The sequence below is a fragment of the Amblyraja radiata genome, chromosome 5, assembly GCF_010909765.2.
Source record: "Amblyraja radiata isolate CabotCenter1 chromosome 5, sAmbRad1.1.pri, whole genome shotgun sequence".
In the NCBI taxonomy this organism is placed as follows: Eukaryota; Metazoa; Chordata; class Chondrichthyes; order Rajiformes; family Rajidae; genus Amblyraja; species Amblyraja radiata.
Genome location: NC_045960.1, coordinates 111138334 through 111210422, shown reverse-complemented (window position 1 = coordinate 111210422; position 72089 = coordinate 111138334). Strand labels below are relative to the sequence as shown.

General features: G+C 48.2%; 1 protein-coding gene across 1 annotated transcript; it reads left to right on the top strand.

Moving 5' to 3' along the window:
• Positions 1-43497: 43497 nt before the first annotated feature.
• On the top strand, positions 43498-70598 carry ddo (D-aspartate oxidase). Its single transcript, XM_033021985.1, has 5 exons — positions 43498-43673; positions 46918-47091; positions 51209-51317; positions 58231-58407; positions 69709-70598. The coding sequence occupies exons 2-5, from the start codon at positions 46920-46922 to the stop codon at positions 70283-70285; spliced, it is 1035 nt and encodes a 344-aa protein (XP_032877876.1). The 5' UTR covers positions 43498-43673; positions 46918-46919; the 3' UTR covers positions 70286-70598.
• The last annotated feature ends 1491 nt before the right edge of the window (positions 70599-72089 follow it).

The following is a 72089-nucleotide window of genomic DNA, read 5'->3' as shown; positions in this document are numbered from 1 at the left end:
GGACAGGGCTTTTATACAGATCTCATATCATTCCTTTACAATGGTCTAACAAGCACGAAACTCCCTCACTGGAGACCGGTTCAACAAAGACTCGCACTTGGTCTGGCAACGCCTGCTGGATGTCCCAGTTGGCAACCATTTTAACTCCCCTTCCCATTCCCACGCTGACCTTTCAACTCTGGGCCTCCTCCAGTGTCAGAGTGAGGCCTATATGAGAGGAAAAAAAATTCACACAGAGAGTGGTGAATCTCTGGAATTCTCTGCCACAGAAGGTAGTTGAGGCCTGTTCATTGGCTATATTTAAGAGGGAGTTAGATGTGGCCCTTGTGGCTAAAGGGATCAGGGGGTATGGAGAGAAGGCAGGTACAGGATACTGAGTTGGATGATCAGCCATGATCATATTGAATGGCGGTGCAGGCTCGAAGGGCCGAATGACCTACTCCTGCACCTATTTTCTATGTTTCTATTCTGCCACTCAACACATCATTATTCACTAGACAATTCTAACAAACTAAACCCTTTGGAGAACAAGGTGATGTTCTCTTTAAGAATGTAAATGTTATTTCGTTTTTCAGTTTGAAAATCTCGAGTTCTTATTCCAAGTGTTAATAATTGTCCATTATTGACAAAGGCCAATAGACTCCTAATCACAAGTATGCAGGTACTTTGGGAATAATCTTTACGGACTAGAATGATCATTGTGGATTCTGTGAAATTATTTTGCTTTTCCAAAACAAAATAAGCTAAGAATTTCTTCAATAAATCTTATTGAATCCAATTTTCTTTTCACGGTTCAGTGTTATTCGCTTGTTCTATTTCATCACGTGGCCGGCACGGTGGTGCAGCGGTAGAGTTGCTGCCTCACAGCGCCAGAGATCCAGGTTCAATCCTGACAACTGGTGCTGTCTGTAGGGAGTTTGTACCTTCTCCCCGTCACATGCGTGGGTTTTCTCCGGGTGCTCCAGGTTTCCTCCCACACTCCAAAGACGTACAGGTTTGTATGTTAAATGGTTTCTGTAAATTGTCCCTCGTTTGTGTGTGTGGGATGGTGCTGGTGTACAGGTGATCGCTGGTCGGTGCGGACTCTGGGCCGAAGGGCCTGTTTCCACGCTGTATCTATGAACTAAAAAAAAAGAAAACGGAATCATAGTGCAGGCAATACTCAGGATTCCAGAATGAGGGTGGCACGGTGGCGCAGCGGGTAGAGCTGCTGCCTCACAGCTCCAGAGACCTTGGTTCAATCCTGACCCCGGGTGCTGTCTCCACGGAGTTTGTATGTTCTCTGCAGTTGTACAGGGCCCTAGTGAGACCACACCTGGGGTATTGTGTGCAGTTTTAGTCCCCTAATTTGAGGAAGGACATTCTTGCTATTGAGGGAGTGCAGCGTAGGTTCACAAGGTTAATTCCTGGGATGGCGGGACTGTCATATACTGAGAGAATGGAGCGGCTGGGCTTGTACACTCTGGAGTTTAGAAGGATGAGAGGGTATCTCATTGAAACATATAAGATTGTTAAGGGCTTGGACACGCTAGAGGCAGGAACCATGTTCCCGATGTTGGGGGAGTCCAGAACCAGGGGCCACAGTTTAAGACTAAGGAGTAAGCCATTTAGAACGGAGACGAGGAAACACTTTTTCTCACAGAGTGTGGTGAGTCTGTGGAATTCTCTGCCTCAGAGGGCGGTGGAGGCAGGTTCTCTGGATGCTTTCAAGAGAGAGCTAGATAGGGCTCTTAAAAATAGCGGAGGCAGGGAATATGGGGAGAAGGCAGGAATGGGGTACTGATTGTGGATGATCAGCCATGATCACATTGAATGGCGGTGCTGACTGGAAGGGCCGAATGGCCTACTCCTGCACCTATTGTCTATTGTCTTCTCCCCTATGACCCGCGTGGGTTTCTTCCGGGTGTCCGGTTTCCTCCCACATCCCAAAGATGTGCAGGTTAATTGGCTTCTGTAAATTGCCCTTAGTGTTTAGTTTATTGTCACGTGTACCGAGGTTACAGTGAAAGCCTAAGGTAGACAAAATGCTGGAAGAAACTCAGCGGGTGAGGCAGCATCTATTATTAACCAACCTGATCTCCCGGTGGCTCAGCACTTCAACTCCCCCTCCCATTCCCAATCCGACCTTTCTGTCCTGGGCCTCCTCCATGGCCAGAGTGAGTCCCACCGTGAATTGGAGGAGCAGCACCTCATATTTCGCTTGGGCAGTTTGCACCCCAGCGGTATGAACATTGACTTCTCCAATTTCAGGTAGTCCTTGTTTCCCCCTCCTTCCCCTCCCCTTCCCAGCTCTCCCACAGCCCACTGCCTCTGCCTCTCCCTTTCTTCTTCCCGCCCCCCCCTCCCCCACCCCCACATCAGTCTGAAGAAGGGTCTCGACCAGAAACGACACCTATTTCCTTCGCTCCATAGATGCTGCCTCACCCGCTGAGTTTCTCCAGCAGTTTTGTCTACCTTCGATTTTTCCAGCATCTGCAGTTCCTTCTTGTACTAAAGGCTGGTGTGTGGGGAGCAGATGTGAAAGTGGGATAACACAGAACCAGTGTGAATGGGTGTTGGATGATCAGCACAGACTCGGTGGGCCGAAGGGCCTGTTTCCCTGCTGGATCAAGGGTCAAGAGCTTCAAATTCCTGGGCGTGCACATCTCTGAAGATCTTTCCTGGTCCGAGAACACTGTTGCAATTATTAAGAAAGCACATCAGCGCCTCTACTTCCTGAGAAGATTACGGAGAGTCGGTTTGTCAAGGAGGACTCTCTCTAACTTCTACAAATGCACAGCAGAGAGCATGCTGACCGGTTGCATCGTGGCTTGGTTCGGCAACTTGAGTGCCCTGGAGAGGAAAAGACTACAAAAAGTAATAAACACTGCCCAGTCCATCATCGGCTCTGACCTTCCTTCCATCGAGGGGATCTATCGCAGTCGCATCCTCAAAAAGGCTGGCAGTATCATCAAGGACCCACACCATCCTGGCCACACACTCATCTCCCCGCTACCATATAACCATATAACAATTACAGCACGGAAACAGGCCATCTCGGCCCTACAAGTCCGTGCCGAACAACTTTTTTCCCTTAGTCCCACCTGCCTGCACTCATACCATAACCATAACTTCAGATAGAAGGTACAGGAGCCTGAAGACTGCAACATCCAGGTTCTGGAATAGCTACTTCCCCACAGCCATCAGGCTATTAAACTCGGCTCGGACAAAACTCTGAACATTAATAGCCCATTATCTGTTATTTGCACTTTATCAGTTTGTTTATTTATTCATGTGTGTATATATTTATATAACGGTATATGGACACACTGATCTGTTCTGTAGTCAATGCCTACTATGTTCTGTTGTGCTGAAGCAAAGCAAGAATTTCATTGTCCTATCTGGGACACATGACAAACTCTCTTGAATCTTGACTTGACTTGGATCTCTAAACGAAAAATTGATGGTGGAAAATGCTGAGACATAGTCACAGGCGGCTGTGAAGACTGATACAGGGCAGCTCAGGGCTGGGTGCCATGACTAGGGGCAGCACCATATCAACAACAGCAGTGGTAGTGTGGGCTGGCTGGGTGACGGGCACAGCCAGGGAACAGGGAGACGTGGGGAAGGATGATCAGATGGCACGGCCACGGGAGGTCAACAGCTTCACGCCCACCGATGAACAAACCCATCATTCCTAGAAAAGTCCAGAACTGATGACTCCGGTTGGATGCACCACCTCTCCCGCCTTTGAGCAAGGTTAGGCTAAAGAGCCTCTTCCCACGCTCTGTGACCAACATGCCCCATCTACACCAGTCCCACCTGCCTGCCTGCGGCCCATATCCCTCTAACCTGTCCTATCCAGCCTATTAAACACTACAACCGCCATTAAACTCAGAACTACATAGACTATAATTGTTATTATTGCACTATCATGGTTTGTTTTTTTAAGTGTGCATATGTGTGCATTTATATATACATATATATATATACATACGTAAGGAAGAACTGCAGATGCTGATTTAAATCGAAGGTAGACACAAAATGCTGGAGTAACTCAGCGGGACAGGCAGCATCTCTGGAGAGAAGGAATGGGTGACTTATCGGGTCGAGACCCTTCTTATATATATGTGTGTGTGTGTGTGTGCGCGTATGCGTGTGGGCTTGTGTGCGTGCGTGTGTGTGTGTGTGTGTGGGCTTGTGTGCGTGCGTGCGTGTGTGTGTGAGTGTATGCATATAGAAATGCATATCGGGAACAATCTTCCTGCATCTAGCCTGTCCAACCCCTTACGAATTTTGTAAGTTTCTATAAGATCCCCCCTCAATCTTCTAAATTCTAGCGTGTACAAGCCGAGTCTATCCAGTCTTTCTTCATATGAGTCCTGACATCCCAGGAATCAGTCTGGTGAACCTTCTCTGCACTCCCTCTACGGCAATAATGTCCTTCCTCAGATATGTGTGTGTGCGTGTCCGCGTGCACGCGCGTGTGCATGAGTGTGTGCGCATTTGTGTGTGTGTGAATGTGTGCGTGTGTGCGCGCGCGTGTGTGTGCGTATGTGTGTATATGTGCGCGTGTGTGTGCCCGCGCGTGTGTGCGTATGTGCGTGCGTGCACCTGTGTGGTGTGTGTGTATGCGTGTGCGTGTGTGTGTGTGTGTACGCGCATGTGTGTGTGTGTGTGTGTGTGTACGCGCATGTGTGTGTGTGTGTGTGTGTGTGTACGCGCGCGTGTGTCACAGCCCCAGCCCGTGACCCAGCTCCCTTGGGGTTGGAGCATGTAACCTTCAAGAGGTCCGCCCTGTTTCAACGAATGCCATCAACCCGGCGTGCACAATCAAATAAGATCAAATAGAACAAGTTGTCCCACAACTTTAGGCTGTGCACGCCATACGCAAGAAGAAGAAGAATCTCAGCACCCTCACCCAAGCTCTGTCCGGCACCTTCCGCTGACTGGTCCCACTGTAACTGAGAAAGAAAATGGGGAGATACATGGGGAGATACATTGGGAAATACATGAAGAGATCAATGGGGAGATACATGGGGAGATACATGGACAGATACATGGGCAGATACATGGACAGATACATGGGGAGACTGAGATACATGGGGAGATACATGGGCAGATACATGGGGAGATACATGGGGAGACTGAGATACATGGGGAGACTGAGATACATGAGGAGATACATGGCGAGATACATGGGGAGACTGAGATACATGAGGAGATACATGGGGAGATACATGGAGAGATACATGGACAGATACATGGACAGATACATGGGGAGATACATGGGGAGACTGAGATACATGGGGAGATACATGGAGAGATACATGGACAGATACATGGACAGATACATGGGGAGATACATGGGCAGATACATGGTGAGATACATGGGGAGATACATGGACAGATACATGGACAGATACATGGGGAGATACATGGGGAGATACATGAACAGATACATGGGGAGATACATGGGCAGATACATGGGCAGATACATGGGGAGATACATGGGGAGATACATGGGCAGATACATGGACAGATACATAGGGAGATACATGGGCAGATACATGGACAGATACATGGGGAGACTGAGATACATGGGGAGATACATGGGCAGATACATGGGGAGATACATGGGGACACTGAGATACATGGGGAGACTGAGATACATGAGGAGATACATGGCGAGATACATGGGGAGACTGAGATACATGAGGAGATACATGGGGAGATACATGGAGAGATACATGGACAGATACATGGACAGATACATGGGGAGATACATGGAGATACATGGGGAGACTGAGATACATGGGGAGATACATGGAGAGATACATGGACAGATACATGGACAGATACATGGGGAGATACATGGGGAGATACATGGGGAGATACATGGACAGATACATGGACAGATACATGGGGAGATACATGGGCAGATACATGGTGAGATACATGGGGAGATACATGGACAGATACATGGACAGATACATGGACAGATACATGGGGAGATACATGTGGAGATACATGAACAGATACATGGGGAGATACATGGGCAGATACATGGGCAGATACATGGGGAGATACATGGGGAGATACATGGGCCGATACATGGACAGATACATAGGGAGATACATGGGCAGATACATGGACAGATACATGGGGAGACTGAGATACATGGGGAGATACATGGGCAGATACATGGGGAGATACATGGGGACACTGAGATACATGGGGAGACTGAGATACATGAGGAGATACATGGCGAGATACATGGGGAGACTGAGATACATGAGGAGATACATGGGGAGATACATGGAGAGATACATGGACAGATACATGGACAGATACATGGGGAGATACATGGAGATACATGGGGAGACTGAGATACATGGGGAGATACATGGAGAGATACATGGACAGATACATGGACAGATACATGGGGAGATACATGGGCAGATACATGGGCAGATACATGGGGAGATACATGGACAGATACATGGGGAGATACATGGGGAGATACATGGGCAGATACATGGGCAGATACATGGTGAGATACATGGACAGATACATGGGGAGATACATGAACAGATACATGGGGAGATACATGGGGAGATACATGGGCAGATACATGGGGAGATACATGGACAGATACATGGGGAGATACATGGGGAGATACATGGGCAGATACATGGGGAGATACATGGGGAGATACATGAACAGATACATGGGGAGATACATGGGGAGATACATGGACAGATACATGGGGAGATACATGGACAGATACATGGGGAGATACATGGGGAGATACATGGGGAGATACATGGGCAGATACATGGGGAGACTGAGAAAGATGGCGTCCCAGCCGGGTGACTCCATGTACTTGTCACAGAAGTGGATCTGCAAACGTTACAATCGCTCCACTTTTTTAATTTTTAATTTTTTAATAATTTTTTTTTTTTAATTAGAAGTAGTGTACATTACAGTGATATAAGCCGAAAATAACATAATACATTTCCTGTACCACTTCATATTTTAAACTTTAAAAAGTAGAAAAGTAAAGTTGGATAGGATAGTAAGTGCGTGAAAGAGTGATCAAGAAACGTAGAACTTAAAACTCGAAAAAGAGTTAAGAAGAAAGCCAAAGAAAAAGAAAGAGAGAAGATATAGAAAAAGTAAAAAAAGACACATTTTTAATTTAAACACAGTAATTGGCTGGATTGTAATCAGGTTTGGCTTTCCGCTGACTGGTTAGCACCCAACACAAGGCTCTCGCTGTTCCTCGGTACACGTGACAATAAACTGAACTAAACTAACTGTGAGAGGGCGTGCTGCTCAAGAACCGGGCCACGCCCGTGCCAGCTCCCCCACTGCCCGATCCCCCCTCTCTTAGTTTCCCTGTTGTCCTGCCACTGGACCTATTCCATCAATTCCCCTTTGCCACTTCCCTGCACTAAAAGGTCACAGAGTCACAGAGTGATACAACGCAGAAACAGGCCCTTCTGCCCCACTGGCAGCTTTGATCGATCCGAAACGTCACCCATTCCTTCTCTCCAGGGATTCTGCCTGTCCCGGCTGAGTTACACCAGCATTTGGTGTCTATTTCTTAGAACAGCCCTGCGACCTGGAACTTTGCTGCAGAATGTCTTTTAGGAAGAGTGAAGGCCTGAGAGGAGATTTGGTTCGAAATCATCGCGGGCAGAGGGATTACGGTGGGACGGGTTGCACCGGAGTTCGGGCTGTTTGATCTAATGTTTTGATTTCACTGCACAGTATTTTTCTTTCCACTGTCTTGTACAATTTATGTATCATTTATGTTTTCAATAGACAATAGGTGCAGGAGTAGGCCATTCGGCCCTTCGAGCCAGCACCGCCATTCAATGTGATCATGGCTGATCATCCCCAATCAGTACCCCGTTCCTGCCTTCTCCCCATATCCCCTGACTCCGCTATTTTTCGTGCGTTGTCTATGTGTGCCTGTGATGCTGCTGCACGCAGGTTTTTCATTGTTCCTGTACCTCAATGCACTTGCGCATCCGAAAATAAACTCGCATTCTTTGGCAATGAATTCCAAAGATTCACCACCCTCTGACTAAAGAAATTCCTCCTCATCTCCTGGCCCAGCGCTAGAGCTACTGCCCAACAATATCATCCCGACCTCTGGTGCTGTCTGTGCGGAGTTTGTACGTTCTCCCAGTGCCTTGCGTGGGTTTTTCCCCGGGAGCTCCGGATTCCTCCCGCACTCCAAAGACTCGCGGGTTTGTCGGTTAATTGGCTTCTGTAAATTGTCCACAATGTGTATGGTAGAGCTAGCATGAACGGGATGATGGGTGCATGTTCACTCGATGGGCTGAAGGGCCTGTTCTCGTGCTATATCTCTAAACTAAGCTAACAAAGGAGTTTAGAAGAATGAGGGGGGACATTGAAACATAGAGAATAGTGAAAGGCTTGGATAGAGTGGATGTGGAGAGAATGTTTCCACTACTGGGAGAGTCCAGGACTAGAGGTCATAGCCTCAAAATTAAAGGACATTCCTTTAGGAAGGAGATGAGGAGACATTTCTTTGGTCAGATGGTGGTGAATCTGTGGAATTCTTTGCCACAGACGGCTGTGGAGGCCAAGTCAGTGGATAATTTTGAGGCAGAGATTGATAGAGTCTTGATTAGTACGGGTGTTAGAGGTTATGGGGAGAAGGCAGGAGAATGGGATTAGGAGGGAGAGGTAGATCAGCCATGATTGAATGGTGGAGGAGACTTGATGGGCCAAATGGCCTAATTCTACTCCTATTCCTTATGACCTTATAAACAAAGCAGGTTTAAGGTGAGGGGGGGGGGGAAAGATTTCATAAGAACTTGAGGGTGGTGGGTGTATGGAACGAGCTGCCGGAGGAGATAGTTGAGGCAGGGACTATCCCAACGTTTAAGAATCATTCAGGACAGGTTTGGAGGGATACGGGCCAAACGCAGGCAGGTGGGACTAGTGTAGCTGGGACATGTTGGCCGGTGTGGGCAAGTTGGGCCGAAGGGCCTGTTTCCACACAGTATCACTCTATGACTAGTGTAGCTGGGACATGTTGGCCGGTGTGGGCAAGTTGGGCCGAAGGACCTGTTTCCACGCTGTATCACTCAATGACTAGTGTAGCTGGGACATGTTGGCCGGTGTGGGCAAGTTGGGCCGAAGGGCCTGTTTCCACGCTGTATCACTCAATGACTAGTGTAGCTGGGACATGTTGGCCGGTTTGGGCAAGTTGGGCCGAAGGGCCTGTTTCCACGCAGTATCACTCTATGACTAGTGTAGCTGGCACATGTTGGCCGGTGTGGGCAAGTTGGGCCGAAGGACCAGTTTCCACGCTGTAAAGGGCCTGTTGTCCCACTTGGATATTTTTCCAGCAACTGCCGGCATCATATCAGTGTCGCCAAAAGATTTTGAACATTTCAAAATCCAGCGGCGACAAAAAAAACGCGAGACCTGAAAAAACACCGCTCGCCAATACGTCATCACTCCGCAAATGTTTCGGTGACCTGATACGTCGGTCAATGATGCCGGCAGTCACCGAAAATAATCGGCCAAGTGGGACAGGCCCTTAAGACTCGAGGACTCTAAACATTGTCATCTGTCAGTTTTCCAACATTTAGTGTGAGCGTGGGATTTTGGTCTACCTTTTTATTTAAAACCATCTGCTTTGCTAGCCTTGGCACTAACCGTGTAGATTGCCAGTTTATCAAAACCGGCAGAGGGTTGGAATGGAAAATGTGCTTTGCCGTTCCTGTAAAGGCATTAAACTATTCAAACAAACAGCAGGGATATAATGTTGACAAAAATGCTGGAGAAACTCAGCGGGTGAGTCAGCATCTATGGAGCGAAGGAAATAGGCGACGTTTCGTCCCGAAACGTCACCTATTTCCTTCGCTCCATAGATGCTGCCTCACCCACTGAGTTTCTCCAGCATTTTTGTTGCCCTTTGATTTTCCAGCATCTGCAGTTTCCTTCTTATGCATGGATATAATGACCATCCCAGGCAGCTCGTTCCAGGCACCCACCACTCTGCACAGCGGGTAGAACCGCTGCCTCACAGCGCCAGAGACACTGGTTCGATCCTGACCTTGGGGACCGTCTGTAGGTGGAGTTTGCACCTTCTCCCTGTGACAGCGTGGGTTTTCTCCGGGTGCTCCATTTCCTCCCACTCTCACTTACAAGGTTAATTCCCGGGATGGCGGGACTGCCATATGCTGAGAGAATGAAGCAGCTGAGATGAAGGATGAGAGGACATCTCATTGAAACATATAAGATTGTTAAGGGCTTGGACACTCTAGAGGCAGGAAACATGTTCCCGATGTTGGGGGAGTCCAGAACAATGGTTTGGAAATCAATTGGAAATCAACTATCCTGCTCACAGTGGGTGCCCAATCAGGATTGTTGACATCATTCCATGCTGCAGGCTTGTCTGTTATTAGATGAAAAATAAATAAGTAGTTTGGGTGATTGTGCAGGCTTTAAACAAGAAACATTGAGAAATATATTCTGGCAAATAATAAAATCTCCTGATTTTGTTCAACTAACAGCTGAGAATTATCCCATTCCTTAGCTTGCATCTGAGTAAAATTGATTTCCAAACGCATTGAGAGTTTACGATTATTTAAATGGTAAATGGAGCTTCAGAAGCGTTTTTATTTTGCATGTTAAAACCCACCCGAGAACCATGGGCGATTTTGCAATTTTACTGACGGGTTTCTAACTTTTAATACTTTTCATCTAACAAATGAATAAAGATAACAAAGCCAATAATGCCACTTTTGATGAAATGCAGCGAGCAAACGCGATAATTCCCGATATTTTGGATCTTTAAATCTCCACGAAAAATGTCCGCAATCAACTTCCGCCGTTTTTACACCTTCAGCTCCCTCTTGTATTTACCTGAGTTTCTATCTTTTTTTGGGACTGTAAATTTAGGTAGCTGTTCCTCACGGTCACCCCGACTGGCTCACTTAATTGCAGTTCAAAAACTGGCCGTTTTCGATGTTTTTAGCGGGTGTGAAAGTGCGTATTTTCCCATTCACTAACATGTACCGGAAGTGACGCTTGTCCCCCAGTTTAAATTTTCGGTCACGTGAGTGGGGATTTACGCTCCAGTGACCTTTCGTGAAATCACCCTATACAATACATTACCTTTTATTTGTCATTTGAACCTCACACGAGGTTCAAACGAAATTTGGTTTCTGCCGCCATACAAGAAAATAACCAAGACACACACCAACACAATTCACATAAACACTCATCACAGTGAGTCTCCTCTTCACTGTGATAGAAGGCAAAGTCTTGTCTCTCCCCTGCTCTCCATTCCTCTCCCGAAGTCGAGGTCAAAGCCCCCGGCGGGCGCTAGCAAGTCCGCGGCCATTCAAAGCCACGCCGGGCGATGTAAGGCCCTGCCCCGGGTCATCCTCAACCCCGCCCCAGGTCATCCTCAACCCCGCCCCGGGTCACTCTCGGCCCCGCTCCAGGTCACTTTCAACCCCGTAATTCGGGCGGGAGAAGTCGCCGTTGTCGTTGCCCCGCAAAGCGGTCTCCCACCGGGGACCCGCGAGCTCCCGGTGTCACCACCCACCTGAGTCGGGTCGCAGCAGCTCGTCGCCGCCGCTCACCACGCACCGAAGCCGGCCAGCTCCACGGAAGTAGCTCCACGGCCCCACGGAGGTAGGTCCGCTGTTCCGCAGCTCCCCAGCTCCACAGGCTCCGTGACTTCAGCCCCCAGGCCGCTCCGGTTCGAGGCCGCTCCACGGCGCTAGGCCCCAACGGCAACGGAGACCCAAGTGGGAAGGGCCCTGCAAACTGCAGCAGACGCCCGTGATTGAGGTGAACAGATAACGTCTGAACCTCACAGCAACGTCGGCGGTTGAAAACATACTGACGGTGTGATAATATTCAAGGCAAAGCATTTCTCGGTAATCTTGACTATCACCACCTCCTGCCCCATATCAGTGAGCAAGTTCTGATGTAGGCACAGAGTGCTGGAGTAACTCAGCGGGACCATATAACAATATAACAATTACAGCACAGAAATTGGCCATCTCGACCCTTCTAGTCCGTGCCGAACACGTATTCTCCCCTAGTCCCATATACCTGCGCTCAGACCATAACCCTCCATTCCTTTCCCGTCCATATAACTATCCAATTTATTTTTAAATGATAAAAACGAACCTGCCTCCACCACCTTCACTGGAAGCTCATTCCACACAGCCACCACTCTCTGAGTAAAGAAGTTCCCCCTCATGTTACCCCTAAACTTCTGTCCCTTAATTCTCAAGTCATGTCCCCTTGTTTGAATCTTCCCTACTCTCAGTGGGAAAAGCTTATCCACGTCAACTCTGTCTATCCCACTCATCATTTTAAAGACCTCTATCAAGTCCCCCCTTAACCTTCTGCGCTCTAAAGAATAAAGCCCTAACTTGTTCAACCTTTTTCTGTAACTTAGTTGCTGAAACCCAGGCAACATTCTAGTAAATCTCCTCTGTACTCTCTCTACAGGCAGCATCTGTGGAGAACATGGATAGGTGATGTTTCACAGAATGCTGGAGTAACTCAGCCGGTCTGGCAGCATCTGTGGAGAACAAGTGGTCCTTGTTCATCAGCCAATGAAAGTAAGCATGCAGGTACAGCAGGCGGAAAATTGTGGCGCACCTGAATGCAGCGGCTTTGCTCTCCCCGGTGTGGATGTTGTTGTTTCGTCCGTCTGTCTGGGGACCTGTGACCGGACATACAAGCGGCAGGACCTTTTAAGGATTGGGGCGTTGTGTAGCGAACTAGAGTTCGTAAGAAGCTACCACAACGATTATATCCCGCCAGAAATCACCCGCCCAGCGGAGTCCGAGTGGATCACCTTACCGAAAGGACGGTGCGGGAGGCGGCGCAGACGGAGGCGGCAGAAGCGCGGTTGTCGAGCCGGCATTCACGCTAGGCTAAAGAAAGCTCCTTACAGACCAGCGCTACCCAGCATCTTTTTGACGAACGCCCAATCGCTCAGCAACAAGATGGACAAGCTGAAGCTGATCAATGAAAAAAATACAACTGTGCAAACCTGCTCGATTATGGTGATAACTGAGACCTGGTTTCACGCTAGGATCCCGGACGAGGCCATCAGTCTGGTAGGCCGCACAGCACACCGGGCCGACAGGAGCCCTGACTCCGGTAAGAGCAGAGGAGGGGGGTTATGTATTTACTCTTGTGACAAATGGTGTACAAATGTAAACGTTGTCGAGAGACATTGTTCACCAGACATGGAGTTTATTACATTGAAATGTCGACCCTTCTACCTGCCGCGGGAGTTCACAGTTGTCGTTATTCTGGCTGTTTATATTCCACCAGATGCTAAAGTCAAGCTAGCACTGAACACCCTGCTAGCATCAATCAACAAACTACAGATTGCGCACCCTAATGGGATTTTCATCGTGGCTGGAGATTTCAACCAGGCTAATCTAAAAACTGTCCTCCCTGAATTCCACCAGCATGTCACGTGTCCGACGAGAGGTCAAAATACACTGGATCACGTATACAGCAAGATTAGGGATGGATACAAAGCCTCCTCTCTCCCTCACCTCGGCCAGTCTGACCATCTATCAGTCTTTCTCACCCCGGCATACAGACCTCTCATTATGAGAACCAAGCCCAGTGTGAGAAACATAAAGACTTGGCCCGAGGGCGCTGCCGCCCAACTTCAGGACTGTTTTGAGCGCACCGAGTGGGACCTGTTTGCAAACCAGGACATACAAGAATACACATCCACAGTCATGTTCTATATACAGAACTGTATCAACAACGTCACTGTCGACAGGGAGGTCAGGTGCTATCCAAACAACAAACCATGGATGACCCGGGATGTCAGGAAACTGCTGAGGGAACGCAACTCAGCCTTTAGATCTGGCAATGATGAACTGTACAGCACTGCCAGATCTAAACTAAAGAGAGCCATTAAAGAGGCAAAGACAGCCTATGGAAGAAGGTTAGAGGGGTATTTTAACGAGAGGGACCCTCGGCGTGCCTGGCAGGTCATTCAGCAACTTACCAACTACAAGGGCAAGGGGGAGCCGATCATCTGCAGCAGTAACAACTCGCTAGCTGAGGAGCTCAACCATTTTTTCACCCGTTTTGAGCTGAATGAGGCGGAGCCTGCACCTGCAGCCGCACCCAGCACTGACGACCTGGCACTCACTGTGCCACTCACTGTGAGTACGGAGGACGTCAGAAGAACACTTCGCAGGGTCAACCCCAGGAAGGCTGCTGGCCCAGATGGCATCCCAGGGAGAGTATTGCGGGACTGTGCAGACCAGTTAGCGGAGGTTTTTAGCGACATCTTCAACCTCTCTCTGTCAACGTGCACTGTCCCTAAATGCTTTAAGACTGCTACCATCGTGCCTGTACCCAAAAACACATCCATTACCAGCTTGAATGACTATAGACCTGTTGCTCTCACTTCAACGGTGATGAAATGTTTTGAACGGCTGGTCCTGGCCCACATTAAGTCCTCACTCCCATCCACCCTGGATCAGCATCAGTTTGCATATACAGCTAATAGGTCAACGGAGGATGCCATCAACATGGCTCTACATTCTGCACTGACACATCTGGAGCGTCCTGGCTCATATGTTAGGATGTTATTTGTAAATTTTAGTTCTGCATTCAATTCCATCATCCCCAGCAGAGTGGTGGACAAACTGTCTGATCTGGGTGTTAATGCAAACACATGCAGATGGATTAAGGACTTTTTAACAGACCGCCCACAGACTGTCAGGATGGGGTCCAATTACTCCCCAGTCCTGACGCTCAGCACAGGAGTGCCACAAGGATGTGTGCTGAGTCCCATCTTGTATACAATATACACCCATGACTGCACACCAACACACAGTACAAACAGGATCATCAAGTTTGCGGACGACACAACTGTGGTGGGACTGATAAACAACGACGACGAGTCTGCCTACATAGATGAAGTCCAAAAACTGACTGTCTGGTGTACCAAAAACAACCTGGTACTCAACCCATCAAAGACAAAAGAACTGGTCGTTGACTTCAGGAGGAAGAGGAGCGAGGAACCTGCTCCCTTGTACATCAAAGGAGACATGGTGGAGAGAGTCACCGGCTTTAAGTTCCTGGGAATAAACATCTCCCAGGACCTCAAATGGCAAATGAACACCGACACTCTCGTGAAGAAGTCACATCAGCGGCTGTATTTCCTGAAGTCTCTGTGGAGAGCAAACGCCCCACAGCCGCTGCTGCTGTCCTTCTACCGATGCGCCGTGGAAAGTACCCTCTCCTATGGAATCCTGGTGTGGTTTACTAGCTGCACTGTGGCTGAGAGGAGGGCGCTGCAGGGAGTTATAGAAACTGCACAGAGCATTACAAATGCTCAACTGCCCTCCTTGGATAATATATACAGGGCCCGATGCTTGCGCCGGGCCACAAACATCAAGCAGGACACATCCCACCCTGCCAACCATCTTTTCACTCTGCTACCCTCTGGGAGGCGATTCAGGTCTCTGAAGGCTCGCACCGTTAGACTAAAAAATAGTTTCTACCCATGTGCCATAAAAGAGCTTAATTCCAACAGAGAACACTGGGGAAGCTAAATGTAATTCCAAGAAATGCAACATTCTTTTAAAATTCTTTTTAAATGCTTATTTATTATTTTACTAATAAGTGTACATATGTGTTAATGGTTGTCATGTTTGTATTTTTTAACCGGAGGAGATGTAATGGAATTTCGTTGCACTGTATTGTGCAATGACAGTAAACGTATTCATTCATTCATCATTCAGTAAAGAAAGCATGTTGGCCTTCATAACAAGAGTTGAGTATAGGAGCAAAGAGATCCTTCTGCAGTTGTACGGGGCCCTAGTGAGACCACACCTGGAGTATTGTGTGCAGTTTTGGTCCCCTAATTTGTGGAAGGACATTCTTGCTATTGAGGGAGTGCAGCGTAGGTTTACAAGGTTAATTCCCGGGATAGCGGGACTGTCAATGGAGCGGCTGGGCTTGTACACCCTGGAGTTTAGAAGGATGAGAGGGCATCTTATTGAAACATATAAGATTATTAAGGGTTTGGACACGTTTGAGGCAGGAAAGATGTTCCCAATGTTGGGGGAGTCCAGAACCAGGGGCCACAGTTTAAGAATAAGGGGTAAGCCATTTAGAATGGAGATGAGGAAACACTTTTTCACACAGAATTGTGAGTGTGGAATTCTCTGCTTCAGAGGGTGGTGGAGGCCGGTTCTCTGGATGCTTTCAAGAGAGAGCTAGATAGGGCTCTTAAAAATAGCGGAGTCAGGGGATATGGGGAGAAGGCAGGAACGGGATACTGATTGGGGATGATCAGCCATGATCATATTGAATGGCGGTGCTGGCTCGAAGGGCTGAATGGCCTCCTCCTGCACCTATTGTCTATTGGATAGGTGACGTTTCACAGAGTGCTGGAGTAACTCAGCGGGTCAGGCAGCATCTGTGGAGAACATGGATAGGTGACGTTTCACAGAGTGCTGGAGTAACTCAGTAGGTCAGGCAGCATCTGTGGAGAACATGGATAGGTGACGTTTCACAGAGTGCTGGAGTAACTCAGTGGGTCAGGCAGCATCTGTGGAGAACATGGATAGGTGACGTTTCACAGGGTGCTGGAGTAACTCAGCGGGTCAGGCAGCAACTCTGGAGAACATGGATAGGTGAACATGGACTCTCCTTGATCAGACTTTACTGGCTTTACCTAGCACTAAAAATTACTCCCTTATCATGTATCTGCGCACTGTGGACGGCTCAATTGTAATCATGTACAGTGTTTCCACTGACTGGTTAGCGCACAACAAAAGCTTTTCACTGTACCTCGGTACACGTGACTATAAACTGAACTGCACTGAAGGGGATGTTTTGGGTCGGAACTCTTCTTATTTTAGTTTATTGTCATGTGTACCAAGGTACAGTGAAAAGCTTTATGTTGTGTGCTATACATGCTATAAGTGTAAGTTATTGGGGCAAATCCTCCAAAATAATGGAAGAACTCGGATAAGGACATGGATATTTTAAAAAGACAGATTTGCTGGCTGCAACGGAAAAACCCCCCCCAATCCACAGAAAGAATCAGTTTCAAGTTTCAAACCCGTCTGGCCTGTGGACTTGGACATCACACAACGTTGTGAACAGGAAAGGCTGAGACGGAGATAACGAGATTCTCTTGGATACACAAAGGAAGGAACCAAGCCTCAGCAGACGGTGGTAAACAGGCCAGCAGAAGCACAATCATCATCGGGGATGATAACGATCAGGCTGAGGGATCATGACATCAGCAAACCCCTTATCATCGGAAACCTATTGTTCATGCCAGATCGAAACTGGGAAACATCAAAAGAACCCCTTCTATCCAGAGGACCACCTGGGGGTTTCAAAGGAAGCTCAGGTATAAAAGCCGAAGTCAAGCCAGAACACTTTCTCTCTTCCTGCTCTTCCTGCTCTGCTGGACAGCCCGTGAGCCTGCATCGACCTAAGCTGTGAGTATCCTGGTGACCTGGTGAACTTCCTGAAATAGGATAGGAGGTTGAGGGTAAATAAGGTAAAGGGGGAGTATGCTTGCAAGTAAAATTGTGTTCAAGTTAGTTTCACGACGTGCCCGATAGTTTTCCGTCCATAGTCTTAGTTTAAAGCATAAGTTCAGCCACGTATTGTGTAGTGTTGGTGAAATTCAATTTCTCATTGTTTAATAAAGCCTGTAAATTTTAGACTTGCTTTGAGTCCATCTTGGTTTCTGTTTTCTCTCATCGGCACACTCTGGTCAATTCAATCCTTTTTATCATATCCCACCATAATTCCGAGGTCTAGAACCTAGGGGAATCCCTTTTGTGGAGTAAAGGGAAACGCAAAACCGCTACAGAATGGCGACCATGGCAGGACCTCGGTGGTTTGGGATATGTGATTTGCCAGAGGGGGTGAGAGAACGTAGCAAGATGGAGGAGAGAACCTCCTCTTATCTATTTAAAAAGATCAATCTCACCAAACAATGGGTGATAGCATTGTTGACAGCACAGCAGCCTGCAGGAGCTGTGGCTCAATGAACGGAAAGCAAAGCGTATAATAAAGGGCAGGAAAAGGCAGTTTGGCTAGCGTGCCTATCACAGCAGGTAGCAAAAATGCAGAGACAGGTAGATAGACTGGAAGAGCAACTGAGAGAAGCTAGGGCCAGCGCTGAAGAAAGCGCTAGAGAAGGGGAAGGGCTATCTGAGGAATGCAGTAAAGCCAGGCAGTGTATCTTGCAGGCGAGGGAGTCCCACAGAAATGCCCAGGAATTCCTCCAATGCCAGGTGGTAGAGGCAAAGGAGAGGGAACGGAACGCCCAGGAACTCCTGGCTCAGAGTACACAGAAGTGCAGGGAGCTGGAGGGAAAGTTCCAGGATATACAAGCAGCATACAGGGTGGCCCGTAGCGAGCTAGGCGATAGTGATCACGGGCCTTGCCAGGCGACGATAGCGCAGCTGGAGGAGACTGTCCAAGACTAGGGGACGGGTTCACCTGGTAGGACCAGGGGGGTCCCCTGGGGGCAGAGGGCTTCCCTCAGCAGATGATTCCCCAGGGGCAAAGGGGAATAGACCGCCTCCTGAGGCGCCGGGGATAGTTCCGGGTCGGCAGGTGGGGTTCGGGTTGTCCGGGGAGGGACAGACCCAAGGAGGGGCGGGAGAGCACCCTCAGTTAGTGGCGTCCGCGCTATGTGTAGCACACCACGAGGTGGTGGGGTTACCGATCATAGTGGGAGAGCCGGGGGTAAATGGGCAACAGCCCCAAGTAGGGCAGATGTGCCCGGTACGGCAAAGGAAATATGGTCCCCCGGTAGGGCAGGCAGATAGGGGGCCCATAGAGAGTGATATCATCATTCCCCATGGGGCACATGTGCTGAGGGGGATGGTGGCTCAGGTTCCCAAGTTAACCAGGGCAGGAGACCCGTCATTGCATTTTATGGAGGTGCAGCAGGCAGCCGACATAAACGATTGCGATGAGGTAGAACGGGTAAAGCTGCTACTGATGACCCTAGATTCATACCTATGCAAGGCGGTGACCTCCAGGGAAGGGGGAAGACCTGAAACATGGGTAGCGGCACAGACAGCGGTTCTGGAGGCCATGGGGTTGAATCAGGGTAGTCCTTTCACCAGTGTGGGAGAGACGAAGCAGCAGGTAGCTGAGTCCCCGGACATGTTCGCAGACAGGCTATGGGCAGTGTATGAGGGAGCGTGTGGGATGCCTTTAGATAGGCAGAATTTAGATGAGAGAACAGCTCACTGGCTGAAGACTCTGGTGGCGAATTGCCTCCCGCGAGTTAGGGCAAAGGCCGAGCACTGGTTCGACCCAGCTGACCCAAACCTTAACGAGGCGGAGGTGATTAGGAAGCTCACCCTTGCATACCGCAATGGAGAGAGAAGTGAGGAGAAGCCCTTTAAGGGCAAGGTGCACGAAATAGTACGGCACCCCCCAAAAGGAGGCAGTGGAAACAGGAAGGCAGCCAGACCTCTTCCGAGATGAGGCCGGTGTGCTACGGGTGTGGGAAGCCCGGGCACTACAAGAGGGAGTGCAGAAACCTAAGTAGAGCAGTGGGGGATAGGACCTCGGTAACAATAGATATAAAAGATCTAATTACCTATTTGCAGTCAAAGGCGGGAGGGTCCGGACAGGTAGCCATGGCAACAGGCCAGGGCGCGCCCGTATCCGCACCCCCGGCACCTTTATGACTGCCAGCGAAACAGCCCACATTCCTATGCCCGTTAGAGTGTGGCCCATGTGGGAGACCCTGGGTCAAGATGGAGGTCCAGGATGTGGTCGGGAGTTACCTGCTGGACATTGGTGCATCCAGTAGCATTGTCCACACGGACAACCCCCGTACATCCCCTCTATCTAGTGGGGCGCCCTATAGTCCACGAGGCGAGGGAAATCAGAGGGCGGATTGCTTGGCCAGGGAAGGAGCCAGGAGTGGGAAAGCATGGGACCCCCATGAGGAAGGACAGGTAGCTGCAGCCAGGCAGCAGCCTCGGGAAAAGGAGAGTGCGGGAGTGGTTTTGGCCCCGGACCTGACCATGGTCCAGGCACAAGTCCCCATTTTAAAGGCTGCCTCAGCAGCCATTTGCAGGCAGGAGAAGATAGAGGGACCGTATGGGGGTAAAGATCAAGAACAGACCCGGGTTGATGTGGAAACCGTAGGGGAGCCAGGCGAGTCCCCAGGTAGTCAGCCTGAAGTAGCCGGCTGTGTTCCAGGGCGAGGACTGGAAGCAGCGGAGAAGGAGGCTGACTCCAGCCCTCCGCAGGCAGGTACCGTAGATTGCCTAAGAGAGGCAGAACTAGCAGAAGCAGAGGAGATGGAGGTATCACCTCTGGTGTGGGAACCCCCGGTCAGGCGTAGGAGTGACAGGGTCCCTAAACTCCCAGTAAGGTGGTCCCCATCCCTAATTAAACCTAGGGCTGGGGCCGGCCACAGGAGGGCCGGGAAGGAGAGTGGCCAAAACCGGGCACTACGGAGTGCGGCTGGAGGGAGCCCAGTCTCCACAGGGAATGTAGGGGTAACTCAAAACCTCGTAGTGCAAAGGGAGGTGAGGGGCAGTCAGGCCCCTCAACAGGAGGAGTTCTGGCCTGCACGGGTGGGCCCAACAGAGGGATGGCCCCAGCGTGACGGGGACCAGTTATGAGTTGGCCACCACGAGACTGGTGGCGTTGTATATAGCATTGGTTTGTGTGTAAGTAGATGTAGTTAGCGTAATTAGATATAGGGTTTTGTATAGCTACAGGGGAGTACAGGGACAGACAGTACGGGATCGAAGGGATGTGCTGTGGAAAAGTAGACCACAACAGACAAAACAAAACCCCAAATGCCATATTAGGCGGATAGCTCTGTGGAGGCAAGGAGGTGTTTTGCTTTGTTTTCCAGATAAGTAGCCCCGCCGTATGGATGATGGCAACGATGTGCCTCCGGATGTGCGTGGCGCGTCACGGGGACACGGAGGAGTCCGTCGGATTTGACTGAAGTGCGGTTACCCGCATGGTGCCCCCGCGAGTCGGAATTAAAAAGACATGTTCCAGAAATCCACAACCTGGATTTTGGGGACATAGACATAGAAGAGATGTACCGCGGGGGAGGGGATTTCACTTTGGGGTCTGGTAGGCAAAGACGAGGGGTGGTTAACGACGGGTTTACAGCATTTAACACGGGGACGTCTATTATTAATAGCATGGACAACGTAGAACTGGCCTTGCAGATCAATCAGTTGAAGGGCCAGTTAAGAAAGGTTCTGGGGGAGGAAAATGCGGTGGTAGGATCGGGACTACACGAAGAGGTGGCAATGACTCTACATCTAAAAGAAATCATAGCACAATTGGAGACACATGCAAAAACGATAAACGCTTTGATTAAAGAGGACCGGAATGCGTCCGATCAGGCTGCACAGAATGAGGTGTGTGGGCTGTATGGTGCGTGGTTGTTGGGGGAGGGGAGGAGCAACCTGGAAGACCTGAGGCAAGGTCGGGTCCCCTCCTGGATAAGCAACCAGCACCTAGCAGAGCTTCACCCTTATAACAGCACTTTGAGTCCTTGTCAGCTTCGTGTGGCCTCCGAGGCCTACCCGGTACCGGTGGATTGCGGAAAATCCAATCACACCATAATGGGAGTGGTCGTAAGAATCCCGGTGATGGGAACCTCGGCACGACCAGCTCCTCTGTACCGAGTGGAGAACGTGGGAGTTGTTCGTGGGGGGGTGCATATTCGCTACGGGAAGGTCCCGCCCTATGTCATAGTGAGGGAGCAAGCTGTGACAGGCATTGACCTTTTGGGTTGTCGGAGCCGGGGAGCACAGGTAATCCTGTGTCCCCAGCACATGGGCGCTGAGGCTAGGCCTCAGTGTGGGTTCAGGACTGTTGGGGCACAGCCTATAAACTGCACCATGGAGGCGATGGCGGCAGATCATGTCCCTCCACAGGTGGCGTATATAGGCAGTGGGACGTACTGTGTCACCACAAGTGCCCAGCGGTATCAGCACGGATCACAGCTGTGGTGCCCGATACCGCACAGCAGCTTCTGCTTTAAACCCAGGGCAGAAGTCCATGTGGCACAGCAGCGAATATTACCCATCCCGGAACCTTCTTCAGTTCACCTCTCGGTACGAGAAAATGTAACTGACTTATTTAACTATGTTGCCCATTTTGGGTATGATATTCCCCCAGTGAATGAAAAATTAAAAGAGTTGCTGGTGGCGGTCGAGTTGTCACACAAACACTTCTTCTCCCTGGAACAAAAGACTCTGGATATCACCAGGGAGATCGAAGGGATCCAGTCTCCAAGTTGGTGGGACCTGGAGTCCTGGATCATAGTTCCAGCATAGGTCCGCATCATGTCCCATGTTCTGATCATCTGCCAGATGATAATTGTGCTGTATTTGCTATGCATTAATTGCAAATTTAAAAGGCGGAGGAGGATGGCCAAATTACAACAGCTGGTAAATCGAGCCGCCCGACGTCACCGTAACGACACCCCATCACTGTAAAAATGTCTGTACTCTAGTGCAATAGTTTTTGTACATAAGTTGTAATCCCTGCATTTTCAGGGAATGGTCGTGAGGGTACTGTATGGTTTGTGGGATTGATGTAAAGTAAAAGGTGTATAGTGTAAGTTAATGTGCTTCGAGGGCCCAGTTTAGCGATTAAGGGGGCTTTCGGGGTACATAATTTCACCTTCTCACCAGGAGTGTTTACAGCTCTCGAGGCTGGAGGATTGCCCACTAACTTTGTCAATCGACACGGTCCGTGCAAGCTTGGACGTATCGTAGGGGCATGTAAGTTATTGGGGCAAATCCTCCAAAATTATGGAAGAACTCGGATAAGGACATGGATATTTTAAAAAGACAGATTTGCTGGCTGCAACGGAAACCCCCCCCAATCCACAGAAAGAATCAGTTTCAAGTTTCAAACCCGTCTGGCCTGTGGACTTGGACATCACACAACGGTGTGAACAGGAAAGGCTGAGACGGAGATAACGAGATTCTCTTGGATACACAAAGGAAGGAACCAAGCCTCAGCAGACGGTGGTAAACAGGCCAGCACAATCACCATCGGGGATTATAACGATCAGGCTGAGGGATCATGACATCAGCAAACCCCTTATCATCGGAAGCCTATTGTTCATGCCAGATCGAAACTGGGAAACATCAAAAGAACCCCTTCTATCCAGAGGGCCACCTGGGGGTTTCAAAGGAAGCTCAGGTATAAAAGCCGAAGTCAAGCCAGAACTCTTTCTCTCATCCTGCTCTTTCTGCTCTGCTGGACAGCCCGTGAGCCTGCATCGACCTAAGCTGTGAGTATCCTGGTGACCTGGTGAACTTCCTGAAATAGGATAGGAGGTTGAGGGTAAATAAGGTAAAGGGGGAGTATGCTTGCAAGTAAAATTGTGTTAAAGTAAGTTTCACGACGTGCCCGATAGTTTTCCGTCCATAGTCTTAGTTTAAAGCATAAGTTTAGCCACGTATTATGTAGTGTTGGTGAAATTCAATTTCTCATTGTTTAATAAAGCCTGTAAATTTTAGACTTGCTTTGAGTCCATCTTGGTTTCTGTTTTCTCTCATCGGCACACTCTGGTCAATTCAACCTTTTTATCATATCCCACCATAATTCCGAGGTCTAGAACCTAGGGGAATCCCTTTTGTGGAGTAAAGGGAAACGCAAAACCCCTACAAAGGCAATACATGATTATAATCGAGCCATTTACAGTGTATGGATACATGATAAGGGAATAATATTTAGTGCAAGATAAAGTCCAATTAATACGTGCGATACATTTATTGTTTGTAGGGAATAAAGTTTAGTGCAAGGTGAGGTGAGTAAAGTCCGATTAAATATAATCTGAGGATCCCCAATGAGGTATATAGTCAAGTCAAGTTTATTTGTCACATACACATACAAGATGTGAAATGAACGTGGCAATGCCTGCAGATTGTGCAAAGAACTACAGAACAGAACCAGTATTTATATATTAGAAAAAAAAACAGCACTTTTAAAAAAACCACAACACAACAGTAAATTAGTCCCTGGTGAGACAGTAGTTCAGGACCGCTCTCTGGTTGTGGTAGGATGATTCAGTTGCCTGATAACAGCTGGGAAGAAACTGTCCCTGAATCTGGAGGTGTGCCTTTTCACACTTCTGTGCCGTTTGCCCGATAGCGGTTCGACAATTGAAAGATTCTGAAGAAGGGTCTCGACCCAAAACGTCGCCTGTCCATTTGCTCCTCAGGTGCTGCCTGACCTGCTGAGTTCCTCCAGCGCGTTGTGTTTTAACCTTGTTTAATCTCTTTCCCCACGTTGCCTTTTGCCTGTCCATGCCCTCCTCCACCAGCTTTTGCTGAATCTTAAAACCTATAGTTCCAGTTCTGTCGCGTGATCGTAAGGGCACGCTTCTTAGTTTCATCCTAGATTGACTAGATGGGCTGAATTCCATTCCTCTCGGCTGGTTCTGGTAACAGACTCCCCAATCCCATTGTCCCCACCTTCCCCACAACTTGTTACTTCCCACATGCCCTTCACAAAAGGGCTATTTGCAGAAGTTTAGTATAGAGATACAGCGAGGAAACAGGCCCTTCGGCCCACCGAGTCCGCGCTGACCAGCGATTCCCACACACTAACACTATCCTTCAAACACCAGCGTGGAAACAGGCCCTTCGACCCGCCTAGTCCGCGCCGACCAGCGATCCCCGCACCCTAACACTATCCTACACACACCAGGGACAATTTACAATCTTTACCAAAGCCAATGAACCTATAAAGCTCCATCTTTGGAGCGTGGGAGGAAATTGGAGCACCCAGAGAAAAGCCACACGGTCACAGGGAGAAGGTACAAACTCCACCCGTAGACAATAGGTGCAGGAGGAGGCCATTCAAGCCAGCACCGCCATTCAATGTGATCATGGCTGATCATCCCCAATCAGTACCCCGTTTCTGCCTTCTCCCCATATCCCCTGACTCCGCTCTTTTTAAGAGCCCTATCTAGCTCTCTCTTGACAGCATCCAGAGAACCGGCCTCCACAGGTTCTCTGGAGGCAGAGAAATCCACAGACTCACCACTCTCTGTGAGAAAAAGTGTTTCCTCGTCTCCGTTCTAAATGGCTTACTCCTTATTCTTAAACTGTGTGGCCCCTGGTTCTGGACTCCCCCAACATCGGGAACATGTTTCCTGCCTCTAGCGTGTCCAAGCCCGTAACAATCTTATACGTTTCAATGAGATCACCTCTCATCCTTCATCCATCACACAAAACAGTTTTTCGTTGTGCGCCACCACGCATCAAAGTAATGAACCCGTCTCAGGATAATTTACCGAAGAACAGGATAAAGGTATGACTTTTGACAAATTGTACGCTTTCAGTATCGGGAAGGGTGCTATTTTAAGTACAGCAACATGTCACATAGCTCCAAAATAAAACATGACCTCGTCAGCAGAAGAGGATATTGCAAGAATGTGGTGGCCAAATATCTCTTAGCTTCGTCCCTCCTGGTAAATATAGAGTAAACCTGCCTTTGGCACCACTGTGCACTCTTATAGTGTCCAACTAGGACCCGACTATCACCAACTGCAGAGCGGTCCTGACCTCCCATCTACCTCATCGCAAACCCTAATGCCCCTGTCCCACTTAGGAAACCTGAACGGAAACCTCTGGAGACTTTGCGCCCCACCCAAGGTTTCCGTGCGGTTCCCGGAGGTTGCAGGTGGTTGCCGGGGGTTGCAGGTAGTGGAAGCAGGTAGGGAGACTGACAAAAACCTCCGGGAACCGCACGGAAACCTTGGATGGGGCGCAAAGTCTCCAGAGGCTCCTGTTCAGGTTTCCAAAGTGGGACAGGGGCATTAGACTATCTTTAATCGGACTTTACTGGACTTTCTTGCACAAAAATGTTGTTCCCTTCATCCTGTGTCTGTACACTGTGGATGGCCTAATTGTAATCAAGCACCAGCAATGGCTGCCTCGTCAACAGTCTGTCTGCCCCTTCCTTCTTTGTGTTTTGTTTAGTATGTGTTAAATGTATGTTTTTAGTGTTCTTTAGCTTGTTTTATGTGGGGGGTGGAGGTGGAAGTGGGGGGTTGTTGACGGGGATGTGATTTTTTTCCGTATCGTGTCTCCGTCCGCACTGCGGCCTGACATCGAGGTGTTAGCGCCCTCTGCCGGAGACCGACTTCGGGAGCTCCAACTGCGGGAGTCTGCGGACTTAGCATCGCGGAGCGGGCGATCCCTGTCGGGGATCGACCTCGGAGCTACAACCGCGGGAGCCTGCGGACTTTAGCAATGAAGAGGATGCTAGGAGGCTGCAAGGTGACTTGGATAGGCTGGGTGAGTGGGCAAATGCATGGCAGATGCAGTATAATGTGGATAAATGTGAGGTTATCCACTTTGGTGCAAAAACAGGAAAGTAGAATATTATCTGAATGGTGGCCGATTAGGAAAAGGGGAGATGCAGCGTGACCTGGGTGTCATGGTACACCAGTCATTAAAAGTAGGCATGCAGGTGCAGCAGGCAGTGAAGAAAGCGAATGGTATGTTAGCATTCATAGCAAAAGGATTTGAGTATAGGAGCAGGGAGGTTCTACTGCAGTTGTACAGGGTCTTGGTGAGACCACACCTGGAGTGTTGCGTACAGTTTTGGTCTCCAAATCTGAGGAAAGACATTCTTGCCATAGAGGGAGTACAGAGAAGGTTCGCCAGACTGATTCCTGGGATGGCAGGACTTTCATATGAAGAAAGACTGGATAGACTCGGCTTGTACTCGCTAGAATTTAGAAGATTGAGGGGGGATCTTATAGAAACTTACAAAATTCTTAAGGGGTTGGACAGGCTAGATGCAGGAAGATTGTTCCCGATGTTGGGGAAGTCCAGAACAAGGGGTCACAGTTTAAGGATAAGGGGGAAATCCTTTAAGACCGAGATGAGAAGAACCTTTCTCACACAGAGAGTGGTGAATCTGTGGAATTCTCTACCACAGAAGGTAGTTGAGGCCAGTTCATTGGCTATATTTAAGAGAGAGTTAGATGTGGCCCTTGTGGCTAAAGGGATCAGGGGGTATGGAGAGAAGGCAGGTACAGTATACTGAGTTGGATGATCAGCCATGATCATATTGAATGGCGGTGCTGGCTCGAAGGGCCGAATGGCCTACTCCTGCACCTATTTTCTATGTTTCTATTAACATTGTCCTGGTTAGAGAACGACTTCGGAATCGTCAGGCCGCAGGTGCTTCGACCGCCCCGACCGCGTGAGAATAAGGAGGAAGAAGATTGGACTTTACTGCCTTCCATCACAGTGGGGAATGTGGGGAATCCACTGTGGTGGATGTTTATGTTAACTCTTATGTAGTTGTGTGTCTTGTTGCTTTATTTATACGGCTGTATGGTAATTCGGGTTTAACTGTACCTTAATTGGTACACGTGACAATAAACTGACCTTTGAAACCTTTGTATAATTTTTCCACTGACTGGATAGCACGCTACAAAAACGCTGCACCTTGGTACACGTGACAATAATAAACCAAACTCAATTAGATCTGGGAGCTTCTTCACCTCTGTTATTAGGCTTCTGAACAGTTCATAGGTTAATATGTTGTAGTAGAATTAGGCCATTCGGCCCATCGAGTCCACCACCACTCAATCATGGCTGATCGATCTCTCCCTCCTAACCCCATTCTCCTGCCTTCTCCCCATAACCCCTGATACCCGTACTAATCTAGAATCTATCTATCTCCACATTGGATGATCAGCCATGATCATATTGAATGGCAGTGCAGGCTCGAAGGGCCGAATGGCCTACTCCTGCACCTATTTTCTATGTTTCTATGTTAAAATTATCCACTGACTTGGCCTCCACAGCCTTATGTGGCAATGAATTCCACAGATTCACCACCCTCTGATTAAAGAGATTCCTCCTCATCTCCTTTCTAAAGGTACGTCCTTTGATTCTGAGGCTGTGGCCTCTGGTCCTAGACTCTCCCACTGGTGGAAACATCCACTCCACATCCACTCTATCCAGGCCTTTCACTATTCGGTGAGTTTCATTGAGGGCCCTCCGCCCCCCCATTCTTCTAAAGTCCAGCGAGTACAGGCCCAGTGCCGACAAACGCTCATCATAGGTTAACCCAAAGTTCATAGGTTGTAGCAGAGTTGGGCCATTCGGCCTACCAAGTCTACTCCGCCATTCAATGATGGCCGATCTATCTGGTATCCCTGTCACTAGGACTTCTTCCCCAGCGGTTCATCCTCTCCACGTCCATTCTATCCAGGTCTTTCACTATTCAGCCAGCGAGGATACTGTCTGATTCCCCTCGACACCATCGCAGACATTGGACTTTGTCTCTGGAACTGGTGCTCGAGAATGCTCAAAAACATTTGGACTGGTACATGGATAGGATAGGTTTAGAGGGATATGGGCCAAACGCAGGCCGTTGGGGCTAATGCAGGTGGGACATGTTGGTAGGTGGGGGCAAGTTGGGCCGAAGGGCCTATTTCCACGCTGCATCTCTAAACTAAACTAAACTAAACTAAACAACGACCCAAGCAGTCGTTCCAGGTGCGACAAAGGTTCACCTGTATCTCCTCCAACCTCATCTACTGCATCCGCTGCTCTAGATGTCAGCTGATTTACATCGGGGAGACTATGCGGAGGTTGGGCGATCGTTTCGCCGAACACCTCCGCTCAGTCCGCAATAACCTACCTGAACTCCCGGTGGCTCAGCACTTCAACTCCCCCTCCCATTCCCAATCCGACCTCTCTGTCTTGGGTCTCCTCCATTGCCAGAGTGAGCAACACCGGAAATTGGAGGAACAGCACCTCATATTCCGCCTGGGTTGCTTGCGTCCGGATGGCATGAGCGTTGAATTCTCCCAGTTTTGCTAGCCCTTGCTGTCTCCTCCCCTTCCTTAATCCTCGAGCTGTCTCCTCCCATCCCCCCGCCCTCGGGCTCCTCCTCCTCCCTTTTTCCTTCCTTCTCCCCCCCACCCTCCATCAGTCTGAAGAAGGGTTTCGGCCTGAAACGTCGCCTATTTCCTTCGCTCCATAGATGCTGCTGCACCCGCTGAGTTTCTCCAGCATTTATGTGTACCCTAAACATACAAACTGTGTACATACAGTACCCATAGTCAGGATCTAACCTGGGTCTCTGGGGCTGTGAGGCAGCATTGGTCAGTGTGATCTCCTGCAACCACACTCTAACGAACGACAATGCTGTTGGCCAGCCTTGCCCTTCCACTTCAGTTCATGCCAACTTCGAAACATTCTCAGCTGGACACAACATGCTGGAGTAACTCAGCGGGACAGGCAGCATCTCTGGAGAGAAGGAATGGGCGACGTTTCGGGTCGAGACCCTTCCTCAGACTGATGTCAGGGGACAAAGATAGAATGTAGGCGGAGACAGTAAGACTGGTGGGATAACTGGGAAGGGAGGGGGAGGGGATGGAGAGAGAGGGAAAGCAAGGGCTATCTGAAGTCTAAAAATTCTCTGCCCCATCCGTCTCCTTTTAAGTCAGAAACACTTGAGGATCAGTTCACAGATTCCTGGAAAGAACAGTGATCCTTGCTGAAGCTTCAGATACTGAGAAGAGGCGGGTTTGACATATACGGGGCAACGCAGGGCAATGGCTCACATCCATCATGTCTCTGGCCAACACCACTCTCTGTCTGAACAGCTGCCAATCTGTCCATGGCCCCAGTTGTTCCATTGACTCACAGATTCACACAGATCACAAACAGGCCCTTCGGCCCCAGCGGTTCATCCTCTCCACATCCATCGTATCCAGGCCTTTCAATATTCGCCCAACAAGGGTACTGTCTGATTCACCTCGACACCATTGCGGACATTGGACTTTCAAGTCAAGTCAAGTCTATTTGTCACATACACATACAAGATGTGCAGTGAAATGAAAGTGGCAATGCCTGCGGATTGTGCAAAAACTACAGAACAGAATAGATCAGAATCAGTATTTACACATAGGAGAAATAAACAGCGATTTTAAAAAGACACAACACCACAGTGAATTAGTCCCCGGTGAGATGAGAGTTTACAGTCCTAATGACCTGTGGGAAGAAACTCCGTCTCATCCTCTCAGTTTTCACAGCGTGACAACGGAGGCGTTTGCCTGACTGTAGCAGCTGGAACAGTCCGTTGCTGGGGTGGTAGGGAATCGCTGGTTGGTGTGGACTTGGTGGGCCTGTTTTGAATGATTGATTGATTGATTGAATGAATGAATGAATGAATGAATGAATGAATGAATGAATGAATGAATGAATGAATGAATGAATGAATGAATGAATGAATGAATGATTGATTGATTGATTGATTGATTGATTGATTGATTGATTGATTGATTGATTGATTGATTGATTGATTGATTGATTGATTGATTGATTGATTGATTGATTGATTGAGGTCACACATTAAAAAGAACAAAACGTCACAATCTGTGTGAATATGAACCAACACTGTATCCATTTCACACAACGTTCACATAATCAATGACTGAACAAGGAATCGGCTGAAGCCACAAAGCTTATTTGTGCCTGCATGTTTAAACTAAACTAAACTAAACTAAACTAAACTAAACATACAAACTGTGTACATACAGTACCCATAGTCAGGATCTAACCAGGGTCTCTGGGGCTGTGAGGCAGCATTGGCCAGTGTGATCTCCTGCAACCACACTCTAACGAACGACAATGCTGTTGGCCAGCCCTGCCCTTCCACTTCAGTTCATGCCAACTTCAAAACATTCTCAGCTGGACACAACATGTTGGAGTAACTCAGCGGGACAGGCAGCATCTCTGGAGAGAAGGAATGGGCGACGTTTCAGGTCGAGACCCTTCCTCAGACTGATGTCAGGGGACAAAGATAGAATGTAGGCGGAGACAGTAAGACTGGTGGGATAACTGGGAAGGGAGGGGGGATGGAGAGAGAGGGAAAGCAATGGCTATCTGGTCTAAAAATTCTCTGTCCCATCCGTCTCCTTTTAAGTCAGAAACACTTGAGGGTCAGTTCACAGATTCCTGGAAAGAACAGTGATCCTCGCTGAAGCTTCAGATACTGAGAAGAGGCGGGTTTGACATATACAGGGCAACGCAGGGCAATGGCTCCCTTCCATCATGTCTCTGGCCAACGCCACTCTCTGTCTGAACAGCTGCCAATCTGTCCATGGCCCCAGTTGTTCCATTGACTCACAGATTCACACACGACATGGTGGCGCAGTGGTAGAGGTGCTGCAGTACAGTGGATGCAGCGCCGGAGACCCGGGTTCGATCCCGACTACGGGTGCTGTCTGTACGGAGTTTGCACGTTCTCCCTGTGACCTGTGTAAGTTTTCTCCGAGATCTTCGGTTTCCTCCCACACTCCAAAGACGTACAGGTTTGTATGTTAATTGGCTCGGTGAATGTAAAAATTGTCCCTAGTGGGTGTAGGATAGTGTTTATATCCGGGAATCGCTGGTCGGCTCGGACCCAATGGGCCGAAGGGCCTGTTTCCACGCTGTATCTCTAAACCAAACTAAAGGTCATAAACAGGCCCTTCAGCCCAATCCGTCTTTAGTTTTTAGTTTTTTGGAGATACAGCGCGGAAACAGGCCCTTCGGCCCACCGGGTCCGCGCCGACCAGCGATCCCCGGATATAAACACTATCCTACACACACTACGGACAATTTTTACATTTACACCAAGCCAATTAACCTACAAACCTGCACGTCTTTGGAGTGTGGGTGGAAACCGAAGATCTCGGAGAAAACCCACGCAGGTCACGGGGAGAACGTACAAACTCCGTACAGAAAGCGCCCGTAGTCAGGATCGAACCGGGGTCTCTGGCGCTGCATTCGCTGTAAGCAGCAACTCTACCGCTGCACCACCATGACCGCCATCTTCATAAGATGAGAAGACATAGGAGCAGAATTGGGACATCTCTCTTCGGTGTGAACCAGCATCTGCAGTTGCTTCCCACACACATGGCAGATAGATACAAAATGCTGGAGTAACTCAGCGGGACAGGCAGCATCTCTGGAGAGAAGGAATGGGTGACATGTCGGGTCGAGTCACTTCCTACACAAGATCTTTAGTTAGACGAAAATGCTGGAGAAACTCAGCGGGACAGGCAGCATCTGTGGAGAGAAGGAATAGGCGACGTTTCACGTCGAAACCCTTCTTCAGACTAATGTCGGGGGGGGGGCGGGGAAAGAAAGGAAGTAGGCGGAGACTGTAGGACTTGTGGGAGAACTGGGAAGGGGGAAGGGAAGGAGGGAGAAAGCAAGGGCTATCTAAAATTAGAGAATTCAATGTTCATACCGCTGGGCTGTAAGCTGCCCAAGCGAAATATGAGATGCTGTTCCTCCAATTTGCGCTGGGCCTCACTCTGACAGTGGAGGAGGCCCAGGACAGAAAGGTCAGTGTGGGAATGGGAGGGGGAGTTGAAGTGCTGAGCAACCAGGAGATCAGGTTGGTTAAGACGGACTGAGCGGAGGTGTTCGGCGAAAACCTCCACTCAGTTCTTTCATGATCTATTGTTTAGTTTAGTTTAGTTTAGTTTAGTTTAGTTTAGTTTAGTTTAGTTTAGTTTAGTTTAGTTTAGAAATACAGCACGAAAACAGGCCCTTCGGCCCACCGAGTCCGCACTGACCAGCGATCCCCGCACACTAACACTATCTTACACACACTAGGGACAATTTACATTTTTACATTTTTACATTTACATACCGAAATCATTTAAGCTGCACGTCTCTGGAGTGTGGGAGGAAACCAGAGCACCCGGAGAAAACCCACGCGGTCACAGAGAGAATGTACAAACTCTGTACTGACAGCACCTGTAGTCAGGATGGAACATGGGTCTCTGAAGCTGTAAGGCGATCATGGTGGCACAGCGGTAGAGTTGCTGCCTCACAACGAATGCAGCGCCAGAGACCCGGGTTCGATCCCGACCACAGGTGCTGTCTGTACGGAGTTTGTACGTTCTTCCTGTGACTGCGTGGGTTTTCTCCGAGATCTTCGGTTTCCTCCCACACTACAAAAACGTACAGGTTTGTAGGTTAATTGGCTTGGTGTAAATGTAAAATTGTCCAAGTTGGCGATATGCAGAGTGCTGCCCTGCTGACTACAACATTCGGTAGGTTGAATGGCGGAGGGGACTCAATGGGACGCATTGGCTAATTCTACTCTTAGACAATAGACAATAGGCGCAGGAGTAGGCCATTCGGCCCTTCGAGCCAGCACCGCCATTCAATGTGATCATAGCTGATCATCCCCAATCAGTACCCCGTTTCTGCCTTCTCCCCATGTCCCCTGACTCCGTTATTTTTAAGAGCCCTATCTAGCTCTCTCTTGAAAGCATCCAGAGAACCTGCCTCCACCGCCCTCTGAGGCAGAGAATTCCACAGACTCACAACTCTCTGTGAGAAAAAGTGTTTCCTCGTCTCCGTTCTAAATGGCTTACTCCTTATTCTTAATCTGTGTGGCCCCTGGTTCTGGACTCGCCCAACATCGGGAACATGTTTCCTGCCTCTAGCGTGTCCAAGCCCTTAACAATCTTATATGTTTCTTATAACTTGTGAAGCTATGAACTCTCCTTGGAGGGATTACTCTGTAATCCAGGCATCATTCTGGTAAAGGGTCTGAAGAAGGGTTTCGGCCCGAAACGTTGCCTATTTCCTTCGCTCCATAGATGCTGCTGCACCCGCTGAGTTTCTCTAGCATTTTTGTGTACCATCATTCTGGTAAACCTCTTCTGCACCCTCTCCAAAACCTCCATGTTCCTGTAATTGGATTGGATTGGATTGGATTCCTTTATTGTCATTCAGACCTTTCGGTCTGAACAAGATTTTGTTGCCTGCAGTCATACATATAATAAATAACAAAACACACAATAAACACAGTTTAACATCCACCACAGTGAGTTCACCAGGCACCTCCTCACTGTGATGGAGGCAAAAGTCTTAGTCTCTGTCCCTTCCCTCCTTGTTCTCCCTCTGCGCTGAGGCGATCGATCCAGGCCTCTGCTGTTGTGACCCCGACTGATGATGGTAAGTAAGTCAGTCCCGCGGCACAACCGTGCTCCGCGAACGGGCCGGTTCAAGCTCCGTGGGCCCGGGGTGATCGAAGTTGCCGAAGATGCCGCCCTCCAGTCCAGCGGACGCAGCTGTAGTTGCGGGAGCTCCAGAAAAACAGGTCGCTAACCTGTGGGGTAATGGGGGGTCGACGGTAACGTCACGCAATACTCCAAATGCAGCCCGACCAAAGTCCTATTTCCATCAGAGTTTATTCTAGTTTAGTTTAGAGATATGAATTAGAACTTGTTAAACAAGGGAATACTCGTATCATACTCTGCCTTACAAAAATATCCACTGACTTGGCCTCCACAGTCTTCTGTGGCAAAGAATTCCACAGATTCACCACCCTCTGACAAGAGAAATTCCTCCTCATCTCCTTCCTAAAAGAACGTCCTTTAATTCTGAGGCTGTGATCTCTGGTCCTAGACTCTCCCACTAGTGGAAACATCCTCTCCACATCCACTCTATCCAAGCCTTTCACTATTCTGGATGTTTCAATGAGGTCCCCCCCCCCCCCCCCCCCCCCCCACATCCTTCTAAACTCCAGCGAGTACAGGCCCAGTGCCGTCAAACGCTCATCATATGTTAACCCACTCATTCCTGGGATCATTCTTGTAAACCTCCTCTGGACCCTCTCCAGAGTCGGCACATCCTTCCTCAGGTATAGTGAAAAAGCTACTTTTATAACTACTAAACCAGGTTCACTTCTTAATAAACAGACACCACACAAACTGTTTGGTAGACCAGTTCAAAACTTTACTTAACATCGGCCGATGGAAGGGAGGGAGAACTCCAGTCAAGTGGCCAATACAGACACTCGACTGTCTTCCGTCCACTTCCCTGTACAACAGAATTACATTGCCTTAAATAGGGTTTTTTTGTCCCCTTAGCACATTTCACAGACATTAGTCATGGTCAGAGGTACAGGAAAAGGTTTCCACAGAATGCATCACATCAAAGGCCTTTTTTTTACATAGTACAAGATAACATTGGCCATTTGGTTTACGACATTTTATCTTTCTACTTCCCTGGTTCCTCTCTCGTCCTTCATAAACATTGGCTATTTGGATAATGCCATTTTATCTTCACAGAGATCACCCTAGCTCTTTCGCTGCTTCCTCTCTGTCATTTGGTCCCTCATAAACATTGGCCATTTGGTTTATGGCATCTTACTTCACAGATATGACTAGCTGTTTCTCTCTTCCTTTCTCGCCTCCTCCCCCATAACATTGTCCACTTTGTTTACGGCATCTTACTTCAAAGAGATCTAGCTCTTCTCTGCTTGTCACTTGGGAGACAATGTTATAGGATTTATTATCTCACACACCGCAACCTAAGGCAAGCCTAATTTGACAATAAATATAAGCTGTAAGCTAGCCCAGAAGCCAATTTAATATCTTCTAATATTTTTAACTAAAATTCAGCTTCATCATTAGGGCCCAAAATTGCTCAAAATATTCTAAATGTGGTCTTACCAGCGCCTTAGAGTCAAGTCAAGTCACTTTTATTTCTATAGCACATTTAAAAAACAACTCTCGTTGGCCAAAGTGCTTTACATTGGTGGAGGTACTAACGTTATACAACATTGGTTCATAGACTAAGTACAAACATCACTACACACATATAGCCCTCACTCAGAGGACGTCAAGAAAGGCTTGAGAGTAAAGATGGGTTTTAAGTCTCGACTTAAAGGAGTCGATGGAGGGGGCAGTTCTGATGGGAAGAGGGATGCTGTTCCACAGTCTAGGAGCTGCAACCGCAAAGGCACGGTCGCCCCTGAGCTTATGCCTAGACCGCGGGATGGTCAGTAACCCCAAGTCGGCCGATCTGAGGGACCTGGAGGTGGTGTGGTGGGTAAGCAGACTTTTGATGTAGGTGGGGGCAAGCCCGTCAAGGGCTTTGTAAACATAAAGAAGGATCTTGAAATTTATTCAGAACCGCACAGGGAGCCAGTGGAGAGAGGCCAGGATCGGGGTGATGTGGTCCCTTTTTCAGGTGCCCGTTCAGGAGTCTCGCTGCGGCGTTTTGGACCAGTTGCAGGCGGGACAGGGAAGATTGGCTGATGCCAGTGTAAAGGGAGTTGCAGTAATCGAGGCAGAGGAGATAAATGTGTGGATGATCTTTTCCAGGTCGTCAAACTGGAGGAATAGAGCCTTGGCATTACATCCCTGTTTTTGTATACAAGCACTCTTGAAATAAATACCTGCTTAAAGCTAGGCTTTTCTTGTATTTGAGACTTCCACCCTGGGGAAACAGAACTGACTGTCTATCCTGCCTTTGCCTCTCATGATTTAATACGCTTCTGTCAGGCCTTCCCTCAATCTCCAAAGCTCCAGTGAAAAAAATCCAAGTCTACACAACCACCAGGTGGCGCCAGCAATGGCTGCCTCGCTGTCATGTCCCTTCTCTGTTTTTATATTTTAAGTATGTTTTAAATGTGTGTTTCGATGTTTCTAGGTTAGTTTATGTGGGGGGAGGTGGGGGCAATAGGGGAAAACCTTTTTTCAGTCACTTACCCTGACTGAGAGGCGACTTTCTCAGAGTCTCATCTCTGCCCCCCCCCCCATCCCCGTGCGGCCTAACAACTGGATTGGTGCGGCCTTTCCTGGAGACCGGCCCAAAACATAGATACATAGAAAATAGGTGCAGGAGTAGGCCATTCGGCCCTTCGAGCCTGCACCGCCATTCAATGTGATCATGGCTGATCATCCAACTCAGTATCCTGTACCTGCCTTCTCTCCATACCCCCTGATCCCCTTTAGCCACAAGGGCCACATCTAACTCCCTCTTAAATATAGCCAATGAACTGGCCTCAACTACCTTCTGTGGCAGAGAATTCCACAGATTCACCACTCTCTGTGTGAAAAATGTTTTCCTCATCTCGGTCCTAAAAGATTTCCCCCTTATCCTTCTAGGGAGCTTCAAGCCGCGGGCGCGGCGCGGACTTCAACATCGCGGAGCTGCGATCCTTCGCCGAGGATCGGCAGAAGAAGTGCTCAGACCGCGGGGCCTGTGGACTTTTAACACCGTGAAGCCCGCGGTCTCCGGTAAGAAGAGGCCGACTCGGGAGCTCCATGCCGCAGAGTGTTCGGAGTTTCCATCACCCCGACTCGAGGGCTTCGGACATCGGACCGTCGGCAGTGGCGACTGCGGAAAGTTCAAAGGTCCCGACCACGGGTGAACAAGGAGGAAGATGATTGAACTTTATTACCTTCCATCACAGTGAGGATTGTATACTCCGCCGTGGTGGATGTTTATGTTAAATTTTATTTTATGTGTGTATTGTCTTCACTTAGAATGGCTGTACGGTAACTCAAATTTCACTGTACCTTAGTTAGTTAAGTGACAATAGATGCGAACTTGAACTTGAACCTCTCCATGTAGCTTACACACCCGAATCCAAGCATCATTCTGATGAACCTCCTCTGGACCCTTTCCAAAGCCTCCACATCCTTCCTGTAATGGGGCGACCAGAACTGCGCACAATACGGGTGCTGTCTGTGCCTTCTCTCCGTGACCGTGTGGGTTTTCTCCGGGTGCTCTGGTTTCCTCCCACACTCCAACAATGTACAGGTTTATCGGTTGACAAAAGCGCTGGAGTAACTCAGCGGGTCAGGCAGCATCTGTGGAGAACATGGATAGGTGACGTTTCACAGAGTGCTGGAGTAACTCAGCGGGTCACGTGAATTTATGGAATTCCCTGCCACAGAGGGCAGTGGAGGCCAAATCACTGGATGGATTTAAGAGAGAGTTAGATAGAGCTCTAGGGGCTAGTGGAGTCAAGGGATATGGGGAGAAGGCAGGCACGAGTTATTGATTGGGGATGATCAGCCAAGATCACAATGAATGGCGGTGCTGGCTCAAAGGGCCGAATGGCCTCCTCCTGCACCTATTTTCTATGTTTCTATGTCAGGCAGCATCTGTGGAGAACATGGATAGGTGACGTTGTACAGAGTGCTGAAGTAACTCAGCGGGTCAGGCAGCATCTGTGGAGAACATTTCTAGTCAGTCCCAACCCGTCACCTATTCCTGTTCTCCAGAGATGCTGCCTGACCCGCGGGACAGGCAGCATCTCTGGAGAGAAGGAATGGGTGACGTTTCAGGTCGATGTTGCCTCGACCCGAAACCTCACCCATTCCTTCTCTCCAGAGATGCTGCCTGTCCCGTTGAGTCACTCCAGCATTTTGTGTCTATCTTGTATTTGAACCAGCAGCTGCAGTTCTTTCCTACACATTTACAGATCCCTCCTGCATGTTAATAAGTCACTTACTACGAGCCTTCCACGCAAGCGAAGACAGTCCATAGTACATAGTTTAATTAGTTAAAACTAAAATATGCTTCTTGCAAAACACCAGAGTCACAGTGTCACACAGCACGGAGACAGGCTCTTCGGCTCAGCTAGACCATGCTGACCACAATACCTAGTCCCATATGCCTGTGTTTGGCCCATATCCCTCCAAACCTCCTACACGCACTGGATATGAACCGCAACAATGATAGTGCTACTTGCTGTAGTTTTATAGGTAGATTTGACAATAGACAATAGACAATAGGTGCAGGAGTTTGAGCCAGCACCGCCATTCAATGTGATCATCCCCAATCAGTACCCAGTTCCTGCCTTCTCCCCACATCCCCTGACTCCGCTATCTTTAAGAGCTCTATCTAGCTCTCCCTTGAAAGCATCCAGAGAACCGGCCTCCACCGCCCTCTGAGGCAGAGAATTCCACAGACTCACAACTCTCTGCAAGAAAAAGTGTTTCCTCGTCTCCGTTTTAAATGGCTTACTCCTTATTCTTAAACTGTGGCCCCTGGTTCTGGACTCCCCCAACATCGGGAACATGTTTCCTGCCTCTAGCGTGTCCAAACCCTTAATAATCTTATATGTTTCAATAAGATATCCTCTCATCCTTCTAAACTCCAGAGTGTACAAGCCCAGCTGCTCCATTCTCTCAGCATATGACAGTCCCGCCATCCCAGGAATTAACCTGGTGAACCTACGCTGCACTCCCTCAATAGCAAGAATGTCCTTCCTCAAATTAGGGGACCAAAACTGCACACAATACTGCAGGTGTGGTCACACCAGGGCCCTGTACAACTGCAGAAGGACCTCTTTGCTCCTATATTCGATTCCTCTTGTTATGAAGGCTAACATGCCATTCGCTTTCTTCACTGCCTGCTGTACCTGCATGCTTACTTTCATATGAGAGGACATATGAAGAAGGGTTTCGGCCCGAAACGTCGCCTATTTCCTTCGCTCCATAGACGCTGCTGCACCCGCTGAGTTTCCCCAGCAATTTTGTGTACCTTTGCTTACTTTCATAGACTGATGTACAAGGACCCCCAGATCCCATTGTACTTCCCCTCTTCCCAACTTGACACCATTTAGATAGTAATCTGCCTTCCTGTTTTTGCTGCCAAAGTGGATAACCTCACATTTATCCACATTAAGTATGCGAGTATGAGGATAGCTCCTCTCCTTGCTTTTTATTTTACTGGCTTTATGATTCATGGCTTGTTACTAGACTCAATGTTGTCTGTTCTTTTAGTGCCGGTCATTAAGGACAAAGCTGATAAAGTAGGCAGCCTAAATCATTACAGGCCCATAGCTTTAGCCAGCATATTGCCAAAAGTTTTAGAAAGAGTTCTGCTGGATAGACTAAATGAGTTTGTTAACTCCACAGATAACCAGTTTGGCTTTAAAGCTAATCATTGCACTGACTTATGCATATATGCCCTAAAGGAGATTGTAAACAAATATAGAGGCAAAAACTCTTAAACCTTATGTGCTTTATTGATGCTTCCAAAGCCTTTGACCGTGTTAATCACAGAAAGCTGTTTGGTAAAATGAGTCATAGAGGGGTGCCTAAATACATTGTTAGAATTCTGGCCCACTGATATGCCCACCAGACTATGCAAATAAAATGGGGCAATAGGGTCTCAGCCCCATTTGGGGTTAGCAATGGTGTTAGACAAGGGGGAATTTTGTCCCCAGTCCTTTTTAATCTATATATTGATGATCTGTCCAAACAATTGAAAGCCTGTAACACCGGGTGCGTGATTGGTAATATTTTAGTGAACCATATTATGTATGCAGATGATCTTGTGGTCTTTAGTCCATCTAGCGCTGGTCTCCAGCAGCTCCTTACTATATGTTCTGTGTATGGTGTGGAACATGATATTAAATATGATGCTTGTAAGAGTGGTGTTATAACCCGTAGAACCAAAGAGGATAAATGTCTAAAATTTAAAAGGTAAAATATCTAGGGCATTTTATTACAGAACAAATGACAGATGATGAGGATATTTATAGGCAACGACTCATGCTGTATGTACAGGCGAATATTCTCTTGCGTTAATTTGGTGCGTGTGCAGTTGTGGTGAAGAGGTCGCTGTTTAGAGCATACTGCACACCACTCTACACTGCGCACCTGTGGTCGAACTATGGAAAGACAAGTGTGCAGAGACTAAAGGTGGCATATAACGATGCCATGAGAACACTGCTAAAGAAACCTAGATGGTGTAGTGCCAGTTATATGTTTGTGGCTGCAGGAGTCAATACTTTAGAAGCTATCCTAAGAAATCACATGTATAAATTCATTTGCAGGATAAATGACTCTAAAAATGTGCTTATTGTGGCCTTGTCAAACATAAGGGTTAGCACTACATGCTACGAATCCCAGCTGTGGAGACACTGGTATCGTTGTCTCGTTGTAGGATATTTTTTAATATGCAATGCATTTTTATGTAATGTTGCCCCTTGTCTGGACCTTGAGTCTGTAATAAAGATTATTATTATTATTATTATTATAAAACTGCATCTGCCATGCATCTGCCCACTCCCCCAACCTGTCTAAGTCACCCTGCATTCTCATAGCATCCTCCTCACAGTTCAATTAGACATTAGAATTATGGGTGGCACCGGAGAGTTGCTGCCTCACAGCACCAGAGACCAGGGTTCGTTCCTGACTACGGGTGCTGTCTGTACGGAGTTTGTACTTTCTTCCCGTGACCGCGTGTGTTTTCTCCGGGTGCTCCAGTTTCCTCCCACACTCCAAAGACGTGCAGGTTAGTTGTATTCTGCAAAAAATTGTAAATGTGTGTAGGATAGTGTCAGTGCTCGGGGATCGCTGGTCGGCGCGGACTCGGTGGGCCGAAGGGCCTGTTTCCGCTCGGTTTCTCTCAACTAAAGAATGAAGAGGAATTTATTTCGTCAGAGAGTGGTGAATCTGTGGAATTCTTTTTTTTTTTTTTTTTTTTTTTTTTTTTTTTTTAATTAGAAGTACGGTAAATTACAATAACACACAACACATATATCTTAATACATTTTTTGTACCGCTTCATTTTTTTTTTTTTTTAAAGCTTTAAGAAAAAGATAGAAGTAAGGAAAGTAAAGAAGGTGCGCAAGAGTTGTGAAGTGCAGAAGAGTGTTGGGAAAAGAAAGCCCCTTAGAAAAGAAGTTAGAGAAGGAAGTAAAGTAAGAAAGTAGACCCTAGAAAAGAAAGAAAAAGAAAGTAAGGACAATCGCTCTATTATAACATTAAACTCCGCAGAAAGACTACCAACCAAGTCTGTTTTTGTTGTTTTATCTCCCAATGCCAGGTCCTGATACCATTTATTTATTTATTTATTTATTAAAATTACTATTGCACCTCATGCTTGTAATAGGTCCATAAACGTAGACCACGTCTTTTGGAATTGGTTTGCTTTATCTGCTAAGAGGAATCTCATCTCTTCCAGATGTAATGTTTCCAACATATTTGATATCCACATTTTTATTGTTGGTGTGGGCGCATTTTTCCAGAATTTAAGTATGAGCTTTTTTCCCATTATTAGCCCGTAATTGAGTAAATTCTTCTGATACACGTTTAATTCAGGGATACCTTCCGATATCCCAAAAATGATCCATTCTGGTTTTGGTACCAGTTTTATTTTAATTAATTTTGAAAAAATATCAAATATTCCATGCCAGAATTTTTGGATTTTTGTACAAAAAACAAAAGAATGCGCTATGGTAGCTTCTTGACACAGACATTTATCACAGATTGGTGAAACATTAGGAAAGATTTTATTTAATTTAGTTTTTGAATAGTATAGTTTATGTAATGTTTTGAATTGGATAAGCGTATGTCGTACATTGATCGAGCATTTATGCACCTGTAGTAAATGTTTATCCCAGCTCTCTTTTGAAATTTTTATAGCTAATTCTTGTTCCCAGTCTCTTCTAATTCCATCTGTTGTGGGTATTTCTATGTTTAAAATGATATTATATAAGTACGATATTAGATTAGCTGATTCCGCCTTTGTCTTCATTGCTTCATCCAGTAAGTCGGAAGGCATATTATGATAGTCTTTTGTGTATTTTTTCAAATAATCACAAATTTGAAGATATTTAAAATATTGGTTATTTTTCAAATTATATTTCAGTTGTAGTTGTTGAAATGATAGTAATTTTCCCACTTCATACAGATCTTCGAGCGTTTTGATTCCCATTCTTTCCCAATGTATAAATGAGAATCTGTGGAATTCATTGCCACAGAAGGCTGTGGAGACAATAGACAATAGTTGCAGGAGTAGGCCATTCGGCCCTTCGAGCCAGCACCGCCATTCAATGTGATCATGGCTGATCATCCCCATTCAGTACCCCGTTCCTGCCTTCTCCCCATATCCCCTGACTCTGCTATTTTTAAGAGCCCTATCTAACTCTCTCTTGAAAGCATCCAGAGAACCTGCCTCCACCGCCCTCTGAGGTACAGAATTCCACAGACTCACCACTCTCTGTGAGAAAAAGTGTTTCCTCGTCTCCATTCCAAATGGCTTGCTCCTTATTCTTAACCTGTGGCCCCTGGTTCTGGTCTCCCCAAACATCGGGAACATGTTTCCTGCCAAGTCAGTGGATATATTTTTAAGGCAGAGATAGATAGATTCTTGATTAGTACGGGTGTCGGGGGAGAAGGCAGGAGACTGGGTTTAGGAGGGAGAGATAGAAACATAGAAACATAGAAAATAGGTGCAGGAGTAGGCCATTCTGCCCTTCGAGCCTGCACCGCCATTCAATATGATCATGGCTGATCATCCAACTCAGTATCCCGTACCTGCCTTCTCTCCATACCCCCTGACTCCCTTTAGCCACAAGGGCCACATCTAACACTAGATTAGACCAACCATGATTTGAATGGCGGAATAGGATTGATGGGCCGAATGGCCTAATTCTGCTCCTCGAATTTCTGAAGCAGCAAATTAGGTGTTTTGCTACTTTTGTCCCACAGGTGTGGGATTATTGAAGACAAGTTTCTCTGAGGTTGTTTGAAGTTGAACAAGGCTGTGCTGGCTGGCCGCGGGGGTTAAGGTGCAGAGAAGGCAACGTGAGTGATGGAGAGAGAGAGAGAGAGAGAGAGGGGGGGAGGGAAGAAGAGAGAGAGACAGAGACAGGACAGGAGAAAGGAAGGAAGTCCCGCACCAGGAACTGCGGAAGCCGAGGAGCAGTGCAGCACAGAGTCAGCACAGAGTCGGTGTTGACGGGGAGATACACGGCGCCGGGCCAAGTGGTGCAGACACACACAGAGGGAGATTGGAAGAGAGTTTGTTTGTTTGCTCAACAAGTCTGTAAGTACAGAGGCCAATGCATCCTCCCCCAGTGCTGGGGCCACTGACTCAGCAGGTCGGGCAGCATCTGTGGAGGGGGATGAGCGACCTGAACCTCACCTGGCCATCCCACCTGCACAGGTGTGCGGGACGGAACTGCACACCTGCTAACGAAGAAGAAGGGTCTCGACTCGAAATGTCACCCACTCCTTCTCACCAGAGATGCTGCCTGTCCCGCTGAGTTGCTCCAGCACTCCGTGTGTGTGTGTGTGGCTGTGTGTGTGGGCTCTGTGTGTGTGTGGTTTGTGTGTGAGTGTGAGTGTGTGTTTGTGTGTGAGTGTGAGTGTGTGTTGGCTCTGTGTGTGTGTGTGTGTGGGGGGGGGGCACTGTGTGTGTGTGGGGTGTGTGTGTGTGTGGGCTGTGTGTGTGGGGGGGGGGCTCTGTGTGTGTGTGTGTGTGTGTGTGTATGTGTTTGTGAGTGTGAGTGTGTGTTGGCTCTGTATGTGTGTGTGTGTGGGGGGGCTCTGTGTGTGTGTGTGTGTGTGTGGGGGGGCGTGTGTGTGTGTGTGGTGTGTGTGTGTGTGTGTGTGTGTTTGCTCTGTATGTCTGTGTGTGTGTGTTATACAGGCAGTCTTGAAGGTGAACGTTGAGAGTTGCATAACTTGGGCGTTTACTCGCAGGGGGCGAAGTCCTCAGTGAAGTTTGCACGGAGCGTTTTTGCGGCTGATTTATCAGACGGGGAGTGTATGTGTGTGTTGGCTCTGTAATCCCCAACCCACAGGCAAAGAGAAAGCCGCGGGACTCTTTAAACCCCTCCTATTAAAACCTGAGCAAACGCCGCAAATAAAAAAAATAATACAAACGTAAACACTGCAGATGATGTCACGTTAAAATGACCAAGGGTGTGTGTGATCTCACTCATAGAAACAAGGAACTGCAGAGACTGCCATAGAGTGATACAGCGTAGAAACAGGCCCTTCAGCCCAACTTGCCCACACCGACCAACATGGTCCCACCTGCCTCTGAGGCAGAGAATTCCACAGACTCACCACTCTCTGTGTGAATAAGTGTTTCCTCATCTCCGTTCTAAATGGCTCCCATCGGGCAAGAGGTACAGAAGTGTGAAAACGCACACCTCCAGATTCAGGGACAGTTTCTTCCCAGCTGCTATCAGGCAACTGAACCATCCTACCACAACCAGAGAGCGGTCCTGAACTTCCACAGACTATCTTTGATTGGACTTTGCTGGCTTGACCTTGCACTAAATGTTATTCCCTTATCATGTATCTATACACTGCGAATGGCTCGATTGTAATCGTATTGTCTTTCCGCTGACTGGTTAGCACGCAACAAAAGCTTTTCACTGTACCTCGGTACACGTGACAATAAACTAGACTGTAAACGTAAATACCACTGTAGTTGTAGTTCTTTTGCACATTTTTGCCCCTCAGTTTAGTATTTTAGTTTAGTTCAGGGATACAGGGTGGAATCAGGCCCACCGTGTCCGTGCTGACCAGCGATCCCCGTACACTAGCACTATCCTACACACACACACTAGGAACAATTTACAATGTTACAATGCCAAGTAACCTACAATCCTGCACGTCTTTGGAGTGTGGGGGGGAAACCGGAGCACCCGGAGTAAACCCACGCAGTTCATGGGGAGAACGTGCAAACTCCGTACAGACAGCGCCGGAGGCAGGATGGAACCCGGGTCTCTGGCGCTGTGAGGCAGCAACTCCACCGCCCATGCAACCTCGAACCTTGCACTCTCCTCTCCTCCCATAACTCCATCTTCGTCCCAGCCCACCGACCCCGCTTCTAACAACACAGAAATAGTCACACTCTGTTCTGGGACCCGCGGAGAGTTAATCCCTGCACATTCCTATTCCTGCTGCAGCTTTATAGCAAAGATAGACACAGAGCGCTGGAGTAACTCAGCGGGTCTGGCAGCATCTGTGGAGAACATGGATAGGTGACGTTTCACAGAGTGCTGGAGTAAATCAGCGGGTTATAGAAACAGAAACATAGAAAATAGGTGCAGGAGGAGGCCATTCGGCCCTTCGAGCCAGCACCGCCATTCATTGTGATCATGGCTGATCATCCCCTATCAATAACCCGTGCCTGCCTTCTCCCCATATCCCTTGACTCCACTAGAGCTCTATCCAACTCTCTCTTAAATCCATCCAGTGACTTGGCCTCCACTGCCCTCTGTGGCAGGGAATTCCATAAATTCACAACTCTCTGGGTGAAAACAAATTTTCTCACCTCAATCTTAAATGACCTCCCCTTTATTCTAAGACTGTGGCTCCTGGTTCTGGACTCGCCCAACATTGGGAACATTTTTCCTGCATCTAGCTTGTCCAGTCCTTTTATAATTGTATATGTTTCTATAAGAACCCCCTCATCCTTCTAAACTCCAGTGAATACAAGCCTAGTCTTTTCAATCTTTCCTCGTATGACAGTCCCGTCATCCCAGGGATCAATCTCGTGAACCTACGCTGCACTGCCTCAATCACAAGGATGTCCTTCCTCAAATTAGGAGACCAAAACTGTATACAATACTCCAGATGTGGTCTCACTAGAGCCCAATACAACTGCAGAAGAACCTCTTTACTCCTTTACTGAAATCCTCTTGTTATCAAGGCCAACATTCCATTAGCTTTCTTCACTGCCTGCTGTACCTGTAAGCCAACTTCCAGTGACACCCAGGTCTCGCTGTACCTCCCCCTTACCTAACCTAACCCCATTGAGATAATAATCTGCCCCCTTCTTTTTGCCGCCAAAGTGGATAACCTCACATTTATCTATATTATACTGCATCTGCCACGCATCTGCCCACTCACTCAACCTGTCCAGGTCACCCTGCAACCTCCTAACATCCTCTTCACAGTTCACTCTGCCACCCAGCTTTGTGTCATCCGCAAACTTGCTAGTGTTGCTCTTAATTCCCTCTTCCAAATCATTAATATATATGGTAAACAGTTGCGGCCCCAACACAGAGCCTTGCGGCACTCCACTCGCCACTGCCTGCCATTGTGAAATGGACCCGTTCACTCCTACTCTTTGCTTCTTGTCTGCCAACCAATTCCAACATGTCAGCACCCTACCCCCAATACCATGTGCTCTAATTTTAGTCACCAGTCTCCCATGCGGGACCTTATCAAAGGCTTTCTGAAAGTCTAGATACACTACATCCAGGCAGGTCAGGCAGCATCTCTGGAGAACATGGATAAGTGACGTTGGTGTTTGTCTCCCCCTGCAGGCATGGATAGAGTGCGTGTGGGGGTGATCGGTGCAGGCGTGGTGGGCCTGTCAACTGCCCTGTGTGTGGCCGAAACGCTCCCCAACTGCTCCGTCACCGTGATCGCAGAGAAGTTCTCCCCGCACACCACCAGCGATGTGGCCGCGGGAATCCTCAGCCCTCACCTCAACACAGGTGAGCTCCTCTCAAGGCACGGCAGCACGGTGTCGTTAGCGGGTGGAGTCCGTCATGCAGTCCAGTCTCCCCACCATTGTAGATGTAGCCCAGTCCATCACACACACCACACTCCCCACCATTGTAGATGTAGCCCAGTCCCACACACACCACACTCCCCACCATTGTAGATGTAACCCAGTCCCACACACACCACACTCCCCACCATTGTAGATGTAGCCCAGTCCCACACACACCACACTCCCCACCATTGTAGATGTAACCCAGTCCCACACACACCACACTCCCCACCATTGTAGATGTAACCCAGTCCCACACACACCACACTCCCCACCATTGTAGATGTAGCCCAGTCCATCACACACACACACACCACACTCCCCACCCATTGACTCCATCTCCATTTCACACTGACTCGGAAAAGCAGCCAACATAATCAACGTGTGTAGCAAGGAACTGCAGATGCTGGTTTAAACTGAAGATAGACACAAAATGCTGGAGTGACTCAGCGGGACAGGCAGGGTCTCTGAAGAGAAGGAATGGATGACGTTTCAGGTTGAGGCCTTTCTTCAGACCAGTCAAGTCTGTAGAAGGGTCTCAACTCGAAACGTCACCCATTCCTTCTCTCCAGAGTTACTCCAGTATTTTGTGTCTATTGTGGCTTGTTAGCGTTTGTTTTGGACGTGTGCCACCAAAGAAACTATCTGGCACTGTGGCATTTCACATAGAAACATAGAAAATAGGTGCAGGAGGAGGCCATTCGAGCCAGCACCGCCATTCATTGTGATCATGGCTGATCGTCCCCAATCAATAACCCGTGCCTGCCTTCTCCCCATATCCCTTGACTCCACTAGCCCCTAGAGCTCTACCTAACTCTCTCTTAAATCCATCCAGTGACTTGGCCTCCACTGCCCTCTGTGGCAGGGAATTCCACAAATTCACAACTCTCTGGGTGAAAAAGATTTTTTCTCACCTCAGTCTTAAATGGCCTCCCCCTTATTCTAAGACTGTGGCCCCTGGTTCTGGACTCGCCCAACGTTGGGAACATTTTTCCTGCATCCGGCTTGTCCAGTCCTTTTATAATTTTATATGTTTCTATAAGATTCCCCCTCATCCTTCTAAACCCCATTTTACGGCGCTGCCCGATTCACCTCTACCCCATTGCGGACATTGGACTTTGTCTGTGGAACTGATGCGCTACAATGCTGAGAACTATATTCTGCACTCTGTATCTCCCCCTTTGCTTTAACTATATCCGGGCGGCACGGTGGCGCAGCGGTAGAGTTGCTGCCTCACGGCGCCAGAGACACGGGTTTGATTCTAAACCGAATGAAATTCGAATTAAACCGAATGAAGCACTGGAGGCCACAACTTTAAGGTGAGAGAGGGGGCAAAGTGTAGATGGGGAATAAAAATGAGCAAAGTCTGCTCTCTGCAAAGGCACCAATTATTTATTGATAGCCACAGAGTGCTGGAATAACTCAGTGGCTCAGACATCACCTCTGGAGAGAGAGGATAGGTGACGTTTCGGGTCGGGACCTTTCAGGTTCAGACCCAAAATATCACTCATTCTTTTTCTCCACGGATCCTGCCTGACCAGCAGGGGGCGGCATGGCATGGTGGCGCATTGGTAGAGTTGCTGCCTCGCAACTGCAGAAGGACCTCTTTGCTCCTCTTTGTGACCTTGCACTAAACGTTATCCCCTTATCATGTATCTACACACTGTGAACGGCTCGATTGTAATCATGTATTGTCTTTCCACTGACTGGATAGCACGCAACAAAAGCTTTGCACTGTACCTCGGTACACGTGACTATAAACTAAACTGTGACTGTAAATGAATGGTTATTCATTTACAGTCACTCAGATCCAAACTAAAGAGAGCCAGCAAAGAGGCAAAGGCAGCCTATGGAAGAAGACTAGAGGGGCACTTTAACGAGAGGGACCCTCGGCATGTCTGGCAGGGTATTCAGCAACTTACCAACTACAAGGGCAACGGGGGGCCAACCATCAGCAGCAGTAACAACTCGCTAGCTGAGGAGCTCAACCACTGCTGGCCCAGATGGCATCCCAGGGAGAGTACTGCGGGACTGTGCAGACCAGTTAGCGGAGGTTTTTAGCGACATCTTTAACCTCTCTCTGTCAACGTGCACTGTCCCTAAATGCTTCAAGACTGCTACCATCGTGCCTGTTCCCAAAAAAACATCTATCACCAGCTTGAACGACTACAGGCCTGTTGCTCTCACTTCAACTGTGATGAAGTGCTTTGAGAGGCTGGTCCTGGCCCACATTAAATCCTCACTCCCACCCACCCTGGATCAGCATCAGTTTGCATATAGAGCTAATAGGTCAACGGAGGATGCCATCAACATAGCTCTACATTCTGCACTGACACATCTGGAGCGCCCTGGCTCATATGTGAGGATGTTATTTGTAGATTTTAGTTCTGCATTTAATTCAATCATCCCCAGCAGAATGGTGGACAAACTGTCTGATCTGGGTGTTAATGCCAACACATGCGGATGGATTAAGGACTTTTTAACAGACCGCCCACAGACTGTCAGGATGGGGTCCAATTACTCCCCAGTCCTGACGCTCAGCACAGGAGTGCCACAAGGTTGTGTGCTGAGTCCCATCTTGTATACAATATACACCCATGACTGCACACCAACACACAGTACAAACAGGATCATCAAGTTTGCGGACGACACAACTGTGGTGGGACTGATAAACAACAACGACGAGTCTGCCTACAGGGATGAAGTCCAAAAACTGACTGTCTGGTGTACCAAAAACAACCTGGTACTCAACCCAACCGAAACAAAAGAACTGGTTATTGACTTCAGGAGGAAGAGGAGAGAGGAACCTGCTCCCTTATACATCAAAGGAGACATGGTGGAGAGTCACTGGCTTTAAGTTCCTGGGAATAAACATCTCCCAGGACCTCAAATGGCAAAGGAACACCGTCACTCTCGTGAAGAAGTCACATCAGCGGCTGTATTTCCTGAGGTCTTTGCGGAGAGCAAACGTCTCACAGCCGCTGCTGCTGTCCTTCTACTGATGCGCCGTGGAAAGTATCCTCTCCTATGGCATCCTGGTGTGGTTTGCTAGCTGTACTGTGGCTGAGAGGAGGGCGCTGCAGAGAGTTATTAAAACTGCACAGAGCATCACAAACGCTCAACTACCCTCCTTGGATGACATATACAGGGCTCGATGCTTGCGCCGGGCCACAAACATCAAGCAGGACACATCCCACCCTGCCAACCACCTTTTTACTCTGCTACCCTCTGGGAGGCGATTCAGGTCTCTGAAGGCTCGCACCGGTAGACTAAAAAATAGATTCTACCCATGTGCGATAAAATAACTTAATTCTAACAGAGAACACTGGGGGAACTCGGTACAAGAACTGTTCCAGAGCCGCTGCCTGGAAAAAGCTCTGAGAATAGCTAAGGACAAACTGCACCCCGCTCCACACACATCTGGATCTCCTGCCATCAGGCAAGAGATACCGTAGCATCAAAGCCCGGACTACCAGACTGCTAAACAGCTTCCTGCCACAGGCTGTGAGGCTGCTAAACAGTCACTCCACCTGATTCTGCGGTTTTGCACTGACATTTTAATAACTCTGGCACTGGCCACTCAAATCAGATGCCCTGGACATTTTAATGACTGTTTTTACTGTAGCTGTTTTACCTGCTTTTAACTATTTATACTGTTTCATCAGGGACTGGATTGTTTTTACTGGTATTATGTGTGAAATGTTTAAGTTTCATGTGCGATGCTCCGGTATTCCCTGGGAAACGTCTTCTCATTTTGCACTGTACAACTGTTGCTTTGCAAGATGACAATAGAGGTTGATCGAATTGATTGAAGCACAATATAATTCGGGGTGCAAGATAATGCGCAATATTCTTTTTAAATATTTTCAATGCCTATTTATTATTTTCTTTAATGACGTGTATATGTGAGTCAATGGCTGTTGTGTTTTGTTCTTTTTAAATCTTTTATCCTGTGTCTTCTATGTACACACCGAAGGAGTTGCAATGGAATTTCGTTGTACAGTTGTTGTGCAATGACAATGAAGGTGTTAGATTTGATTTGATTTTGTTGAAATTAGTGACGCCGGTGGAAAGTCTGAGGCGCTGGTTTGCGGAGACGTTTGCCCACGTCTACTCCATTGCACGGTCGACCGAGGCTCCCGATGCTGGGGTACAGATCGTGTCTGGGTAAGTCAATAGACAACAGGTGCAGGAGTCGCCCTGTCGAGCCAGCACCGCCATTCAATGTGATCATGGCTGATCATCCCCAATCAGTACCCCGTTCCTGCCTTCTCCCCATATCCCCTGACTCCGCTATCTTTAAGAGCCCTATCTAGCTCTCTCTTGAAAGCATCCAGAGAACCTGCCTCCACCGCCCTCTGAGGCAGAGAATTCCACAGACTCACCACTCTCTGTGAGGAAAAAGTGTTTCCTCGTCTCCGTTCTAAATGGCTTACTCCTTATTCTTAAACTGTGGCCCCTGGTTCTGGACTCCCCCAACATCGGTAACATGTTTCCTGCCTTGAGCGTGTCCAAACCCTTAATGATCTTGTATGTTTCAATGAGATATCCTCTCATCCTTCTAAACTCCAGAGTGTACAAGCCCAGCCGCTCCATTCTCCATTCCCGAAAGGATGCCATTCCCATTACAACAGTGCATTCAAGCTGGAAAGAGTGCACAGTACTTGTCCAGACCCACCATAGAAACCATTTTACTTTGGAGTCACGTGAGTGACTACGTGAAAACCCCGCTTACGACGCATGCGTGCCATATCGCTACACGCATTCGAACTGGTCATCGCTGGAGGAAGGACGTTCCTCCAAATCGGCAGCGGTTGAACCTGCAACAGGAACGTAAGGGAACTTCGTTTTTCTTTACTTACCCTTTTTTATCTAGAAGGCTGATGAAGCTGGCTGGGGAGAGTCTGCAGATTTGCAGTCAGCCAGCAGCGGCCGGGGCCCGTTAATTGCTTTTAAACAGGAACGGAGCCGACTTTAGCGCCAGGACAACGGTCGCTGGAGCAGTTTTCCCGACAACCCGGAAACAGCCCCACAAGTCGTTTAGTGGATTTAATAATTCATGGGTCCGAGGGGCTGGAAGGTGCGGAACTGGCGCGTTAACAGGGGTTCCGCAGGTCTAGAAATAGCGGCGAGCGGTCAGTGCCCGAGAGCACAGAGTACACGTTGGACCCGCTGGACCCGCTGGAGCACCGCAGAGGCAGGGGGGGGGGAACAGACAGCAGCAACAGGCTGAACTCCCGTAATGGGAATAGCTGTGCCAGACTTCCCCCCCCCCCCGACTTTTGCTCCCGTTTTTTCGCGCCCGACTTTTGCTCCCGACTTTCCCTCCCGATTTTTGCTCCCAACTTCGCTCCCGCGCCGGCCCCGGCTGGTCGGGAGAGATAGGCATAATCAGAATCATTGACTTCGAGGAGTCCGACTGTGAATAGCCGCGAGCGACCAGTGCCCGTGCACAGTGGGGGTCGGTTGGAGGGGTTTTAGGAGCAGCCACGAGTCGGACAGAGCAGCAGGGAGCGAGAGGCACAGTCTCCCAATAAGGGAGCGAGTGCAAATCACACCAAAACGGGTGGAAGAAAGAAAGAATCAGCACCACCATCTCCCGAAAGGGAGCGAGTGCAAATCACACCAAAACGGCTGGAGGAGCTCCTCCATGGTGGCTGTCCCGGAAATATGGAGGCTAGCCACAGTGGGCAAAAGGTAAGTCCCACAGCGGTACCCCGTGTGGGGCCACAAGATATCTCTTACTCCTCGGAGGAGAGTGGGCAGGACCAAATTTGGTCAGACCCTGACCAAGGCACAGGTTTACATAACCCTGAAGGAGGGGAGAAAGTGGAATCTGCATTTCACCCTGTGTAGGAAATGGACAGAGCAACGCGTAGAAAGGCTGTAAAGAAGCTGCAGGACGTCAGTGGCGAAGGTGCCGGGGACCTGCAGCAGCAGCCGCCGGCACATGCAACTTGTATGGAGACATGAGCTGTGCCGGATTTAAACCCCGCGCCGGGAAAATCAAATCCTAGACCGGGCGGGAAGGCAAAGCGCAAAGTACATCACTGCGAAAGTGATGTGGAGAAACAGCCTCCGGATACTACTTACAGATACTGAAGTAAGGCTGAGCAGCTGCAGGATATAGCGCAGCCAGCAGCGGGCCACTTTCGCGGAGCTGGGAAACCGGTACGAGTGGCTGCAGCATGTTCGGCCGTCAGCGACAGGTGCCGGGGAGTACCGGGACTGCGAGCAACGGCACAATTATATGGGGCGGCCGGGAGCGACCAGTGCCCGTAGGCATGGGGACCGGCTGCGGCAAAAACCGCGTGCGACTAGTGCCCGAGAGCACGAAGGTCGGCAGGAGCGGTTGGATAAAAGTACATGTCTACACATCACCTGCAAGCCAATACCTTTGCTGAGGTGTTGGCAAGACATTTACCTCCAGGAAATTGTGGGGCTCTGAATGTGGCCAGTGTTAACTGAAGTATTTGGAGACACGTTGGTCAGGATGCTGGCTTCAAATCTGACCAGTTAGCCTTACTCACAGGTGTGCTTTTGTTCCCCTGAAACAGACATTGTTGGAACAGACATTACTGTGTAATCCTGAGATGGGAATGCTATCTATCAGGAATTGTATTGGACTGCTGGATCCTTTAGTCTTAGCAGTAACCAAAAACATAACAGGACAAGGTATTGAACCGAAAGAAAGTTCTAAAGTCCTATCAGCGGGATATTAACGGCCGCACTATTAGAAATAAACATGACACTACTTCACCAGGATGCACTGGCCTTATATGCAAACCTGGAACCTCCCAAACCACTGATATAGAATGTGGAGGTATTCATTACTTGCTCCTTAGTTCAGCATGTACTGAACTGAACGTCATTCAGACAAGGAAGCAACAAATTGAAGCATATAATATCAGACATTATCTAATTCTGAACGCAGTCACGTGTCATTCAAACAATTTATGGGTCATTCTGACAGGCTAATGAAGTAACCGACTGACGCCACTATGGCGCTAGATGTGGGTACATTTGTTAGGCATGGTCATAACCTAACATTAACAGTGACCAGTTTTATGGACACCGGGAGTAGTATGTCAACTATGGGTAGAAACTTACCGGCACCACGTGACTATCTGGCCAACTCTATTTGTAAATTGAATTGAATTCTTATTTTATTCAGACATTTAGGTCTGAACGAAATGATATTGCCTGCAGCCATATAAGATTATAAACAACAGTGGTAGAAGGCAGAACCATTCATCACCATCCATCATAGACCTAACTTACTGGTTCTTTCTAGCAACATGGAGAGTTACCCATGTTACTATCTATATTAACCTATTTATTGTACAATTGAAAGCACCTCTTTTGAAAGCATCTCTAGGACTGACGGACCATAGGCGGAATCTTTTCAGCGGGTCGCAGACAGTCCACTCATTCAACAGTACTTGGTATTCTCTAGAAATAGGACTATATTATTCAAAAACTAAATTAAATAAAATCTTTCCTAATGTTTCACCAATCTGTGATAAATGTCTGTGTCAAGAAGCTACCATAGCGCATTCTTTTGTTTTTTGTACAAAAATCCAAAAATTCTGGCATGGAATATTTGATATTTTTTCAAAATTAATTAAAATAAAACTGGTACCAAAACCAGAATGGATCATTTTTGGGATATCGGAAGGTATCCCTGAATTAAACGTGTATCAGAAGAATTTACTCAATTACGGGCTAATAATGGGGAAAAAAGCTCATACTTAAATTCTGGAAAAATGCGCCCACACCAACAATAAAAATGTGGACATCAAATATGTTTGAAACATTACATCTGGAAGAGATGAGATTCCTCTTAGCAGGTAAAGCAAACCAATTCCAAAAGACGTGGTCTACGTTTATGGACCTATTACAAGCATGAGGTGCAATAGTAATTTTAAAAATAAATAAATAAATAAATGGTATCAGGACCTGGCAATGGGAGGTAAAACAACAAAAACAGACTTGGTTGGTAGTCTTTCTTCGGAGTTTAATGTTATAATAGAGCGATTGTCCTTACTTTCTTTTTCTTTCTTTTCTAGGGTCTACTTTCTTACTTTACTTCCTTCTCTAACTTCTTTTCTAAGGGGCTTTCTTTTCCCAACACTCTCTTGCACTTCACGACTCTTGCGCACCTTCTTTACTTTCCTTACTTCTATCTTTTTCTTAAAGCTTAAAAAAAAAAATGAAGCGGTACAAAAAATGTATTAAGATATATGTGTTGTGTGTTATTGTAATTTACCGTACTTCTAATAAAAATAATTAAAAAAAAAAAAAGAAATAGGAAGTACGTTCATAACTATTATCACCCACTGATCTATAAACAGCCATCTGTTCTGGAATTCCTGGCAAGCCTCCATTACGATGAGAGGCTTAGTCATAGTACCATAATTGCGCCAGGAGTGCTCTGTCTACATACCTGTCGAAGGTACAGAGCGACATTCTGTGGGGACACACACACTGGTAACAAAACTCATTAAGGGCATGTTAAAATTAATCCCCAAGAACTAGGTACATTCATATATGCGATGTGAGTTTTGTACTGACCAAGTTAAGAAACTGGTCTCCAGCTACAGCTCTGTCATTACAGAAACTGACTATGTAAACAGCCATGCTGATGGCCTTGGTCACGGCGCAAAGAGTCCAGTCACTACAGGAACTAAGGCTGGACAACATGATGATTTCATCAGGGAATTAAACCTGTCACATCAATCAAAGGGTCAAACCGAACAGACGGGTCAGCAGGCCTAAAAACAAAGTACAGAGCCTATACGACAGATGGTCGTTGCTGTATTATAACTCATTTACTATCATACATGAAGTATGCTAGATCATCAGAGGGAAGGAATGTCACGTTTATCAGCTACTAATAGCCACTCAAAACAGTGACAGTCCAGATCATCTCTAAATGGCTAAGCTAGTCCTGACAAAGGCTGGAGTGGACTCTAAGGAGAAATTAAATCTTACTCCATCAGGGCTGCAGCTACATTGGCAACTATGAAGCTGGACGTACCAATGGACAAAACCCTCAAGACAGTAGAATGGTCAACGGAGGAAACTATCCAACGACTTTATAACAAACCAGTTATTGAACCTGGAAGAATTGCAGAAACAATTTTAAGTTCTGCATATAATTCACCGCATAAATAGGGGCAATAATTAGAATTAATATTTTACAGTTGGGTTTCAATATCGTATTATGTTTAATGATGTTAACATCATTCTCCCCACAACCAAGGCAGTTGTGAAGCATGGACTCGTTCCACGGCATGAGGTCACAGAGCTTTGAAGTCTTCACGTAGTCACTCACGTGACTCCGAAGTAAAATAGTAAGATTAAACGAGAACTTACCAGTTTGAAGTTTGATCTGTATTTTATGAGGAGGAACGTTGAGGGAATACGTGCCCTCCGCTCCCACCCTCGATTAGTCATATCTTAAACTGGTATCTCTTTGATAATCTTACTATATTAGGTCATTATAGTGTTTCTGTGACCTCACACCGCTGCTTTGAAGGATGACACGCATGCGTCGTAAGCGGGTTCTTCACGTATTCCCTCAACGTTCCTCCTCATAAAATACAGATCAAACTTCAAACTGGTAAGTTCTCGTTTAATCTTACTATTCTATAGGACCCTTCCCCAGAGTGCAAGGCAGCTGGAATGTTTGAATGCAATTGTAAAGACTTCTGAAGAAAACAATTCTTCACACAGAGGGTGGTGGGTGTATGGAACGAGCTGCCAGAGGAGGTAGTTGAGGCAGGGAGTTACCAGGATGCATCACAGCTCGGTTTGGGAACAGCTCCATCCAAGACCGCAAGAAATAGCAGCGAATTGTGGACGCAGCCCAGACCATCACACAAACCAACCTCCCTTCCGTCGACTCCATCTACACCTCACGCTGCCTTGGCAAGGCCAGCAGCATCATCAAGGATGAATCGCACCCTGACCACTCCCTCTTCTCCCCTCTCCCATCAGGCAAAAGATACAATAGACAATAGGTGCAGGAGTAGGCCATTCGGCCCTTCGAGCCAGCACCGCCATTCAATGTGATCATGTCTGATCATCCCCAATCAGTACCCCGTTCCTGCCTTCTCCCCATATCCCCTGACTCCGCTTTCTTTACAATACAATACAATACAATACAATACCTTTTATTTGTCATTTGAACCTCACATGAGGTTCAAACGAAATTTGGTTTCTGCAGCCATACAAAAAAAGAACCAAGACACACACCAACACAATTCAATTCACATAAACATCCATCACAGTGAGTCCTCCTCACTGTGATGGAAGGCAAAACTTAAACATATCTCTCCCCTGCACTCCCCTCTCCCCCCCATGTCAGAGTCAAAGACAGAGTCAAAGCCCCCGGCGGGCGATGTTAAATGTCCCGCAGCCATTAAAGCCACGCCGGGTAATGCAAGGCCACACACCGGGTCTTGGTGTTGGAGCCCCGGCGGGCTCTTGGTGTTGGAGCCCCGGCGGGCGCTCATAAAGTCCCGCGGCCATTCCAAGCCGCGCGGGGCGGTGATGTAGGCCCCGCTCCAGGTAATCTTCAACCCCGCAACTCGGGCGGGAGAAGTCGCCGTTGCGGAAGCCCCGAAAAGCGGTCTCCCACCAGGGACCCGCGGGCTCCCGGTATTACTGTCCACAGACCTGCGGTAGGAGCTTCCGAATCTCCGGGGGTCGGGTCACAGTAGCGCTCCACCACAGCTACACCCGCTCCGGACTCGGCCAGCTCCGTGATGGTGAGTAAATCCGCAGCTCCGCGACTGGAGCCCCAGGTAATTCCTGTTGGAGGCCTCTCCACATTGCAGCCCCAACGACAACGTTATCCCCTTATCATGTAAACAGCTCGATTGTAATCCTGTATTGTCTTCGCTGGCTGGTTAGCACGCAACAAAAAGCTTTTCACTGTACCTCGGTACACGTGACAATAAACTAAACTAAACTGAACTGCCTGTCCAGCTGAGTTACTCGGGCATTTTGTGTCTATATTCGATGTGAATAAATAGTTGTGTCGTTAATGGTCTTATTTCCTCTCCGTTTAAAGGTGGGAGATCTTCAAGCAGCCGCCTGAGGAAAGGATCCCGTTTTGGTCGGACATTGTGCTGGCCTTTCATGTAATGAGTGATTCTGAGTTGAAGCGGTTTCCAGAGACCACCTTTGGATGGATGTATACCACCTTGCTGTGTGAATGCCTCCTGTACCTGCCATGGCTGGAGAAACGGTGAGTCTCGCCTCTCTGATCAAGGAACCCAACATCCATCTACATCAGGGGTCAGCAACCTACGGCCCCCGGGCCGATTGCGGCCCGTCGCCCGAAATCATCCGGCCCGCAGACTTCCGTCATCTGCGGTACCTCCCGGGCCCGTGGCTGCGGCGCCCTGGCGCGGTGATGCAAGGCCACAAGGAGGCCTGCGCTGGCCCCCAAAGATCCTATAGCGAGCAAGATAGATTACTCGATGAAAAAGACGCAGTACGGTCATGGGCAGATTCATGGGTAATTTTCGGCCCCATTTCCGTAACCGGCTTCCGTCCCCGCACCAAAGATCCCGTAGGATAATAGTGCGCAGACGGAAGCCGGTTACGGAAACATCCTCGTAAAAATAAAAGTTATTTGGTAAAAATCTTCTCCTCATTTTCAGAATTTAAATTTATTAACACAAACTGTTCCCCCGTAACGTTGATTACACTGCGAGTCGGGTCGGGTCGAGTCCGGTTACGGAAATGGATGAAAAAAGGCCCACGTTCCGTTCCGTTGTGTACTACACATCAGCCTATTGAATTTAGCAGGCGTGGTCTATCTTGCTCCGCTATAGGTTCTTTGGGTGCGATGATGCAAGGATGCAAGAAGGCCTGCGCTGGCGCCTGCAATGGCGGAGCCGCCGAGCAGCGCCGCCGAGCGCCGAAATCTGGCTGTACCGCGTCCTGCGCAAAGCCACCGGCACGGCCGCGCACCTTCTGTGTCTGGCCTTCACTGTGGGGATCGCGGTTGTCAATAGGCCGGGGACGAGTGAGTGTGAGTATTTGAGCCACTGCCTTCAGGACAGAGCCAAGGCAATGGTCCGTTGGTGCGCCATGTTGGCGAGCGTCCGTAACTAGGGACGCCATGTTGGTGAGTGCCCGTAACTAGGGACGCCATGTTGGTGAGCGCCCGTAACTAGGGACACCATGTTGGCGAGCGCCTGTAACTAGGGACGCATGTTGGTGAACGCCCGTAACTAGGGACGCCATGTTGGTGAGCGCCCGTAACTAGGGACGCCATGTTGGTGAGCACCCGTAACTAGGGATGCCATGTTGGTGATCGCCTGTAACTAGGGACGCCATGTTGATGAGCGCCCGTAACTAGGGACGCCATGTTGGTGAGCGCCCGTAACTAGGGGCCAGGGCTCCGGGTGGCGTCCTCGAAGGGGCGGGATCCAAGTTGAGCACGTGATTTGATGCCTGCCATCCGGGGTGGGATCCACGTGTACACGTGATAGATGTGGCCCGCCATCCGCTCACAGACGTGCGTCCCGGCCCCTATGCAGAACAAGGTTGCCCACCCCTGATCTACGTAAACACTGTAAACGGCTCGATTGTAATCATGTATTGTCTTTCCGCTGACTGGTCAGCATGCAACAAAAGCTTTTCACTGTACCTCGGTACACGTGTCAATAAACTAAACTGAAACTGTCTGTACGGAGTTTGCACGTTCTCCCTGTGACCACGTGTGTTTTCTCCGGACGCTCCGGTTTCCAACCAAAGACGCACAGGTTTTGACGTTAATTGGCTTTGGTAACTGAACTGAACATCCTCACTGGAGGGAAATCAAGTCGTTCAGTCCGGGTGAAAAGGACAAGGTTTTGGTGGCGTTGTGTAGGGTTTTTATTTGTTTGTCTTGGTTTAGAGATACAGCGCGAAACAGGCCATTCAGCCCACTGAGTCCGCACCAACTAGCGATCTTCCAGTACACCAACATAGAAACATAGAAACATAGAAATTAGGTGCAGGAGTAGGCCATTCGGCCCTTCGAGCCTGCACCGCCATTCAATATGATCATGGCTGATCATCCAACTCAGTATCCCGTACCTGCCTTCTCTCCATACCCTCTGATCCCCTTAGCCACAAGGGCCACATCTAACTCCCTCTTAAATATAGCCAATGAACTGGCCTCGACTACCCTCTGTGGCAGGGAGTTCCAGAGATTCACCACTCTCTGTGTGAAAAAAGTTCTTCTCATCTCGGTTTTAAAGGATTTCCCCCTTATCCTTAAGCTGTGACCCCTTGTCCTGGACTTCCCCAACATTGGGAGCAATCTTCCTGCATCTAGCCTGTCCAACCCCTTAAGAATTTTGTAAGTTTCTATAAGATCCCCTCTCAATCTCCTAAATTCTAGAGAGTATAAACCAAGTCTATCCAGTCTTTCTTCATAAGACAGTCCTGACATCCCAGGAATCAGTCTGGTGAACCTTCTCTGCACTCCCTCTATGGCAATAATGTCCTTCCTCAGATTTGGAGACCAAAACTGTACGCAATACTCCAGGTGTGGTCTCACCAAGACCCTGTACAACTGCAGTAGAACCTCCCTGCTCCTATACTCAAATCCTTTTGCTATGAAAGCTAACATACCATTCGCTTTCTTCACTGCCTGCTGCACCTGCATGCCCACTTTCAATGACTGGTGTACCATGACACCCAGGTCTCGCTGCATCTCCCCTTTTCCTAGTCGGCCACCATTTAGATAATAGTCTGCTTTCCTGTTTTTGCCACCAAAATGGAGAACCTCACATTTATCCACATTATACTGCATCTGCCAAACATTTGCCCACTCACCCAGCCTATCCAAGTCACCTTGCAGTCTCCTAGCATCCTCCTCACAGCTAACACTGCCCCCCAGCTTAGTGTCATCCGCAAACTTGGAGATATTGCCTTCAATTCCCTCATCCAGATCATTAATATATATTGTAAATAGCTGGGGTCCCAGCACTGAGCCTTGCGGTACCCCACTAGTCACTGCCTGCCATTGTGAAAAGGACCCGTTTACTCCTACTCTTTGCTTCCTGTTTGCCAGCCAGTTCTCTATCCACATCAATACTGAACCCCCAATGCCGTGTGCTTTAAGTTTGTAAACTAATCTCTTATGTGGGACCTTGTCGAAAGCCTTCTGGAAGTCCAGATACACCACATCCACTGGTTCTCCCCTATCCACGCTACTAGTTACATCCTCGAAAAATTCTATAAGATTCGTCAGACATGATTTACCTTTTGTAAATCCATGCTGACTTTGTCCAATGATTTCACCACTTTCCAAATGTGCTGCTATCCCATCTTTAATAACTGACTCTAGCAGTTTCCCCACTACCGATGTTAGACTAACTGGTCTGTAATTCCCCGTTTTCTCTCTCCCTCCCTTCTTAAAAAGTGGGGTTACGTTTGCTACCCGCCAATCCTCAGGAACTACTCCAGAATCTAAATAGTTTTGAAAGATTATTACTAATGCATCCACTATTTCTGGAGCTACTTCCTTAAGTACTCTGGGATGCAGCCTATCTGGCCCTGGGGATTTATCGGCCTTTAATCCATTTAATTTACCCAACACCACTTCCCGGCTAACCTGGATTTCACTCAATTCCTCCAACTCCTTTGACCCGCGATCCCCTGCTATTTCCGGCAGATTATTTATGTCTTCCTTAGTGAAGACGGAACCAAAGTAGTTATTCAATTGGTCCGCCATATCCTTGTTCCCCATGATCAACTCACCTGTTTCTGACTGCAAGGGACCTACATTTGTTTTAACTAATCTCTTTCTTTTCACATATCTATGTTTCTATGTTTCTAACTTCTTCGAAGTAGACAGACCTTGAGGACATTTCGCAGTGGAGTGGACAAAATGTGTAAGAAAGGACTGCAGATGCTGGTTTAAATCGAAGGTAGACACAAAATGCTGGAGTAACTCAGCGGGACAGGCAGCATCTGCTGCACACACTAGGGTCATTCTGAAGAAGGGTCTCGACCCGAAACGTCGCTCATTCCTTCTCTCCAGAGATGCTGCCTGTCCCGCTGAGTTACTCCAGCATTTTGTGTCTACCTTCGATTTAAACCAGCATCTGCAGTCCTTTCTTACACATTTTGTCCACTCCACTGCTAAATGTCCTCAAGGTCTGTCTACTTCGAAGAAGTTAGAAACATAGAAACATAGAAAGTAGGTGCAGGAGGAGGCCATTCGGCCCTTCGATTGTGATCATGGCTGATCATCCCCAATCAATAACCCGTGCCTGACTTCTCCCCATATCCCTTGACTCCACTAGCCCCTTGAGCTCTATCTAACTCTCTCTTAAATCCATCCAGTGACTTGGCCTCCACTGCCCTCTGTGGCAGGGAATTCCACAAATTCGCGACTCTCTGGGTGAAAAGGTTTTTTCTCACCTCAGTCTTAAATTCTAAGACTTTATTCTAAGACTGTGGCCCCTGGTTCTGTGCTCGACCAACATTGGGAACAGTTCTCCTCCTATCTCCGACGATCAGTCCGAAGAAGGGTCTCGACCCGGGACGTTGCCCATTCCTTCTCTCCAGAGATGCTGCCTGTCCCGCTGAGTTACTCCAGCATTTTGTGTCTACACACTAGAGTTCATTCTTACTGAAGCCAATTAACCTAGAAACCCGAATGTCTTTGTAGCGTGGGAGGAAACTGGAGCACCCGGAGAAAACCCACATGGTCAGAGGGTAAGTAAGTAAGTCAGTAAGTAGGTTTATTGGCCAAGTATTCACATACAAGGAATTTGCCTTGGTGCTCCGCCCACAAGTAACATGACATACAATGATAGTTACGAATGACTCAGAAAACACTAAACATTAATAATAATAAAACATTAATGATAAAACACCATTGATCAAGCATGTGAACCAATAAAATACCAGATCAAACGTAGGCTACAGATTTTTGGCTGTTGAGTAGAGCAACTACTTGTGGATAAAAACTGTTTTTATGTCTGGCTGTGGCAGCTTTGACAATCCGGAGTCGCCTTCCAGAGGGAAGTGATTCAAAGAGTTTGTGGCCAGGGTGAGAGGGGTCAGAGATGATCTTGCCCGCTCGCTTCCTGGCCCTTGCAGTGTACAGTTCATCAATGGAGGGAAGGTTGCAGCCAATAAACTTCTCTGCTGATCGGACGATTCGCTGCAGCCTCCAGGTGTCGTGCTTGGTGACTGAGCCAAACCTTCTCTCATGATGGAGAAGGTGAGAACAGACTCTACGATGGCTGTGTAGAATTGGACCATCATTGCCTGAGGCAGATTGTGCTTCCTCGGCTGCTGCAGGAAGTACATCCTCTGTTGTGCCTTTTTGACTGTGGAGTCGATGGTAGCCCCCTACTTAAGGTCCTTGGAGATGATGGTTCCCAGGAACTTAAAAGACTGTTGTTGTGGTGGTGTTGGTGTAAACGTCCAAACTCCATGCAGACAGCACCCGTAGTCAGGCTGGAACCCGGGTCTCCGCGGCTGTGAGGTAGCAACTCTACCGCTGCCCCATCGGGCAGCAAAACTGACCTCAAAACTGAGATCTTCATCCAGTGAACGATAGTTGGTGATTGGGGAACTTTGATAGATTATTGAGGGGAGATTACAACAGAATCAGATGTCTTCACTTCCATGGCTTACACAGTATTACGATAATCTCTATACTTAGAGCTAAGGCCAGCGAGAAGCTCGAAAGGATTTAATCACTGGAAGTACCGAGGCTCGTGTTGGATTGATTGAATTGATTGAAAGATACACTTTGGAAAAAGGCCCTTCGGCCCACCGAATCCATGCTGACCATCGATCACTCCTACACTAGTTCTATGTCCTACACACTTGAGGCAATTTACAGAAGCCAATTAACCTACAAACCTATAAATATATATAGACCTTGGAGTGCACCTTGATAACAAACTGGGCTGGTCTGTCAACTCTGACGCCCTCTACAAGAAAGGCCAGAGCAGACTATTTTCCTCAGAAGGCTCAGATCCTTCAATGTGCGTAATGATATGCTGCACATGTTTTACAACACTGTGGTTGCAAGTGTCATTTCCTACGCTTTTGTCTGCTGGGGCAACAACATCAGTGTGAAAAACAGCAAGAAGCAAACTGGTAAAACTGGCTAGCTCAGTGCTGGAGGGGAGAGGATGTGCCTGAGAGGCGTAGGAGGCACAAGGTGCAGGCCATCCTTATAGAAACTTACAAAATTCTTAAGGGGTTGGACAGGGTAGATGCAGGAAGATTGTTCCCGATGTTGGGGAAGTCCAGAACAAGGGTTCACAGTTTAAGGATAAGGGGGGAAATCTTTTAGGACCGAGATGAGGAAAACATTTTTCACACAGAGAGTGGTGAATCTGTGGAACTCTCTGCCACAGAAGGTAGTTGAGGCCAGTTCAATGGCTATATTTAAGAGGGAGTTAGATGTGGCCCTTGTGGCTAAAGGGATCAGGGGGTATGGAGAGAAGGCAGGTACAGGATACTGAGTTGGATGATCAGCCATGATCATATTGAATGGCGGTGCAGGCTCGAAGGGCCGAATGGCCTACTCCTGCACCTATTTTCTATGTTTCTATGTATCCTGGAAAACCCCGGGCATCCACTCCATGTAATTCTGGAGAGTCAAAAGAGCACACGGAACATCAACTGGCTCCTCTCCCTGCGCTGGAGCACGGAGCGGTTCAGGAGATCCTTCACCCCTGCAGCCATTAGATTTTATATTACTGACCGCTAGGCTGTAAGGGGATGCGTTTGCATTTTTAATAGTTGGTCTTTTTAAGTATTTATTGCTCTCAGGTATTGTCCATATTTTCTGTCTGCTTTCGTTCTAAATGCTTGGGTTTGTTGGTTGGGGGCTTCTGGACATCTGAATTTCCCTGAGGGGATCAATAAAGTATTTCTTCTTATTATTATTATTATTATTAACCAGTGGGTCAGGCAGCATCGCTGGAGAGAAGGAATAGATGACGTTTTGGGTCGAAACTCTTCTTCAGACTAGCCAGTCTGTAGAAGGGTTTCGACCCGAAAAGTCATCTATTCCTTCTCTCCAGAGGTGCAGTCTGACCCGTAGAGTTACTCCAGCACTTTGTGTCCATCTTTGGTGTAAACCAGCATCTGCAGTTCCTTCACACACATTTATCCGACCACTCCTGGACATCTTTGGGATGGGGGAGGAAACCAGAGCACCCGGAGAAAACCCACGTGGTCACAGCTCCGAGGGATCCGGTTTCCTCCCACCACCCAAAGATATACAGGAGTTGTAGGATGAATGTACGGGTGTCAGGGTCATTACGGGGAGAAGGCAGGAGAATGGGGTTAGGAGGGAGAGATAGATCGGCCGTCCTTGTTCATCAGTCAATGAAAGTAAGCATGCAGGTACAGCAGGCAGTGAAGAAAGCGAATGGCATGTTGGCCTTCATAACAAGAGGAGCGGAGTATAGGAGCAAAGAGGTCCTCCTGCAGTTGTACTGGGGCCTAGTGAGACCACACCTGGAGTATTGTGTGCAGTTTTGGTCTCCAAATTTGAGGAAGGACATTCTTGCTGTTGAGGGAGTGCAGCGTAGGTTCACAAGGTTAATTCCCGGGATGGCGGGACTGTCATATGCTGAGAGAATGGAGCGGCTGGGCTTGTACACTCTGGAGTTTAGAAGGATGAGAGGGCATCTTATTGAAACACGTAGGATTATTAAGGGATTGGACACGCTAGAGGCAGGAAACATGTTCCCGATGTTGGGGGAGTCCAGAACCAGGGGCCACAGTTTAAGAATAAGGGATAGGCCATTTAGAACGGAGACGAGGAAACACTTTTTCACACAGAGAGCGGTGCCTTTGACAACACAAAATTAAAGCATGAGAAGATATTTAAATTAAATTATTGCATGCTGAAGATTTTTACCAAAGAACTTTTATTTTTACGAGGATGTTTCCGTAACCGGCTTCCGTCTCCGCACTAGTTATCCTACGGGATCTTTGGTGCGGAGACGGAAGCCGGTTACGGAAACGGGGCCGAAAATTACCCACGAATCTGCCCATGACCGTACTATGGTCTTTTTCGTCGAGTGGACCATCTTGCTCGCTGTAGGATCTTTGATCGTAGGTGGGCGTAGATAGTCGTGGGTCGGTAACAGGCCCGAGAACAAAATTGCAAATATGACATCATTTTATCGTGTGATCATTTTCCGCTTGTAGCTAGTCAAAGTTGATCTTAGGTGTGGGAGACTGAGGTCGAGGGAGGTCGTAGACATAGTCGTAGGAGGTGTTTAAGAAGGAACTGCAGATGCTGGAAAATCGCAGGTAGACAAAAATGCTGGAGAAACTCAGCGGGTGCAGCAGCATCTATGGAGCGAAGGAAATAGGCGACGTTTCGGGACGAAACGTTGCCTATTTCCTTCGCTCCATAGATGCTGCTGCACCCGCTGAGTTTCTCCAGCATTTTTGCGCATAGTCGTAGGAGGTCTTTTACTTCGGCGAGTCAACACGACCGTTGACATTTTTTTTCAACTCGTCTAGGGTCTTCTAAACTCGTGGATTAGGTCGTCCAAGTGGGACAGGCCCGTTAGTGTTAACCCAGGAGAGGGCCCGGTGGAGTCGCAGGACCACTTTCTGCCACCAGGTGTCACACACGAGCTTCACCAGTGGCAGAGCCCACACACTGTGTCTCCATTGTCACAGAATGCTGGAGTAACTCAGCGGGACAGGCAGCATCCCCGGAGAGAAGGGATGGGTGACGTTTCTGGGTCGACACCCTTCTTCAGACCAATTCAGCTGTCGGCCCAGGTCACATAGATTCAGTTCCCGATCTGTTTATCTTCACATATACCAGGGTGCATTTAAATTCCTTCCTTCTCCCCTTGCCTTCTCTCCGGAGATGCTGCCTGTCCCGCAGAGTTACTCCAGCATTTTGTGTCTATCTTCGGTATGTACCGGCATCTGCAGTTCCTTCCCACACATCTTAACTGCCTGTACATGATCCACATGCCCCCATTCACTACATTTATCTGTGTGGCCATCTAAAAGCAAATACTAACATAGATACATAGATACATAGAAAATAGGTGCAGGAGTAGGCCATTCTGCCCTTCGAGCCTGCACCGCCATCCAATATGATCATGGCTGATCATCCAACTCAGTATCCTGTACCTGCCTTCTCTCCATACCCCCTGATCCCTTTAGCCACAAGGGCCACATCTAACTCCCTCTTAAATATAGCCAATGAACTGGCGTCAACTACCTTCTGTGGCAGAGAATTCCAGAGATTCACCACTCTCTGTGTGAAAAATGTTTTCCTCATCTCGGTCCTAAAAGATTTCCCCCCTTATCCTTAAACTGTGTGACCCCTTGTCCTGGACTTCCCCAACATCGAGAAAAATCTTCCTGCATCTAGCCTGTCCAACCCCTTAAGAATTTTGTAAGTTTCTATAAGAATTTTATAAGTTTCTCCCATGCCGTCTCACCGGAGAATCTGCCTGCCCCGCAGAGTGACGCCCCTGTCCCACTTAGGAAACCTGAACGGAAACCTCTGGAGACTTTGCGCCCCACCCAAGGTTTCCGTGCGGTTCCCGGAGGTTGCAGGTGGTTCCCGGAGGTTGCCGGAGGTTGCAGATAGTGGAAGCAGGTAGGGAGACTGACAAAAACCTCCGGGAACCGCACGGAAACCTTGGGTGGGGCGCAAAGTCTCCAGAGGTTTCTGTTCAGGTTTCCTAAGTGGGACAGGGGCATTACTCCAGCATTTTGTGTCTATCTTCAGTATGTACCGGCAACGGCAGTTCCTTCCCACACATCTTAACTGCCTGTATATGGTCCACATGCCACCATTCTCTATATTTATCTGTGTGGCCATCTAAAAGCAAATACTAACATTTAGATGGACAAAAATGCTGGAGAAACTCAGCAGGTGAAGCAGCATCTATGGAGCGAAGGAAATAGGCAACGTTGTGGGCCGAAAGATAGCGGAGTCAGGGGATATGAGGAGAATGCAGGAACGGGGTACTGATTGGGGATGATCAGCCATGATCACATTGAATGGCGATGCTGGCTCGAAGGGCCGAATGGCCTACTCCTGCACCTATTGTCTATTGTCTATTGTTATGGGGAGAAGGCAGGAGAATGGGGTTAGGAGTGAGAGGTAGATCTGCCACGATTTAATGGCAGGCGTAGACTTGATGGGCCGAATGGCCTAATTCTGCTCCATTTGTTTTTGAACATGAGCTTTACACCAGTGTTTTGTGATTTATTGCCCCTTCACTGGCACACTGCCCAGACCTGCCAAGTATTCTTGGACAAGCTGGAGGCAGGAAACATGTTCCCAATGTTGGGGGAGTCCAGAACCAGGGGCCACAGTTTAAGAATAAGGAGTAAGCCATTTAGAAAGGAGACGAGGAAACACTTTTTCTCACAGAGAGTTGTGAGTCTGTGGAATTCTCTGCCTCAGAGGGCGGTGGAGGCAGGTTCTTTCAAGAGGGAGCTAGATAGGGCTCTTAAAGATAGCGGAGTCAGGGGATATGGGGAGAAGGCAGGAACGGGGTACTGATTGTGGATGATCAACCATGATCACATTGGATGGCGGTGCTGGCTCGAAGGGCCGAATGGCCTACTCATGCACCTATTGTCTATTGTTTATTGACTGGTGAAAGGATCTAGGGAGTAGATAGGGCCAAAGATGTTCTGGTCGGGTTGCTCCTAGGCCCGGCCAAGCTGGCCATCCGCAAATCACGGGGCCAGTCGGAAGGGGGCTCTGCCCGAGCCAGATGTTTACCCCTTTACCGGGGTTGTACACTAGTTATTGGAATATTTGTAACAGTCATTTAATAATAATAATAATAATAATAATAATAATAATAATAATAATAATAATAATAATAATAATAATAATAATAATAATAATAATACTATATTTTATTGTCATTGCACAGAGGTACAACAAGATTAGTTTATGCAGCTTCCATCCCATATCATAACTTTATTAGCTAAAAATGTAGACACCCAGAGAAACAAGAATTTAAAAATGATGATTTTGTTACATGGTGGTGGGAACGTCACCACAGTTTTGTTTTTTTTTGGTTTTAGTATCGTGTTGAAATTAAATAAATTATTTTTTGAGACAATAAAAAAAAGAACATTGTATTTCCTGGGTGTTGGTTGCATTGATGAATAGAAACATAGAAAATAGGTGCAGGAGTAGGCCATTCGGCCCTTCGAGCCTGCACCGCCATTCATTATGATCATGGCTGATCATCCAACTCAGTATCCCATCCCTGCCTTCTCTCCATACCCCCTGATCCCTTTAGCCACAAGGGCCACATCTAAATCCCTCTTAAATATAGCCAAAGAACTGGCCTCAACTACCTTCTGTGGCAGGGAATTCCAGAGATTCACCACTCTCTGTGTGAAAAATGTTTTTCTCATCTCGGTCCTAAAAGATTTCCCCCTTATCCATATTCTTAAACTGTGACCCCTTGTTCTGGACTTCCCCAAGATTGTGAACAATCTTCCCGCATCTAGCCTGTCTAACCCCTTAATGTGCCGTTGTGGTTTGCAGGCTGAAGGAGGCGGGAGTCCAGATGGAGTCGGGGAAGGTGACGGACCTGTGGGAGCTGGAGGGGAAGTACGAGGTGGTGGTGAACTGCGCTGGTCTGGGCGCGGGTCCACTGGCGGGCGACCCGCTACTGTACCCGGTGAGGGGGCAGGTCCACAAGGTCCACGCCCCCTGGTTGAAGCACTTCGTCCGCCGCGGAGACGGCAGCGCCTACATCTACCCGGGCCTGACGGGCGTGACCCTGGGCGGGACCTGGCAGGCGGGCGACTGGAGGCTGGACCCCGACGCGGGGGACGAGCGCTCCATCCTGGCCACCTGCAGCGTGTACGAGCCCAGCCTGGCCCGCTGCCGGCGGCTGGGCGACGCTGGCGTGGGGCTGCGACCCACCCGCCGGGGGCTCAGGCTGGACAGGGAGAGGCTGGAGCGGGGGGGCCGTTCAATGCGGGTGGTCCACAACTACGGCCACGGTGGGGCGGGGGTCTCCCTGCACTGGGGGATGGCCAGGGAAGCTGCCCGTCTAGTGAAGGAGGCCGTGGCCCAGATTAGACCCCAACCCACCCATACAACGTCCAAACTGTGAGACCCCCTCCCATCAATAGACCACAACACTCAGTCCCCACTGCCCACAGGTTAACCCTGTCCCACATGGTGGCACTCGGTGGAGGTTCAGTAGAGAATCCCACACACACACACACACACACAATCAATGGGAGATATCGCAACCCGAAACGTCACCAATTCCTTCGCTCCATAGATACTGCCTCACCCGCTGAGTTTCTCCAGTATTTTTGTCCACAATCTATTTATCACATGTACAACTGGGCAGTTAATTTATGTTTGCATATTTACACATAGCAACATAGACAATAGGTGCAGGAGTAGGCCATTCGGCCCTTCGAGCCAGCACCGCCATTCAATCTGATTTGGCGCCATGTTTATCACACAGAGAGTTGTGAATCTGTGGAATTCTCTGCCTCAGAGGGCGGTGGAGGCCGACTGGACTTTGGAACAATAGACAATAGGTGCAGGAGTAGGCCATTCGGCTTTTCGAGCCAGCACCGCCATTCAACGTGATCATGGCTGATCATCCCCAATCAGTACCCCGTTCCTGCCTTCTCCCCATATCCCCTGACTCCGCTATCTTTAAGAGCTCTATCTAGCTCTCTCTCACAACCCAACAGTATTAATATTGACTTCTCCCACTATAGGGAACCTCCATAAAATACCTCACATAGGAACCACATACAGAGCTACCTCAAGGAATGTCAGAGGATACTTAGAAATGTGCTAGATAGAGCTCTAGGGGGGAGCGGAATCAAGGGATATGGGGAGAAGGCAGGCACAGGGTTCTGATTGTGGATGATGAGCCATGATCACAATGTATGGCGGTGCTGGCTCGAAGGGCCGAATGGCCTACTCCTGCACCTATTGTCTATGTGTCACACCTGCAGCTCCCAGTTAGACTCACTTAGAGTCACAGTGATACATCGTGGAAACAGGCCCTTCGGCCCAACTTGCCCACACCGGCCAACATGTTCTATCTACACTAGTCCCACCTGCCTGCAATTGGTCTATATCCCTCCAAACTTGTCCTATCCATGTACCTGCTTAAGTGTTTCTCAAATATTGGGATAGTCCCAGCCTCAACTACCTCCTCTGGCAGCTTGTTCCATACACCCACCACCCTCTGTGTGAAAAGGTTGCCCCTCAGATTCCTATTATATCTTTTCCCCTTCACCTTAAACCTGTGTCCTCTGGTCCTCGATTCCCCTACTCTGGGCAAGAGACTGTGTATGTCTACCAGATCTATTCCTCCCATGATTTTATACACCTATATAAGATCACCCCTCATCCTCCTGCGCTCCAAGGAATAGAGTCCCGGCCTGCTCAACCTCTCCCTGTAGCTCATACCCTCGAGTCCTGGCAACATCCTCGTAAATCTTCTCTGCACCCTCTGCAGTTTCTTCCTACACGAAAACAGGCCCTTCAGCCCAACTTGTCCATGCTAGCCATCTAAGCTAGACCACTTTGCCCTCGTTTGGCCCATATCCTAACCCTAACCCTCTAAACCTTTCCTATACATGTACCTGTTCAAGGGTCTATTAAATGTTGTTATAGTCCCTGCCTCAGCTATCTCCTCCGGCTGCTCGTTCCATACACCCACCACCCTGTGTGTGAAAATGTTGCCCCTCAGGTTCCTATTTAATCTTGCCCCTCTCACCTTAAACCTATGCCCTCTGGTTCTCGATTCCTATACTCTGGATAAAAGACTATGCATTTACCTTATTAATTGGCAGTGGAGGCCAATTCTCTGGATGCTTTCAAGAGAGAGCTAGATAGGGCTCTTAAAGATAGCGGAGTCAAGGGATATGGGGAGAAGGCAG

Bases quoted from the DNA above. Each gene is read 5' to 3' on its own strand.
- ddo (XM_033021985.1), top strand. From the start codon at position 46,920: ATGGATAGAGTGCGTGTGGGGGTGATCGGTGCAGGCGTGGTGGGCCTG. The intron at 51,318-58,230 runs GTAAGTCAATAG...CTCCGTTTAAAG, and splicing joins GGGGTACAGATCGTGTCTGG to GTGGGAGATCTTCAAGCAGC. The intron at 58,408-69,708 runs GTGAGTCTCGCC...TGTGGTTTGCAG, and splicing joins CTGCCATGGCTGGAGAAACG to GCTGAAGGAGGCGGGAGTCC.